Source organism: Pararge aegeria, chromosome 6 (assembly GCF_905163445.1).
Source record: "Pararge aegeria chromosome 6, ilParAegt1.1, whole genome shotgun sequence".
NCBI lineage: Eukaryota > Metazoa > Arthropoda > Insecta > Lepidoptera > Nymphalidae > Pararge > Pararge aegeria.
Genome location: NC_053185.1, coordinates 15,412,448 through 15,484,536, shown reverse-complemented (window position 1 = coordinate 15,484,536; position 72,089 = coordinate 15,412,448). Strand labels below are relative to the sequence as shown.

Sequence of the window (72,089 nt, the reverse complement as noted above, 5' to 3'; positions counted from 1 at the left end):
TTTTTAGACCAGGGCGCGTTTGGCACCCTCGTAGCTTTAGTTTTAAGTTGGCGAATTTATTTATCGCCATCAACTCACTCCTATGTCATATTATACATGTAATGTACGCATCAAAAGTGCCATCTATGTGCCTATTTGAATAAAGAAATATTTGACTTTGACTTTTGACAGATGACCTTATAATCTACCTTCCTTATAAATTATTTTTGCGACTACAAATATAAATTTCGGTTGGTTGAGTTTCAACCATTGTGGCGGTATTCGTCCTACAAACTGTCGCCGTGTTTCCATTAATCTGACGTGGAGGTCTTATACCTCATATCATCAACCTATTACCCAAACACTACAGTGCACGAGTCTCCTCTCAGAATAAGAAGGGTTTAGGCCATAGTCCACCACGGACTTCACACTGGCCCAGTGTTCATTGAAAGACTTCACACGAACTTGAGAACATATATAGATTAATTAAATAAACTAAACCATTTAATTAAACCTGTTATAAAACCGGCAACCACACCCTTCAGACCGCAACACAGCTCTGCTCGGCTAAAATAAACATGGCGGTAGTACTACCCCGGACGAGCTGTCACAAAAAACTCTACTGCTACTTTAACTACTTCTTTATTCAAATAAGCACTTCAAAGAAGACACCATCATCATCAACATTACGTTACCTCGCACCGCTGGAACTATCCTCCATTCATTGGATAAGACAGAAATAAAGAAAGAGAAATTTCTTTGTTTATCAATCATCACGGAAAAATGGAAATAAATCAATTCTGTCCACAGGCTCGTGCGCGAGTGTCTAGAGTTTTGTGAAAAGTCGTTGTTAATGTAGATTAATAATTATTTTCATTGTTTCTCTTTTTCTTTTTGATTGTTATGTTTTTTCCCCCCGCTTTGTTGTGTACTTTATTTTAATCATTTTTAATTAGTGCAATTATCTTTTATGCTTTCTAATTCATAATAATAAATAAGTTCACTAATAAACTATGCCACAAATTACAACTTGAACCTTACGTGATCATTAGGTAGTAACATTAGGTGCTGCCAGACGCTCCTACATTAATAACAGTAGCGCCAGGATACCGCTTATCATGTCAACGTAGAAAAGGGCTCCAGCTCAGCATCGAGCTACATGCCCTAACAGCATCGACAGAAACCCTAGTCCAGGTCCACACAACAATGTTTAAAAATATTAACCCACCACGCTAGACCAATGCGGGCTGGGTTTTAACGATCATCACGTGTTAGTTACCGATATGCTCTACGAACATTTATCTTTGACTTTGTAATGGAGTATTTTACAAACTGCTCTGTGTTAATGTAACTTACAGTTGTGCCCCAGTAGAACAACGACTTATTATAGAAAACCGACATCTGGTTCGGCTTGACGCTCTCTAGATAGTGCTAGACGCTTCCCACGGTCTTGGAAGCTTTTAGGGTTGCGCAGATGCAATACATCACAGCGCTATGTTTGTGTTATAAATTTTTAATTCCCTTAAAAGTTAGCCCTGCATTTCAAACTCAGCTCGAGGTAAATGATAATGCAGTCTAATATTATGGCAACGAGATAGCCTGATAGGGGTATGGCGTTTACATGCGGCGTTTTTATGCTTATGTTTTGACAGCCAATTGGCGGAGTGGGCAGCGATCCTGCTTTCTGAGTCCAAGGTTGTGGATTCGAATGCCACAACTGGAAAATGTTTGTGTGATGAACATGAATGTTTATCAGTGTCTGGGTGTTTACTATAATTTAAGCAGTCATCTTAGTACCCATAACAAGGGCTAGATGGCGATGTGTGTATTGTCGTAGTATATTTATTTTGATATTTATATATATTTTAACGTGACAACGTCTTATAATTCGATGGAGCCGGCTGCACGCAATGAAATGACGTATGCGGCGTTACCTCGCTCTGATACGTTCCATTCAACCTTGAAGTGCAAGCGAGAGTGCGGAACGAGCGACAAAGAGGCACAGTCGGCCTCCGCGTTCGACATCTGCCTCTCTCCTTGAGTAAGCGATGCGTCCGCGTGGACAGCTTCTATACAATAATACATTTACATGTTTTCGGCAAGGATGAAGTGCAGTGAAAAGTGAATGTGGTGTCAATTATTTATAGCAACGATAATATCTATCAAAGAATTAAAATTAAAATTTTCTTTTGAAAAATGCAACCATTCCATCAGTATTTTCTTTCTTTTTATAGTTAATAATTGATTGCCCAAGCAGATATCCCACCTGATGGTAAGTGGAAAACCATCGCCTATAAACAGAGCAACACTCCACAGGTCATGCAAGGAACACAACCGGCAGTGTTGCCATGTGTCCATCAACCTGAGGCGTAAATATGAAGCCTCATGTTGCTGCAATTAAACCGGCACCCAGGAACACAGCATTGCAATAATGCTGCTTAGCGGCACAAATAAGCATGGTGGCAGTCAACAAAAAGATCTACTCACAATCTCATAAATTATAATACTAACTATGATAATACTCATAAACTACTACATTGAACATAAGACAGTCGAAGTCATTGGGCATATTTTAAAATGCTGTTAAGGCTCATTATCTCGCTCAGTAAAGACGACTATTATTATTTATCTACTCAAACTCATATTTAAGTATTTATGGTATATTAAGATATGTATCAGTATATTTATTTTTTATATTTATCAATAGTATTTTTTTTTTATTTGTGTAGTCTGGTTTATGTATTAGTATGTAGATATTCGTATGTATGTACTAAATAGTGTACCCCACCTATTTGTTTTCTTTTTAGTTTTCCTAATCCTAAGGTTGCCTGGCAGAGATCGCTACTTAGCGATAAGGCCGCTTTTTGTATCCTGCTTCATTCTTCATGTGTTTGTTCTTTTTTTTGTCTCGTTTTTCTGAGTGGTGTACAAATAAAGAGTATAAATAAATAAAACTACTAAAAAAAACCCATAGTAATATATACGTTATATTAATCCCATAGTCCTATATACGCTAAACCGCTTAGCGAAACGTCTTTGTCCGAAGTTCCGTTCCGTTTGCAGTCAAGGTCTAACTTGTAGATGTAAAAAAAATACTAGGACACTTTTTGGCTACTGACAGCATATTCAGCCCTACAAAATTTATTCTGCCAAGAAATTCCACAGTTAAAGTAAACATGGAACACTAATTATGCCAGCCTAACTCTCACTTAACCTGTTTTTTTACGAGTATATCAATAAATTGCATTCGTCTTCCATCTCATTATATACCAGGGAACACCTGCCGATGTGTCCCGTTCAAGACACGCACAAACCTGTTCGCAATAATTATGAGACAATGAGTTGAAGGTTGGTGTAGGCGCCGATGTACGAATAGTCGTTGAACACATTTTTTATTCTCAATACTTTGCAAGAACTTTTTATTGCTTATTAGTTTTCTTTTTATCTATTGACTAGCGATGGTAGGTGTTACGTGGCCTTAGATAAAGCGCCTTTGCCAAGGAGATGCCTAGCTTTGTAAGTTAACCCATACTATGGGCCACAACAGAAGGCTCAGATATAGACATAGCTCAGCGAGTCGCGAAGCTGAAGTGGCAATGGCCAGGGCACACACCTTGGTGCACCATGGTGCTGGAATGGCAACCCCGCACTGGTAAACGCAGCGTTGGTCGACCCCAACGAGGTGTCATGAACATGAATGCTTTTCAGTGTCTGGGTGATCATTGGTATATTATAAGTATGTATGTATATCTACCTATCTTCTATCTTCTATATATATAAAACAGAAAGTGTGTGGGTATGTTCCGTACAGGCTCCGAAACGGCTGGACCGATTTAAATGAAACTTTCAGGGGATCTCCGGATTGACCTGGCGAGTAATCTTGTAAAGTTTGGTAACGATCGGAGCACTCCTTTTTTTGAACTGTCAAATACAGCTTTTATTTACTACGATAATATTCTATTGTTCGGTGTACATGGGTGTAGATAATGATCTTCACCGGCTCGAGAAGAGAATGAATACGGAGAGAAATAAATGATTTAATATATTATGAGACTTAAATTAAAAATTTAATGATGAAAGTTTATTGTTTAAATAAAATAAAGCAAAATCTAGCCCAGCGAAGCGGGCTGGGTAGTTATTCATAAAAATATTCATCAGGCATCTTAATACCCAAAACGCAAGCTACGCTTACTTTGGGGCTATATGGCGATGTGTGTATCGTCGTGGTATATTTATTTATAATTGTCAAAGCCCATTAAGCTCAGTAACTACGCTCAGAATTTGGAGCTCGGCAATAGATCAGTCGGTTAATTATCAAAGACCTTTATGTACGAGTATAAGACGATATAAACACAGTAGCAGTACATATAAAATATAATTTTAATTAAGCCTGTTATGTTGACCGTTATTGCAGGGAGACCGGAATTCATAAGTCAAATGGATTGCGTCAAAACTTTTAAGCTCTCATAATGTCCCTTTAATGAAACTATGCTGCTGTTAATACACAACAGACAGATTAATAACTTACTCTCTTTTATTTAATTCTACATATTTTGAACAAGATCCCTCCGCTAAATTTGTCTGTACGCTTATCGACTGGAACAATAGAAAATTTTATTGAGTTTTCATCAATATAAAGAGTGATTCTGCGAGGTGGCTTCGTTGTATAATTTATTCAACTTTATATATTAAGCTCCTAGGTGAAATTTCTGCAGTTTTATTCGACATTTCCTACCATCATAGTTGGTTCAATGTAATTACTGAAATGTTTACAGACAGATAAAGTCAGCAAAATCCAACTGAAATTTGTTGACTTTATCTGTATGCTGATACACCTCCTCAAGATTGCAGTCAATGACTAACTTGTACTCAAATAAAAAAAATACCATAAGATATAGCGAGCTTTGGTTATAACGACCGTACATACATTTAAGCAACCCAGTCTTTAGAATTCATCATCAAAAAATACACTTTATTGTACACCAAATACAAAGAATTAGAACAAAATAAAAAAAGAAAAGATACAATAGGCGGCCTTATCGCTTAAAAGCGACCTCTACCAGACAACCTACCAAAGTACATGAAGTTAAGAAGAATGGATAGGGTGAACAAAAATAATACTTAAATAATAAACATAAATTACAAAAATAATTAAATTATAATAAATAAAATATACTTATATACTTACTTCATAAACGTACACATGTAATATGAAAAATAAATATATATATTATATCATCATCATCGACATGGACTAAAATGATAGTTGTCAGTCTGAGTATAGTCCAACTAACAACTAGAGTAAACGACAGAAAGTTAAATAAAGTGTTTTTAATAGAATATGGAAACATTATGCAAATCTGCCAAGAAACGTAGGAGAAATTAGTAGTGGTTACAATTATGATAATGATAAAATAAATAAATAAATAAATATACTACGACAATACACACATCGCCATCTAGCCCCAAAGTAAGCGTAGCTTGTGTTATGGGTACAACGATGACTGATGAATATTTTTATGAATAATATACATAAAATACTTATAATATACAGATAAACACCCAGACACTGAAAAACATTCATGTTCATCACACAAATATTTTCCTGTCGTGGGAATGGAACCCACGGCCTTTGACTGAGAAAGCAGGGTCGCTGCAAACTGCGCCAATGGGCCGTCAATCCAATGGCCAATGATGTATCAGCAATGCATTAACATCATAATTTCCTGTCATTTTTTAATCTTGTCTAGTAGGTACTCACAGGCACTTGTAAATATTTACTTATAACATTGGTTTGGTTATTATATATTATCGGGCTAACGTGTTAGGGGTAAGGCCACACCTAAACCCCATAAAATTTTCCTACGCTGCATCTTACCGGAACGCTTAATCACCTTTGTCTGTATGGTGGTAGGAGGAGGATAGGAGGTAGAAGTGCAATCAATCCAGACCAGAGAAAATTCAAAAATCGAACCCGGAATCTCCCCCCTTATATAAGATCACAGGGCTCACCACTGCCGCTAGGTAGATCGATAAAAAGGAATGACACCTGATCACGTTGTAAAACATATATTTCAGAAATAAACCATAATTTAAGTGGTATTTTTAAACCGTTCATAAATAAACATCGCACTGAGAATCTCCGCTTTTATATGTATTTTAAATATAACAACCTTTTTACCAGTAGTGAATAACAAGCCTTACGATATGAGCAGAAAGTTCAAGAGTATTGTTAGTATAACTAAGCCCGGTCTTGCATTAGGAATCACGCACGTCATTCCCCCTGTTACTTGAGCCGACGCGACATCTAATTTGCATATAGTTACAAGGTATCTAATATGGCAAGGACGTTTACATTATGGCGACTGGGTAGGTACCCTAGGGCTTTGTTATTGTTCGGTGGGTACATTTTATTATCCAGACATGCGTATATACATGATTCTTGCCCTTAAAGACGTGTTATTTGGACGTCAAGGTTAAGAGATAATGAAAAATTAAAGTACAGTACGAACGGTAGGGGAGTTGACGTCGATGAGTTAGGCAACCTCGTGTGAAACCGTCAGAAAAAGGTGAAGAAACTCAGAATGAGTTTAGGTTTGGGCCATATCCAACCACGCTGGCCAAGTGCTGATTGCAGATAGAATTCACTCTCAAGTATGGAGGTTTCCTCACCTGTTTTCCTTCGCCGTTAAAGCATGTGATTATTGCATAAAACATACATACAACTTTGAAAACTTAGGTTCGAACTCGACCCCTGATAGGCAGGCCGATGCCTTTCACGGGTCGAGGTTGCAACTATCACCACTTATAGTCTAATTACCTACCTTAAAACGAATTATTAATTTTATGTAGTCTTTCGATGTACATTATTTTATCTTTTATGGTTATGTTCTAAAAAACATGACTTTAATCTTCGGATACTTGAACTCTGACTCGGTTACGACGTTTACATTAGACCATTTTCACACAAGCTTCACGGATCACCTACCAAGTTTACCGGTTCAGTACACGTTTAGTACACAAGGCTACAGCAAAAACTACTATTGCTTTTAGAAATGCTGCATGCCTTCCAACCGTGACGGAATATGTCTTCCTGCTATTGTCTTTAGTAGGTACCAGTCACTTGTATTTTTTAAATCATTTTCGATATTTATTTCTTAAATAAATATACTACGACTATACACACATCGTTGTCTAGCCCCAAAGTAAGCGTAGCTTGTGTTATAGGTTCGAAGATGACTGATGAATATGTTTTATTGAATAATATATATAAATACTTATAATATACATATAAACACATGTGTGATGAACATGAAAACATTCATGTTCATCACACAAACATTTTTCCAGTTGCGGGAATCGAACCCACGGCCTTGGACGCAGAAAGCAGGGTTGCTGCCCACTGCGCCAACTGATTATCTTTTATAAGAATGGATTTTCGGATTCGATCCCCAGATCCCCAAATCCCCTGCATGAACCTTTTCTAATGTGCGCTTTCAATAAAAGCGCATATACCACTCTGCAATCCTTGAAAAAAATAAGTCCATGCAGAATTCCGTTGCTGGATGACAAAAGGATAAAGCGATATTATCAAAATAGGTGAAATACACTTACAAAAAAAAAATTAGCAGTCAAATTAATTGAATAGTAGTTTAAACAGTGCTACGTCGTCTAATCGCCGCAGCATAATGCTGAGGCGATACTGTATTTGAGAGAAACAACACCACAAATATGTCACAGCCAACATAGAATAACTTTTTGCTTATTTAATTTTTACTAGCTGTCCCCGCAAATTTACTTTCGCATTAATATAATATTTTACATCTCAATGTCTTTATAAAGTACAATACGTAAAACTCATCTTACTCCGGAATAATGTACCTCTGTATAGGTCACATCAACAGTTTTAAGATTAGGTATAGACAACATGACGTGCGCTGTCAGTTGTGTTTTGTTTCTAAAGAACGGCTAGATTGTTGTTTTGATTTTAAATATATTTTCTTATTGATCAATATTATATTTTAATACTTATTATCCTATTCCGGACTAACAGAAATCAACAATAATGAAAATCGGTTCATCCTTTCTCAAGTGATAAATGGTGTTAGAAAGACGAATTTAAGATCCTTTTTTTTTTTTTTACTTTAAGTCCTCATTGATATGTTTTTGTGTAGCGTATATGTTAATTCCTATGTGTTGTTTTTTTCCCAAATAAAAACATTTATTATTTTTATTATTAGTATTAAGTCATATTGCGTGTACCCATTTTTTTACGGAGAATTGTATTAACTACGTGTATCAGCTTGAAAATGCATAATGCATGAATTTTGCACGTCATCTAATGGCAATACACTGTGACCTATGAATAATTATTATGTGACAGAAAGCAACTGCCTAGTTACTAATTTTTCAAGTACGGATCACGAGTTTAGTTCAATTCCCGAGTCGGGCCAAGTATTTTGTTATTAGATTTTTTGTTCAAAATTCTCAGTGCTCCGGCCTCATAAAGCAAGTTAAGCTGACAGTCTTAATAAACACTATCTCTATAATGTGAGTTCGTTGAAGTCAACCAAGAAGCAACCAAGAAAGAAAAGTGGCAAGGCTATACAAGTAAACCCTCTCTTCTAAAACAAAGGAAGGCTGTCCTGTGTTTTAGAAGAGAGATTGTGCCGATAATGATATTCAATTCCTTAGTAAGAATTTGTAAACAATACGATAAATTTAATAAAATATAACGTAGACACGTAGTCAACAATGTTATAAAACTTATCATAGAGATGTTACATTTTATCACAATACTTAAAGGGCCCCCGTACACGGGCCATACGTCGCTTGCGATGTCGCTAGCAATCCGCCTATGGCAACCAAGGGCACTAAGGGGGCCTCGCTACGAGTAACACCCAATCGTGTCACCCTGTGACTTGTTCTTCTCCTACTTTTGGGATTATACACGTTGGGATTTTTTCTCCCATAGAGCCCCTTGGGTGTGACACGTGTGGAACCGTAATGAAAAACAAAGTTTCAACGAGTGTGACTCGATGGGAAAACAAAATTCCCAGCGTGTCACACTTATTCATTAGTATGGGCGATGATGATGTGGAAAAGTCGGGTAATATAAAATAGTTGAATTTTTATTGTATGTTAATTTATTATAATTTTTATTTTTATTTTTCGATTTTAATAATTATTGTTTTTTTTATATTCATTTTATGTTCCTCTCCCAATTTTGTATATGGTAAAATAAATAAAATGTTTTGTTTTTTATTTATTATTTATTTATACAATAATCCCGATCGTCAGTTGTGCCCTTATGACGGAGCTATTAAAAAAACGAGTAAAAGTTATACTTTGGCGTAACATGAAAAAAATCTTTTCAAAAATTTTACCCATCGCCTTATTCTACATCTGTAGAAAAAACGACACTAACAATAGAAAAAAGATATTTCATACCTTCTATGTTTATTGCAACGCACTATTTTTAGTTAAATAAAGTTTATTTAAATATCACAAAAAAAATCTACATAATTAAAGAAATGGACGTAATAAACAAAATTAAATTTGGTGCACTTATGGACTCGTTATCGGACAAACAAGTTTCACTCAACTTTAAAATTTGAGATTCTCGTACAATTGAATCAATTCGATCACAGAAATGAGCCCGCAGACTTTGACAATTCAAAGTGAAAACTGTCAAACCTTAAAGCTTCAGAGTGTCGGTTTTTTGTGCGCGCACATCGTAAAAATTTACACTCATCATTTTCCCTAACGCGCCAAAAGAAGTATAACTTAAATACGCCATATTAAAGTCATGACTACCAAGCGTCACAAGTAACAGAGAAGAAGAAGTATATCTTATGCCTAATCTAGGATTGCAAGTTTCTCGCCCCGTGTATGTGGAGTCCCTTACAAGCTAACGCGGTCACGTGTACGCGTAGTTTGCCAAGTTAACCCGAGTTTAGCGTCACAGGAGTCGAAGCGAGCTAGCCGATTGTCAGCTGACCTAAAAAACCGTTCGAGTGGATGAACACGGGAAAGCTCGCAACAAAGAAACGAAAACTTGTCGAGAACTAACTACCAATAGTGAAGCGGTAAGTAGCGTGCACTCCTAGGAAAACTTATTGTAAGACTAGAAGTTACCCGCAATTACTTCCACGGAAAATTTCTGTATTCCAGATTTCCACATAATAACGTAATCTGAAATACTTCTTGTCCTCTTTCAATGGATTTTTGAACTTTTGATTGTAATATGATTCTTTATTATATTCAAATATTAAACAAATGAGTCCTCCGCTGGATACAGCGGTAACATCAAAATACGTCTTAAATATTGTGTTGATAGTTATTTATAGGATTAGTATTGTTTTATAAATATAACCTAAAATAAACTATTTAAAACTAAATAAAATCTAAAACGTCCTCGAAACCACCGCAGCGATTAATTATTTAATTATTTATTTTACCGTGCATTGTGGAACTCCCTACAAAAGACCTATGTCCAGCAGTGGACGTCAATTGGTTGAGATGATGATGATGAATTATTAATTTAGGATTAGTATATCTTTCAATGTCATTTAGAATCATGGCCTAGTGCTTTCACTTTAATACTTTCAGCGACATCTATAAAACGATACTTACTCTTTAAAGTCGATAATTATTGTGTTAGTAAGAAACTGGAATATCGGAAAATTGAGAGTGCAGTTTTGCAAAATAATAAACCTGGGAAAACCTGGAAATTGAATGGCTAAATTGAATATATGAACTGATATTTTATTATACAGTTAGTGGAGTTAACCAATTAATTTGCGATTTATTAGAACGATTATTCGGACTGTTACTGCTTTCCCATCTTGTTATAAGTACTGAAAACAAAGTCATAACAATACAGTGGAGTTTATTTTTTAAATTTGAATGTTTTGTACATTTCGGCACTAAACATTTTCTCTACAGCAACCCTGTAACCAGGCGAAATCCATTCATTCTAGACGCGTGCGCTCCAAAAATTGCGAAGCTTAACCCGAAAAAAGTTTAACGAGAAATGTTCTTCATAAGTGTGACGACTTTAACCTTTACATTGTGCTATTATATTTAAATGCAACGAGGGCGTCGGAAAATTTTACCCAAAATACAAAATCACCTGCAAAGGGTCAGCCGAACCAAATCATATTTAACTACATAGAAATAGAATATATTTTTGAACTACACAGAAAATAACAAAATTTGAGTTAGCATTAAATAAAGAGATAATTTGGTTATTTGGACACCACGCGAATCAATGGTTTAAGTGGTTTACGTTAAAGATCATTTTGGCTTGATAGCAGATTTTGTCACTGGACAATAGCAAGTACACGGATTAGGGTAAGGGGAAACACGATGTCAGCACCTACCGTTTTGTGTTGCATTGTGCTCTAGTGAGGCTTCTATAAAGAGGAGAAAGATCTTAAGGCTACTCGAATCTTTTTAAGCTCATTCACGTATTTGGGACCTATGGGAATACGCTCGAATGCTACAGATTGGATTGGGAGCTTGGGATCGAAAACCTTGTTTTCAAACTCATTTATTCGGTCAATATACTTTTCTTTATCGTGCTTAGATGTACCTACAGTTTTGAGTATACAATAGGCAATTTGTCGAGGAAAAAAGAAAACGATTTGGAGTAAGAAGTCGATTACTTTGACTATTGTAATAGAAACCGAGCTGAATAAAGATTTGTTAAACTTCATGAAGCGGTTTTTTACTTGAAAGACATTGGAGAAGGACCAAAGAAGGACTAATCTCGGGAATTAATAAGTTTGCAGATAGAAGTTAGTAGTGCTATCATTTGCCTAATTTCGACAACCGTCCTGGCAAGCGCAGCGGTGAACGCTGTGCTTTGTCGGCCGATAGGCGCAGTGGGCAGTGACCCTGCTTTCTGAGTCGAAGGCCGTGGGCTCGATTCCCAAAACTGGAAAATGTTTGTGTGATGAACATGAATTTTTTTCAATGTCTTGGTGTTAATATATATATTGTTCGTAGTTATGCATATTATTCATTAAAATATCCATCAGTCATTTAAGTACCCGTACCGCTTCCTTTGGGGCTAGATGGCGATTGTGTATTGTTAAAAAAGGTAGGTAGGTATACTGCAATAAATAAATTTTGAATTTGAATTTCAAGTTTGTCTATTTTAACGGATATCGCATAACATCACGTTAACATACTCGTTTGCCGGATGAAAAATCCTGAAACCATTGGTTTTTCTTACAATGATAGATGGTGATAGCTTTCTCTCAATGGCTAGAGCTATCGAAAATGTTCGTAATTCGGTCAAACCGCTCAGTTCCGCTACATTGGTCCAATTCGTGTTCGTGTGTGGCCAAGAGACATCACAAAATTAGATATGGTAATTACTTGACTCACGATTTTATAAACAACCACTTTTAAATCTCAGAACAAAGTGAAAATATTTGACAAAGCTTTTAAGTAGTGTTAAGGTTATCTGCAGATTTGTGCTTTCTAATATTACTATTGCGTGAACACCTTGGGTCTTATGAATAAAGGTGGAATAACCTCGGAATAATAACGCAGTGTTTTATAGTATTTCAACAAATAACACATCAAATGACAAAGCATAGCGTGAAAAATCTTTGCATTTTCATTCCAACGTTATGCCACGTTTTTACATAATGCCTTTTAAGTTTATGACTTTAAATTTTATGTTAAAAAACGTCCTGCAATGCTCTAGAAGGAAGTTCTGATCTCTGCTTCGATAATCAAATTCAAATCAACATCGTAGAACTAACTTATAATGTAAACAAATATGGCAACCAGATTAAATATCCAAACTAAGCCGGACGGAATTTAACGGCTCGTACCGAAGCATAATGCTTTTTCCTTACGTGACTCCTACCCTACCGCATTATTAAGAAACTTCGTTCCATAAATATATCTGCAACTAACTGCAGTCTCAAAAAATTCTAAATTAATTTTCTCAGATTACAGAAATTCTGAGTTCGACGTGATAAAGGAATTCGGCTTAATGTAGTCCACCTGACATACTCGAGGAGCCACAAATGACTGTAAAATTTAATTAAAGTACTATCCCGCAAGTGCAATATTGGCACAAGCAAAATTAGTGCACATTTTCAGTCGTAAGGATGTCACAGACAACTTTCCAAACTAAGGTTTGGAGTTTACCTTATAATAAAGAATTGTTTACCATACACTTAATTGTCTTTATATCACATATTCTTAACATAATTGAATAAATGTACTACGACAATACACACATCGTCATATACTCGTAACCCCAAAGTGAGCGTAGCTTGTGTTATGATATATGGGTACGAAGATGTCTGATGCATATTTTTATGAATAATGTAGATAAATACTTATAACATACGAGTGCATGTAAACACCCAGACAATGAAAAAAAATCATGTTTCCAGTTGTGGGAATCGAACCCACGGCCTTGGACTCAAAAAGCGGAAGCGCTGCCCACTGCGCCAATCGCCCGACATACAAAACAAGGACAAAACTGAAATTAAAGGAAAAACCCTATTACATGACATAGCACTATATACTTTAGGCCAAGGTCCGCCACACTGACCACACCACGTGCAGATTGGTGGACTTTACCAGCCAGAAAGAACTTTATAGAAAAAAGTTGCTGTATTGTGAAAAAAGTATTTTCGGGCATATGTAAATTTAAATAAAGAACTACGAATACGTAATACCTTACTCAAGGGATTATCACAAGGTTAAAATGACGACTGTCCGATCTTAAAAAAAATAATGCTCGTACTGGCATCTGCATGAGATCACCTGCTTTAAGTATTTATTCAATCTCAACCAAATATGTGCAGTTTTTTACACATTATTTTTTTCTTTAATGGTAGGTAATACTAAACTTCACTTTTGTGATCAGGCACTCATGCTTATATGATACTAAATGTTGGCCGCGACTTTGTCAGCGTTTATTTTGATTTCATCGAATTCCGCAGGCACTTTTTATTATGTATCAGATACAAAGCAAAAATTTAAAAAATTGTTTTTTTGATGTACTACTTATTACACTTCTTTTGGCGAGTTAGGGAGAAATGATGGGACTAAATTTTTATGACGACAATGATGTGTTTTTTGTGCACACCGTCACAAAAAACCGACACCCTGAAGTCACCTATAGTCAACATATTAGTTTTTCAACAAAATAAAGGTAAGGACATCTACGTATGTTTGAGTGGGAACTGACAACTGAATTCACGATATATTAAATTGTGACATTTAAATAAACTTTCCTTAACTAGATAATGCGTTATAATAAAACTTCCAATGTATTAAATTTCCTTTTTCTATTGTTAGTGTGGTTATTTCTACAAACGTAGGCGAAAGGCGAAAGATACAATTTTTGAAGAAATTACAAGTTATACTTATTTGGCGTTACAAGATATTTTTTTTTAAGAAAAAATTACTTATTATAAATAATAACTTCTAACGCGTGCACATCAGTAAACACACGTTTTTTTTGTTCTTAAAAGTTTTTTGAACTTCAGGTCAGTGATTAAATATTAATTAAACAATTTTGACAGTCACAAACCACTAATAGGCTGGTTAGAAAATTAATTTCAATAACACAATGATATCATATTTAGATTACTACTGTTAAAAACTCTTATTTTTTTCATATTACTTACTTTGCTCAATTATCTTTGCTTTGGTCTGGTTATAAAAACGGAAACCTCATTTCAGTGACCTTCAAATATCTACCAAGGCAGCATAAAAGCGCAACTCACGACAGACAGCGACATGTTTATTTAAAAGACAAGTTCAAGCACAACCGTCCTGCATACACCATTCCCGCTATTTATAAGCGTTGTTTTTTTCATCTCTGCACACCTGCCACGGCGCTCGGCCTCTATTGGCTGAGATCTTCAAGTCAATAACATCGGCCACCCTTCTTGTTTAACCCTTATCTTGTCTCAAAAGAGTTATCTAATCGACCCCTTTTAAATCGTCTGCTTAAAACAGATGCAGGCTGTTCTTGACTTAGATTTTTTGTTATTTGAATAAAAGGCTATTCAAATAACAAAATGTATGTCTAAGTAATTTGAAATAGAAGTGAAGAAGATTCTGTGTTCCACTACAAGTTAGCCCCTGACTGTAAACTTACCTGGTGGTCAGTGATGATGCAGTCTAAGATGGTCGCGGACTATCCCCAATTGGTTTCTTTGTCTTTGTCGGTAGGGTGGTAACTAGCTAAGCCCGAAGACTTAGCAGACTAGATAAGATAAAATTATGAACTCCCAAATTGCAACTCCTCATCGCTGGCCACTACGCCAGAGAGTTCGTCTAGATACAAGTGATCTAAATTACTTTTACTTAAAACCTCAAAAATTTTAGCGTCCGGTTTTTTCTCCCACGTCTTCAGCTCATTCCGCACTAGAACTCTCCAAGCACTGAATGAAGGGGTTTTCTAGAAATGTTCATAGCACAACACTTTCCTACATTAAAGCTAGAGTAGAGTATGCGCCTTCTAGTCAACTTATTCTGCCTCATAAGAAAGTCACTCAGTGGGCTATAGTTTTGCATGGAGTTGCTGATAAATGGTACATATAATGGTCTTATGAGCTAAAAGTTTGGGGCTTACAGTTTGCCATTTCAGGCGTGCAATATTATTTAAGCAATGAACTTATAATTTACATATTAAAAAATTAAAAATAAAATCGTATTAAAGCATAAGTCATATTTTAACTAAAACAAAAATTATATAATTTAAATATTGATCTCAATTATTATAATAAATGTCATTTTTAAAATTTATTTTTATTTTTATTTTAAAATTCTTTACTTAATATTTTTTATTTATTTATTCATAGCCAACATTTCATTTACTGAATAATAACACTTATTCAACAACCACAGCCAGAGATCCCTCCTAAAGCGTTCAAGTGGTAAGTCACGCAAACCTGGAGGCAATTTATTTAGTTATATATTCCTACGCACATGGCATAACTACTTATGAGGTAGAAGAGGTAGAGGTAGAGGTAGGTAGAGGTCTTCTATTGTATCATCCCGTTTAATCACATACACCTAAAAAGGTGAAGCGCTAGTAAAAATTAAAAAGACAAAATAATAATAAAAACACGTTTAACAATTTGAGGCGTGTTAAGATTAGCATCTGTATAAAACGAGCTTTCGAATGGTAAACAGTGGCCTCTCCAAGTATGCTGTCAGGTATACAGTAGTTTATTTCATAATCGACTAAACAATCGACAAAGAACCGAACCGAAAGAATCCAAACATTTCGATCCATTAGTCTTGGTCTAATCAGTGCATTTATCTTATTACTTTTGAAGTGTGTTACATAAACAAAATGATAGGTGCCGGTTGATAGCTTTATTCCTTGGTATGTAGCGGTTGAGGTTTGCATCAGATTACCCCATTATGAACTCATATCTCATATTTTCCTTTTAAATCAAACAATGGCACATACTGGTTAAGAGATTCTCTTCTTCTGCTTAGCTATTTTACTCTATATCATAAATTATCACTTTTATTAGCTACTTTAATGGGAATAACCTGTGCTTCACTTTATTTATTTATTTCATTATTTGTGTTTATCTATTTAGTTTGCCGTATCGTCACTCGGGTCTCCGCTCAAAATCAGCGGATGCATGCCGCTGATTTTCAGCGGAGACCCGAGTGACGATAAAATTGTACTTAGGTACAATGCATGGCAAATGCTGAGCTGTACACCCTTTCTGTCTGGTGTTACACACAGACATTGTATGTTGTTTACTATGTTGTTTCTTTATTATATTATAAGATGTACTGTTTGTAACACTTAACATGTATAAATGTTTTTTCTTTCTTTCAAATGGTAATCCATACAGAAAACGGGCAGCAGCGTCGTCTTTGCTTCTACTACCGTCAACTGCGATCACGAAGCCGTCTGGTAACCCAGCGTGTTAATTATAGGCAAATCCTCGGGAGAGCCTATAGTACGGCAGTGGACTGTAATTATTGATAAATCCATACTAATATTATAAATGTGTTATTCCAAACCTACTCTTTATCCCGAGGATATTTTTTTATTCCATTACAGCTAGCCCTTGGCTGCAATCTCACCTGGTGGTAAGCAGTGGCGTGCACTTCATACATGCACAAAAGCACTGCATACCATAAAATTTAAATATAGCCCGTATAAGAGGAGGATTTTTTTCCATTTTCCGGCTGTATGCATACCTTGGTAAGAAACCCAGTGCACGCTACTGCTGGTAAGTGATGATGCAGTCTAAGATGGTAGCGAGCTAACGTGTAGGGAATATGGTAGTTATACCCGTAATAGGTTTCTACACGACATCGCACCGGAACACTAAATCGCTTAGAGGCACGCCTTTGTCAGTAAGGTGGTAACTAGCCACGGTTAAGTCTCCCACCAGACCAGACCAGAGAAAGTTCGGAAATTATAAATTTCCAAATTAACTTTGCCGGGAATCGAACCCGGGATCTCCTACTTCACCAGGCACGTCAAAATACCATTTCATAATAACATTTGTATTGTAGTATGTGTTGTCTACGAGTATGTTTGGCTAAACAACTGAACTATTAATAACGTAATTTAGTACAGGAAAGATCACATCCTGGAGCCGGAAAAGAATATTATATAATTTTATCAGAGAATTCAAAAAATAAATGTTACGAAATAGATGATTATTGGGTGTACACTGTACCTAGTTTAGGAATTAAAACCATCTGGGTGGTGTATCTACTCCTGTAGAGTTCGAAAGTTAAAAACGGCTATGTTGGTAATGAGGTTTCTTCTTGGACCAGGACACGTTTGGAACCCTCGTAGCTTTAGTTTTAAGTTTACGAATATGGTTATCGCCATCATCTCACTACCGTGTAGTTCTCATGTAACGTACGCATCAAAAGTGCCACCTTTGGGCCTACTTGAATAAAGATATATATGACTTTTGACTTTGAAATAAGTTCTCTACTATATGCTAAAGTCAAGGTTTTTTTAATATATAACTAAATAGTTTAGATATAATTATACAAACCAACTTTCACCGCAAATAATTAGTCAGTCAACTTTACACAATTAATCAAGAATAATGATCACATGTCACATTTGAAAGCAGAACGCTAACATAACACGTTCGCACGGGTGAAGTCAGGGGCAGTCGTAACGTAGAATTGTAACGGTACAGCTACATTTGAAATATTTACCAAGGCTAGTGTGGCCAATCGTCAGGACTTTAATAATAGGACGGATATTTAAAAATATAAATATAGATCAAAGGGAAGTAATTACAAGTGTTACTAATGAATTCATTATTCCAAGGGTATTGTACACGTGCACTATCTATTTCTTTTTGACTTACGAAAGCTGGGAGGCGCTGGCGTCGCAATTTATTACAGCGCAGAGCATATTCACGCTTAATAAGAGACGTCAACCATTTGTTAGCGAAAGCCTAGCAACAACCGCTAGTTTAGGCCGATTTAGCACGGTGCAGAACAGATTTCCAGAAATCGGAGAACGCAGACACCAGGATGCGGGCATAAGTACATGATTTTACCCTCGTCTCTGCTTGAGATACAATGTGGTGTCTTTCTGTTGCAGCTAACTAAACTTTGTATACTCTATACTTTGCTGTGTATTTATATATACCCTAAAAATGATCAGCACCTCCTTATATTATCATGAAAATTATAACAGTCGAAAGCACGCAGAGAAATAATAAGTATAAATGAATGAATACTCTGTACAACACAAAAACGAGTCAATAAAGGTAATTGAAAATAATTAGTTCACACAATGTATACAATTTGGCATAAGTATATAAGAATTTGGGAACAAAATACTTAAAGCTTTCAATAAGGCTCGTGAAGGTTAACCGCACGTTTAATGATTTATAAAATTTGTGTTTGTGAAGAGTTACTTAACTCTTTGCTTTAGCTCTTTTATCGTCACGGCCATAATATAATTATATACCTAAAATTTGAATTTGATGTGCCGCCAAATTGTATACCTTTTGTTAAATTTTTACTTTTAATTTGTTATGTTTATGTGGTGTACAATAAAAGTGTATTCATTCATTCAATCATTCATAATATATAATATAAATTGTTTACCTGCTTTATACTATAATCGCAAGCGTAACAGTACCTACTAGTATAATACTTTTTATTGAATACTTATTTTTCGGTTGCCATCCTTGGTCTTCATTATCAGTTTGACGTGACTAAATGGTATTTTTCGAAAGAAAATGTTCAAGTTACATTAAAAAAAATACTAAAACCACTATAGGTGTTCCTATAACATTTGAAGAGTTCCCTAGTATTTGTAGGATCCCTCCCATAGATGTTTACCAAATTAAAAGGGGACCACCTATGAGGTAAGACATACCAAACAATAGAAGAATCATCGAAATTCGCGTATAACTCGCGGAGTAATCGCAAAAAATGCAAATAAATAAAATAATACAAAAAAAAATATATACCGCCCAATTGAGAATCCTTTTTTTAAATCGGTTGAAAAAGAACGAAAAAGTCTTTTGAAATCTTTTTAATATGGACACTCTAGCCAAGATTGACAATCTGATAACATTTGGCTCCCGCCCTGTCCATAGACAATTAAACAAATGGACGAGCGTAAACGAACTGATTGTTATGATAAGTCGCTTTGACTTCTACGACTGACCATGTATGAATTATCTGCTTGGAGAGATCTGAAACCGGGATTAGGTTGGGCACTGATTGAATTGATAAAACAATAATAAAACATTAAACAAGCATTATTTCGCTTGTTTTTTTTTTGTATTTATATGAACCATGATATATGGTCTAGATTTTTTTTCGCGTTACCCTAATAGTGACGTAAATGTACCTATAAACATAACTTTGTAATTTTGAACCTTCTGAAAACAGCCAAAAAAAAATATTGCGCCTGTCAACAGGTAAAAAAAAAAGATACACAACATATACAGGATATACAGGATAAGATATCGGTTTCCCTTGGTTTTCCTAATCCTAAGGTTGCCTGGAAGAGATCGCTACTAAGCGCTGCCCTTTGTATCCTACTTTTTAAATTTATTTTTGTTGTGTCCATTGTGTTTTTTCCTATTTGTGATGTAAAAATAGAGTGTATAAATAAATAAAATAAATAAATAAAGATCCATACTAAACTGTCAAATATTTTGAAGCACTATGTGGTCATTTTTATCCACTGGAACTCATATCAAATTGGTTGAATTGTTTACCGAACTTGCACAGGATCTTGCACTTCAAACTAAGTTATTACGGTCATTATATAAACAGTGATTATATCATACGTAAGCTCAGGAATACTGACTGACTTTGAAATTACCTTGCCCCTTTGACCTGAAAAATGGTGGTTATTCGACCAGACAATAATTTCCAAAGGAAGGCATACGTCAGACAGCCTGTCGGTGATACAAAATTCCACAAAACCACAACAATATAATCAAGATGGAGACACTCAGTTATCAACAACACTTTTTTTGTTTTTCTTCTCACGGTCGCTTGTCGATACCTTACATGGTATATTTCGAAGAGTATGCGCTAAAACTATTTGATCTTGTTCCTTAATTAACATTGTCTAGTCGGCCGTGGCTAGTAACCCAACCCTACCGCTAAAGACGAGCCGCCAAGCGGATTTCATCAGTCAATCAATCGGTGTAAACATCAACTATAATATATTACGTAAAAATTTTAAAGACCCTTGACTTTTAATATGCTGTATATTATTCTACTAGTCAAGCCCTTTTGTTTAAAACCCATATTGAGGGAATTGTGAATAAAATGCAATTCGCAATATTTTATCAAACATAGAAACTCCCGACTAATTGACCTTTTAAACAAAAAAAACAAATCAAAATCGGTTCATCCGTTCATGAAATATGATGCCACAGACAGACACACACACAGACATGTCAAACTTATAACACCCTGTCGTTTTTGCGTCGACTAGAAAAAAAAGAAATATTTGGAAATATAATGTGTTTCGTACCGCCATTCAAATCGTATGGAGTTATATGTACGCCGCGGCAACTTTAATCAATCGGTGATAGCATCAAGTAAAACATTGGTATTCGTTCGTTAAGTACTCGGATGACACCGGTAGCCTTTAGCAACCAATCAGAGCAATTAACAGCACATGCCTAGCTAAGCGTAGTGTAGAAAAGATCGAGATTCTTATGACTTGATAGGTCGGCAGTAAAGACGTGCCGCACAGCAATTTAGCGTAACGGTATGGCACCAATTAGGAAAGCAGCAAGGTTTTACAAGACGGAATCACGGAGCCAATCACTTCATCATTTAACTGGAATACTAGGATTTAGAATGAATAGGATGTATGGTAGGTAGGCAGTACACCACTCTGGCTAAATGCGGATAGGTGGACTTCACACGCCTTTGAGAACATTATGTAGTACTGTCACACATGCCGGTTTCCTCACGATATTTTACTTCACCTTTAAAGCAATTCAATATTTACCTAATAACGCACATACGACTTCGGTTTTCCTTACGTGAAGACCGAGTTCGAGCCCCGCACGCCCCACTGACTTTTCGGAGTTATGTGCGTTTTAATTTAGCAATTTAAATATCACTTGCTTCAAACGGTGAAGAAAAACATCGTGAGGAAACCTGCATGCATGAGAGTTCTCCATAATGTTCTCAACGGCGTGTGAAGTCTACCAATCCGCACTTGGCCAGCGTGGTAGACTACGGCCTAAAAACTTCTCATTCTGAGGGGAGACCAATGTCCTGTAATGGGCAGGTAATGTGTTTTTAGGTAGATAAGTAAAAGGCCCGCTGGGGTTCAAAATCGACTCCCCGAAAGTGACACCGAAGACCTAACCTAGTAGCTAGGCTATCATCGCGTCATGACAGTATTATTATTATTATAGTCATCGGGTAGGTACTAACTTTTTTTTGTTTTTTTTTACGGACGGGAAATCTTCTTAAAAGATACCCGATCCTCTGCAGGAGAATTGGGGTATGTGGTGATTTCTACCCACTAAAACCCGGTAGCCAGCCTCAGTACATATTGAGAGGCTCCGGGATCTCCTAGGAACGCACCGGTGCCTCACTAACCTATATTATTAAAAATCTTAAAGAAAAACTGTACCAGCTATCATATCTGCGTCTTTCCCGTTATCCTATAAACAACTCTCGCTGTAACATACTTGTAAGCAACAAGAAATAATAAGCATTCACAATATTTCAACAGAGAAACATAAAAATCTTATCATTTAATTTTTTCAATTAATCGTCTATAGAAATTCGAGAGAGATAAATCGTGGTACCACGCATGGCACAAAAGACAATGGGTTAGTGTATTTGAAAACAATATAAGCCGTAATGATAGAATGGCGTACCGGGACATGATTTATTGATTTCTTCGGCGGCAAACAATGAGGCGGTGTCTTTAGAAATGGTATTGACATTAGATATTATGATTGAATGTTTCACAACGCTGGCGCCCAACTGCTGGAGAATTGTTTGTCAAAGATATCTCGAATAGATACTGCCTGCCTACTTTCTTTATATATTTTATACAATTTGTCCAATTGAGTTGCGTTATTACGAAACAATATACAACGTTTAATGGAATCACGAGATACTGGCGACTGGTGCATAAGTATATTTCATAAGGAATCACCCTGTAAAAATATTAAATAAAAAGAAGCATTTATTTTTCTATACATACTAATTTCAAACAGCTACTAATTACATACTAAAAGTTATGGCAACCCTATTGAAGATTATTATAAGAAGAATCAAAGGTAATAAAAAATGGAAAGTATAGAATCGTGCAAGGGTTGCATTATCTACTGCTTATCCTTATTAAATTCAATTAGAATAGAATAGAATAGAATAGAATTTGTTTATTTACCAGAACAACACAAACAGACTTACATACGGAGTAACTTAAAAATTTTGTACTTAATTATTAATAGCTTAAGTCTATGATGTGTCGTGCCAATAAAAAGGTTCTGACTCAGCTTAATGCTCCGGATACTAATGTACCAACGCTGGTATTCTGTCTACTGGAAAGGAAGAGAAGAAAAAAAAAAAAAAAATATATATATATATATATATATATATATATATATATATATATATATATATATATATATTTATATATATATATATAAACTTTATAAAAGAAAGTAAACTTCATTATGGAAAGAAGATGAAATTAACTAAAAGAGTTCCTAAATATGGGATAGCTGATAAAAGATTAGTAATTACTGTAGCTGAAGAACGACACACGCATAGCACCTACGCTACGCGACGCGTACCTAATAAAGTGACAGACTTGATTCTACTTTCGCATGTGGCGTTAGGTCTTTCTCTGGTTTCTTTCACTAAAAACTATCGCAATGGTTTACTCAAAAACTATTAGCGTTTCGGTTTAACCGCTAAGTCTCAGAGATATTAAATAATGTACAAGTAAAGCCTCTGAAGTATTATTTCGGTTTTCATTACACCCATTGCTGCTTGGCGTCCAAATAACCATTTTCCGGGACTATACAAAAGTTATTTATTAAGTCCAGATCCTGGCCTATCCCATGTATCATACGGCAACATTGATTAGGGCCCGGAATTAATAAATGTGTATGTATTTATTTCTGTATTATTTGTATTTGTATTAGCTGTTTATGTATTATTGTTATATATAGTAGATGTAGTTTATGTTATATATTTTTAAAATTGCACTATCCCGTTTCCATACTCCTGTTCTTCTTTCATTAAGGGTTGTCTGGAGGAGATCGCTTAAAGCGATAGGACCGCCTTTGCGCATTTTTATTCTTCTTATATTTATGTTTTCAATTTATATTATAAATTGTGTGCAATAAAGAATTTATCTATCTATCTATCTATAATCCATCTAAACCAAAATCTTCATTTAGCAAACTGAATTGAGTAGTGCTACCCTTTTCTTACTCTTCCCTGTAGATAAGTGTAGCATAACAAAACTTCAACCCAACCTCTAATGACTTTGAATTTGAGCCGTCGATTGCCAATACCTACTACAAATATCCAACAAATAAACAAACACACTATCACATTTGTAATATTATATCTGGGTAATATAGAATTTTGAAAATCTAAAACAGATTCAAATCGAATTTAAATTCTTTCTCTAAATCCACACCATATCCCACCACTGCATTAGACACTACTTAGCAATTCCTGTTCCTTTATTTTCTTCTATAATTTATGTCGCTGTCACCATAGTAATTAGCTTTTTGGATCGCGATAAGCCCACTGATAAAAGGATAGAGCAATAAATTTCGTAAAAGACATTAAGTTCTAATGAATTTTACTAAATTTATGATGATTTTTTTCGTCTTATAACCGCCACCACGTTAACTCATCCGATGTGTACTGTGACTTAGACAGTGGGAAATAGTGGGTTTTAACAATCATTATCTTATATTGCTAGTGATGAAAACCGGGAGTGGACAGTGTCAATTACCTACTAATATCTACTCAAAATTTCTTAGCAAAAACCAAAACCCGTTATGCCCGACCCGGAAATGCGTTGCGATATAAGGATAAAATCGTCGCCATGTATATATTAACCATTGCATTCTGTAAACTGAATCGTATCACACAAGACAACAAATAGCGGTATTTTTATAGCCGTGGTCATTAAGCTTTACATAGATTAATATAATTATCGCCCACACCCAAACCCGGACTACCAACGTTTTTATGGTAGCTTGCTTTATTTGGAGTCGGGATCTTGTTACAGTAGCGTTTACCTAAAATTAGCTTAAAATAGCGTTTTTTTATTAAAAACATCATCGTCATCGTCCCGATTAATTTTGTCCTAAGACTGTGATAACAAAAAACAAAACAACCGGCTAAGTTTGTTGTGGGCTTCTTCTTAGACCAGGGCGCGTTTGGAACCCTCGTGGCTTTAGTTTTAAGTTGACTAATTTAGTTATTGCTATCAAATCACTTCTATGTTATATTTTACATGTTATGTACGCATCAAAAGTGCCATCAAGTGACTTATTTGATCAATCACATACGACTGCTTCCGCTCACGGCATCATGATATTCTATAGCAGAGATGACGTGATCAGTAATTCAAATATGTGGGCTACATTTTAAAATGGCTGATCACGCTCACCAAAGTAAAGATATAATCTTTGCACATAATTTGATTCAGAAAACTGAAAAGATTCATAACCGAGCAAGCCGCTGCAGTTGAGTTCGCGTTAGCGACTTCGGTGATACGTCAGCATGGCGTTCCAACGAGTCTAATTTTTTTTAATAATCGCTGGGTTTTTTTAATACTTTTATTATATTACTTGTCATTTTTTATTGGCATTTTTAAAATACAATGCTACAAAATAGCCACTACGAGTTCTGCGTTAAAAAAACGCCCAAGCTAAGGAAGCGCTAGTGTAATAGCGCTCATAATAAATCCACGTTGCAGGTGAGATAAATTGAGGTATAATGACTAGATGGTTTTATACTACACATAATAAGTAGGTAACTGATTATGTCATGATTTTATATTTATTTCTTCCGAAACATGCTATACAAGGCAATAAAAGATCCAAGCGAAAATGTTGTGGTTAAAATAAAGTTACAAGATTTAGCTTTACGTTAAATTGCTGAAAATAATATGTGTTTAAAAATTGGAATGAGCCTCAGTAAAGGTTCGAGGACGGTTCATAACCCAAATTTATTATCAATCAAAAACAAAATCTTAAGATAAAATAATAAAGTTAAATAAGTTCCCTTTCTTATCAACAGGGAAGTTATATAAAATTTATTGGATAGAAGCAGGCGTTACTTAGCGGAATCCCATGGTAATCCAATGAATATTTGCTCCGACGCTGGAGTATCCACTTTACAATTATTCATTTTAAATACAACATCTCCGGTTCTGTGAGGATGCACCGGACAAAGACATTGTTAAAAACATAAATTTTGTTTAGAATCGGACCCGATAGAAGACGGCACGTGACATCTCTCGGATGCACCTTCCTTCCTTCAACTACGTTCTTTGTAAAAACTACCTGCTCGCAGACAATCGAATTTATACTTTCCCTATCTTAAATAAGGTTTAAATTGTTGCATAATCTCACGGAAGCTATTAATTCTGTATCACTGAATCGACTCCAAGCCGCTCAAGCGTGCTTTCCAATTTGATTCTTTCGACTATCAAAATAGCGTTGCCTTTGATTTTTTATGGTTGGAATTTCTTTTGGTGTGACTAAATGTTGGTCTTCGCTTCTAAGCTTCTAATAAAATTACACAATGCCCCTTGGATATGCCTCGTGCCACGATTTTCGTTCACGTACCCAGAATCACGCAGTTTTTGCGACGCTTAGCATTTTTTGATTCGAAATCACGGTTCAGTTATAAAGTGGCCATAAAAAGTATATTAAAAATGTTTTTCGTTCGTTTTTGTTTTCTTTAGTGGTTAACGGTATGCTTAAAATGAATTGTTAACTATTGAGTTGGCGATAAAACTAAGTTTTTAAGTTAGTTTAATTTTTTTTTTTTATTTCTTCATTCAAAAATAAAGTATGTATCTATTTGCAGTATGACCCTTTTATGTTAAATTTTATTATGTGCTTGAGGTTATCTTTTATTAGGAAACCAAAACCCGATATGAAGGGTTTTAATTAATTTTCTGATCAACTTGTTGGTGTTATGCTCGCATAAATTTACTTTAACGGGCTGAGCTGATTAGAAATTTAATTCAAGGGTTCATATTACCAAAACGACTTGAGGCAATTATTTAAGGCGTCCTTAAATTGCAATACATTTTGTTAAAGAGGATGGCTTTAAATTAGAAAAAATTAGATAGTAATAGTTTGCCGTCGGCAACAATGAATAAAAGCTTCTGCATTTTATTTATTTACTAACTGTTGCCCGCGACTTCGTCTGCGTTTGATTTTGTTTTTTATGTGGCATTCAATTTAGTTGAAGTACTAAAAAAATTAAAGTACTCATAATCGCTAAGCCTTAAATGAGGTGTTTGTTGCTGTCCGCTGAGGAGTTCTGCCCTCCAACCACATTCATCAGATCTACACAAAGTTTGAGCAAAATTAAACACATATTATAACCTCTATAGTGCAAAAATAATTATTTAAATCGTTTATAATTTGTCGGAATTATGGTGTAAAATCATCTAACGCTTTTATCCCATCTCCCAAAAGAACCTATTTTAATATCGGGATAAAAAGTATCCTATATTACTTCTAACATTTCCAAGAGTATGTGTTCAAAATTTCATGAGGATCGGTTAAGTAGTTTTGGCGTAAAAGCGTAACAAACAAACTTACATTGACATTTATAATATAAGTAGGGATAGGGATAAACAAGCCATGTATATAGGGCAAGTAAGACATCAGTCAGTTTTGGAAATGATCTTTTGTAGTTTAAACAAAATACTTTTTTTTTTAAATTTTAAATGTAAATTATTACTTAATGCATTAGAAATAGTTAAGCAATCTCAATACTTTAAATTTATGTAAACGGGATCGTAACTGTTCGTAATTTAAAGGTTCGTGTATTCCATTGGCATTCGCAAAAGTCACGCGGCCTGCTTATATCCAATTTTTAAAGCCCGTGTTGTTTATTTTCTGTATTACAATAATAAGATATGGCTATACCAAGTATACTCGTACCTTATAGAAACTACATTTGCAGACATTAAAAGCGGTGCGTGTGCTAAATAAATCTAATGGAAACCAGGTATTTACTTAAAGACTAGCAAACATGCTTGATGGCACTTAGATCATTTTACCATCGGTTTTATTATAGATAGATATCTTATATATATATTTCTTGTGTGCGTGTGTATGTCACTGAACTCCTCCTAAATGGCTCAACCGACTTGAATGAATTTTTTGGTATGCGTTTAGGTGGCACCCTGGATGGTTTAGATTCACAAATCAGCCCGACAGATGGCGCTGGGTTCCGCTAGTAGTTATGTAATTCCCTATTTTCTAACACACGTTTCATTATCCTACATCTAGGAATCTCTACTTTTTCCATCATAACATGCCTACCAAAGCATACTAGTAAATTAAACACAGTAATCACCCTTTGTTTTTATTCTACAACAAATAACAATGGATGCAGCCTTACCTGGTGGCGATAATATAGTCTAAGATGATAGCGGGCTAACCTGTTAGGAGTATGGCAGCTATATTACATCCACACCCTTAATCGTACAGGAACGATAAATCACTCGGCGATCAAAGCCTCCTCCCACTCAGTGGCGTGCACATAAAATGAAAAATTCCCCTCCAATACAAGTTATATACAATAATTTGGGTTTGCAGTGCTTTTCTGCATTTATGAAATGCACGCCACTGCTACCACTAGACTAAAGCCATAAAAAAAAATCCCTAATACCTGAGAACTGAGCTCGTGACTTTCCATTTATAAGACTGTAACGCTCACCGCTGCGCCAAAAAGGTCGACTTACGGAGTTTTTCTGGAAAACAAATGGAACAGTGACTAAAAACTCGTAACTATATAAAGTTTATGTCTTTTAGAAAATCAACGGGCAAAAAATCTTCCATAAATTTGTAAATGCAAATGACTCAACTGAGAGAGAGTACAGAAGCAAGTTATTTACCATACCGCAGTATTTTACAGAGTTAAAACTAACTTGTACCGGAGCGTGGACAGTTTCACTTCCAATCGAGATGAAATTTGCATTTGCGGTCCCGAAGTCACCAGCCTGATTTAAATAGCGTTAGGGAGGTGTCCATATCACAGATAATTTAAACTAGGATTCATAATCTCTTTTCATAATATAAATGCGAGTGTTTTTGTGCGTTAGTCCTTCCTTTACTCTTCTTCTAAATTGCAACTGCTGATTTTTCTTTTTAAAATGTAATCCTCCGGCCCTTTTAATCTTCTGGCCTAAGCAAACTATACCTGTGCTGTGTGGTGACGGCAGTTCTGAAAACATTTGTCACCACCCCTCCTCCTCCATTGGGTGCCGTAAGAGACCGCTAAGGGAATATAACGGAACAGGCACCAGCGTCCTAATTATGAGCGATCCCCCCCTGGGAAAGTTAGGGAGGGGCTTTAGTCCAGCAGTTGACTGTTATAGGCTCTTGATGGTGAATGTTTCAAGATGTATGAGTACCCATCAGCATCAATCAACATCACAAATGTGGACGACCTCTGAAGGCAGAGGTCGTCCACATTTGCTCACTTCAGTGTTTTGTGACACTTCAGGGACGGTTAAAGTTTTTTTCCGTAACTTCATAATTCAATTGTTAGGTATAGCTCGAGGCAATATCTCACTATAATGAAATAATTAACTCACCGCCATCACTTATCCCCGGAGACACCCTTTAGCTCCCTCTTGATTAAAATATCCATCAATTACGTGATGAACTTATTTCACCTCTTAATAATGAAACAGGTAACTACGATAGACATTTTTTGCAAACTGTCCAGACATTAATTGAAAAGTTATTTAAAATTTGAAAGAAAGAATAATATCTTTATTAGTAAATTATGCCACACATTACAATTTGCAACCCCTTACGCGCTCATTGTGTAGTAACATTAGGTGCTGTCAGACTCCATAACATTAATAACAGTAGGGCCAGAATGCCAGAATTTTTGCCAGAATGTCGATATGTAATAACACATTGCCATCTAGCCCCAAAGTAAGCAGAGCATGTGTTACGTCCACTAAAATGACTGCTGAGTTTTTTTATAAATAATATACATAACGCAGATAAACACCCAGACACAGAAAAACATTCATGATCATAACACAAATATTTTCAAGCTCGAACCCACAGTCTTGGACTCAAAAAGCAGGGTCACTGCCCACTGCGCCAATCGGCCGTCAAAGTGATTGTAAAGCTGCCAAATTATCCTAATATGAGCACTTGTCACAATATTTGCTATATGTATAATACTTGCTTTATTTTATAAACAAGCGTTTCAAATCACCGGCGATCCGTTGCTGCGTTATATACGCATAAATCTAATACGAACAAAATTATTTAGCATAAGGAATAAAGATACTGGAAAAGGGACATGCTTTCCTAGTGAGATTACCTTATAGGGCCGAAAATAACTCTGGACAGTTTTCAGAAAGATAGATATATTGATAGCAATCGATTTTCATAAGAAAGTGAATTAGGACAAATTATTATTATTTGACTGTGTTATATCAATGCTATTTGGGCGCTGACAAAATTCAAAAAGGATTATACATACACATAAAAATAAACAGAACAGCTGCTGCTAATCCCGGTAGACTTTCCTCTCGTTCAATCTTGATTAAAATCGCCATCAATTACGAAACAGACTTAATTAATTCTCCGTCTGCCGCACTGTATCTAAGCAAATTAGACCCTTCTAGCTCAGTTGAGTAAAAGATGCTTAGGTTGTATAAAAAGCAATAAACAATGTTTCCGAAATTATGAACACAACATTTAAATACTGCTACTAAGCAGCAGAAATAAGCATATATAAGTATATCCCCTGACGATCTCTGTCACGAAAAGCTTTAATACTACTAAATATGAAACATCAAAATTCAAAATTCAAAATTCATTGTGCTTATTAATTAGGCCTACTTGAAATATCAAGTAGGCCTAATTAATAACCACTTTTGAAACGTCAAGTCAGTCTATTTGTAGTGACTCTACCACCGGTTCGGAAGGCACATTCCACTGAGAAGAGCCGGCAAGAAACTCAGCAGATTGCTCTTAACCAACATCATTTTAAAGTTTAACAATCTTTAGAATTTTTCTGTTTGTGAGAGATGAGAGCGGAGTGGCCTGCTTCCAAGCAGCCTTGTCGTTAAGGAATTCATCAATAGTGTAGTAACCACATCATATGACATGTTGACCTGTATCCATCAACCTGAGGCGTAGGTGTTAAGCCTCATGCGCCTCAAATTACACCAGGCATTTCAAAACGGAACACAGCAATGCTGCTTGGCGGCAGAAATAAGCATAGCAGTAATAGGTACTTACCGGATGAGCTCTGTCACAGAAAGCCATACTACTACTAAACTGACAAGTGATACGTACTAAATTTTTTTATTTTGAAGCACGAAAGAAATGAACATTCCTTCAAATTATTGAGCCTTCTAGAACATCTAATCTAACATCACTGTAGTATATATTGTCAACATTTTAAATATTATTTTTATATATAATTTGAGTATTTGTTTTTTTTATTTTTTCTAAATGTATGTTTTTGTTCGCGGTGCTAGATTCGTCAAGTTTATGTCAAAGCCTGATGGATCTTGCAGCTTATAAGTACTCTCATGTCTCTCGTAATCGTTTTTTCTCCTTCTAACTGACAATATAGTTTTGTATTCGCAAGTTGTGGCAGTCTTTAAGTGGGTCTACAATATTACATTTATATGTTTTTTCATTTTTTGTTTCGTTTTATAAGAGTTTCTGTTGTAACCTGTCGATTGTCCATTAAATAAATAAATAAATAAATAAACATCACTTTACCAAATGTAAAGAAAGTTGATAAAACAGTAATGATAAATGAAGAATCATAAAAAATGTCGAATACCACAGTTTTCTAGGAGTTGGATTGTAAGCTACTGGGGTTCCCATATCGAGACACTAGCGGGTATGCTCAGCTCAGCTGTTTATGTCAAAAATTAGACAGTTCAGAGATGTTGAAACCGCTAGGATTGACGTTGACGTTATGGGGCAAAGCTGCTGATATAGAAACTATATTTATACTACAGAAAAGAGCTGTGCGATCGATAGATAAACTTATATCAAGTGAATCCCCATCCTACAAGAAATAAATGACTTTTGAATTCTTCATTAATCTTAAAATCTTCATTTTATATAAAATTCATTTCTACAATTTTAAGTAAGTACCTAATTGTGTGTGATCTAATTTTTTTAGAGCTGCATCGCTCATGTAGTTAATCAATTGACACAAAAAAAATAACCGCCGATTCCAACTCGAATTTTACGCGTTAGGGAAACTCCGTAACACCTCCTCGCCCAAAATACCTCAGTGCCTGAAGACCAAATTCTTCGAACAGTGGTTTCTAAGTATGGGGTTATAAGATGATCGGTTGAGTAGTTAGTTCGTAATAAACAGACTTACACTGGCATTAATAATATTATACTGGATAGGATTACAATTAAAATTGTACGAAGCTAGTTATTTAGTTGTTTGTTGTGCTAATAAAACATTTTCGTGAACTATACACAGCTGTATCGGTAGAAATTCTCGTTAATGGGGGGCCGGTATCTAATTTACACTGAGAACTACTAAACCCTGTACCTTTTGGGTGTGAAACTGTTTTATTGAAACCAATACACAGGATATTGGTTTCAATGAAACGGTTGTCTAATCTCAATAAAATTAATTGTTACGGGTAGAATTTCCGATTTAATATAATGCTATGTGCTAGGCTTCGAGGAATCGGAATAATATCACCATATCACACTTATAAGACTTAATTTTGCTAATCTTCTCTTCAATATAAGGTCCCAGTATGTACACGCTTATAAGTGACCTGCAGGTCATTCGTAGTCCAGAACTTGTTATCAGTGTTTAAAACATTTTATTGATGCCTACTTGTCTTTATAGAAATTAAATTTCTCCGTAATCTGTTTAAAATCTGTAATCTGGTTTAAATTTTTGACGGTTGTATTTCATTTGTAGTTATAGATAGATAAAAGTTTTGTTCTGTTGGTCTGTATCGTATTGTGCTCTGATAAAAAATATTTTTTTTATAAACATATATCTAGTAGTTTAATTAAATTTCCTAATTTTAACAATCAGTGAAACATGATAAATCAGCTCTAATTTTATCAATATTCATTAAAATATAATGAATGCCTACCATACATATTTTTAATACTCCCTAACAAAATATACATTGACGTAAGTTTTTCTCAGAACGTGGATAGGACAAATATTTTTTAGTAATATTTAAAAACTTCAGAAGTTTCTTCTGTAAAACCTTAGAAAATATCAATTTTATAAATTTAAAGTTATCCTATGCAAACATATATAAAAATACATGAATATTGTAATCTAGTCGCTAACTATGGGCCTCATAAGAAGGCTCAGAGTCACTCAGCGGGCGATGGAGAGAGCTATGTTAGGAGTATCTCTACGTGATCAAATCAGAAATGAGGAGATCCGTAGAAGAACTAGAGTTACCGACATAGCTCAGCGAGTTGCGAAGCTGAAGTGGCAATGGGCGGGGCACATAGCTCGGAGAACCGATGGACGTTGGGGTCTTAAGGTGCTGGAATGTCGACCCCGCACCGGTAAACGCAGCGTAGGTCGGCCCCTAACGAGGTGGACAGATGACATCAGGCGAGTAGCTGGGAGCCGTTGGAGGCAAGTGGCCCAGGACCGTGCATTGTGGAACTCCCTACAAAAGACCTATGTCCAGCAGTGGACGTCCATTGGTTGAGATGATGATGATGATGATGAATATTGTAATCTAGGCAATGGCAGGGCAGCGATGGCCAGAGTCGCAGGTTCAAATCCTGTCGGTTCCGAAAACTTTTATATGCATTTTAAATTTATAATAACTAGTGGTATGTAACAAGATATAGATAACAATGTTCATATTTTTTTATATATTTTTATATAGGGTCAATTGGAGATATCAAATGTGACAAATGAGGTGATTTCCCGTGTCAATCTCTTAGCATTGGAATATATCTTCTTACCATTAGAAGATAAAATTTTGTAATTTTACGTTAGATAAAATTTTTGAATTTTATAAATTTAAAATGCATATACAAATTTTACCTGCGTCTCTCTGGCAATCACAGCCTGAGTACTGAGGTTCAAATCCTGTTGGTTCCGAAAAGTTTTATATGCATTTTATAAATAGGTAAAAGGTTGGAAATAGGTAAAAGTTCTCTGCCCTACCGTCACCGGCGTGGCTTGGTCCTAATCGTGATAAACAATAGACTAATATTAGACTGCATCAGTTGAGATTAGTAGCACTATTACAAATTAAAATAAAAACATATCCACATTATTCCATTTTTGCTTTATCGACACACCAAAAGTGTTTGTGATTAATTAAATCGCCGAACTGATTATAATATCGAATATAAAATGGGTAATTATAAATTATTTTACCAAACGGAAGTGAAAACATTGTAAAAGCTACAATGTTTTTGTTCGTATTGAAAATATCATTTTTGCTCACCGTTGCATCAGTAACTGGGAAATATGGTGAGAGATTTGCAATATAGTAATGCGTTTCTAATATCAAAATTTTAAAAACCTGTGAAAAATTTATCAATCATAATATTATTTGTTTTTTTTTTTCATTTTAAAGTTTTAACTTTGGTATCTGTGACTTCTTCCGTGCATGCTCGTAGAACTAACTATATTTAAACGTTTCCGTAGATAGTTACTGAAATCATTGATTCCGGAGATCCGGATTTAAGTCTGATCTAATACCACCAGCCATGATTAAATACTTCGAACGACTTTTTTTGTTCGTTTCAATGCTACTAATGAAGTGGTATGTTGATTGAAATGACTTTGAATCTTTTTCACAGTTGAATCTGACGACGAACTTCCGGAATTGGAGTGGCCTAAGAAATACACCTTCGAAGCCACTAAAGTATCTTTAACTTCTGCTCTAGTCGAGAATATCAAACACTGGTAAGTTTAATTTATTTACAACGTGTAACGGAATTACGAAGTACTTTACCTTATGAAGTATACTTATGCACCCTGCATAAGTGTACTTTATAAGGAATCACCCTGTAAAAATATGAAATAAAAAAAATAACATAAATTTATTTTTCCATATAAACTAATCAAATACCATCAAAACATTCTAAGTGTTTACTTATGAAAACCCTTTTTAAGGTCAAGGACCGACACGTGCATAGTACCTATGCTTCGCGACACGTACCTAATAAAGTTATAGGGGTCACTTGATTTTACTTTTGCATGTGATGTTTTTTGGCTTTATCTGATTTCTTTCAGTAAAAACTCTGGCAATGGTTTACTCAAAAACTATTAGCGGTTCGGTTTCATAGATAAGTCTCAGATACAGTAAATAAAGTACTCTGAAGTATTATTTCGGTTTTCATTTACACGTATATTACTGTTTATGGAAAACGCGTCAATATTTTTCGGGACATAATAATATATACAAATATACCAATACTGTATTGAAACCCTATTCTATTTCATAAGTTGACTTTTGTGTTCTTACTATGAATACTATTGCCCGCTATAAGACAAATTACTTGATCTTGGACAAGTCCTGTGATTTTGTTTGTTTTGTTAAAAAGTTAATGGTAACTAGATCGTAAATTATTTGGAGTCACAATTTTCAAATAACTCCGTCTTTTATCTCTCAACATCACTGAACTTATTTAAATAGGATATGATAAATGTTTATTTTCTTTAAAACCCTTTGACATTAATAGGCTTACGATTTTAATGAATGTCTTCAATATTTGTTTTATTTTTTCAGGCGCTCAACTACAAAATCTAGAACAGACTATAACGATGGCGCTGTCAAAAAAATATTTTTAAAGGCCAAGAAAAGGTCTAAAAAACTTCCGTTTGGAGTAAAATATGAGGTAAAACAATCCCGCAAAACCATGGGACACTTTTACATTAATAATAGTACTAGCCTTGGACTTCGTTAGCTTGGAAATTTGGACGTGCTTATGTTTTCGCTGACCCCTTAACTACAACTATGCAAGAAAACACGTCGATCTCTTGATCAGTGAAATAAAAAGCATTTTCACGGGAGCATTATAAAACGTAGCGTTCGGGATACAAAGTAGATATCCCGAAAACACTAACAAGGGAACGTGAGAAGACGCATAAAGTGTGTTTCTACATCAGCCGAATATTGAATAGCTGTAGCTGCAAAAGTAATCTGTCCCATTTTGTTCACTTTGTCAGCGACTGTTAAACAGAGACGTTCGGAATTTTTATGGCTCTGCTTTTAATTGCGTGACAGCCATTCTTCTTTCAATGGTGTAGCCGAGTAGTCTCGCAATACTTTAAGGTTATCATCATCATAGTCTCCTTCAGATTGAGAAGGGTTTGGCTGTGGTCAACCACACTTACCAAGTGTGCGTTGGTAGACTTCACACGCTCCTGAGAACATTAAGGAGAACTCTTAGTGTCCCCACGTTGTTTTCCTTAACCGTTCAAGCAAGTGATTTTTAATTGCTTAAATTAAAAACACATATAACTTCGAACAGTTTGAGATGCGCGCCGGGTTTCAAATTCGCTCCCTCTCAAAAGGGAAGACGAAGGATAACAGGACCCACGAGGATAACAGGATATGTTTTAGGGTTTATCAATACACGACTAGATTTGCCGACTTAAAGCCAAGGTCAAACCAATGCGTCTAACTCGCGCTTGCAGTAGCTTTACAGTTTGCATTGAGGAGATTCAGGTGAAGTACCGGGCAACAGCTATTACAAAATACTATTAATCTCGATTCAGATTCATCCGGAAACAAGCGAAAATAATGAGAATGAGCTATTTTGCGTCAGGACGAAGGGAATACGCTCTGATTTAGTCACACCAGAAAATATATTACCTGATCTTAGTAATTACGACTTCGAGTATGTTGGTGAGTTCTTAATTCGGTTAACCGATTATTTATTTAACTCGACCGATTGTCTGATTTTGGATGTAATGCACAAAATGTCTCTGATCTAGTTCTTCCATTATCTTTTTACAAACAAACTGCGATGCCTTGTAAGAATCTTATCCCATGTACAACTTTGCTTTGGTTAGATAATACGAAATGCCTAATTTTGCCCACCATTAATGGGTAGATGCTCTAAACGTCAAGAGTCAATAGATATTTTCTAGGCTAGCGCACTCCGCCTGAACGTGAACGTGTCCTGCTAAAGCAAGGGAATATGGAGTAGGAGAAGTTTACCCCCATATATTATTACACATATATTATTTGGATATTATTTCAACCTGTGCGCCAGTGCTCTGAGAGTTGATAAAGATGTGGGAGAAGATATCCTTTCCCTGGAGATATAAATATCTCCTGCCCATGGTAGCCATGTAGCAGGGCTAGCATAGATACAAATTATATCCCGCGATTATATCCCCTGACAGGGGATATAATTAACGTGTCAATCTGCTAAATCACGGGATCATGGAATAGGAGAAGTTACCCCGGTTTATTATTACACATACATATATTATTTGGATATTATTTCCACTTGTGCGCCAGTGCTCTGATAGTTGATAAAGCTCTGGGAGAAGATAAATTGATATCCTTTCCCCGGAGATATTTATATCTCCGGCCCATGCTAGCCGTGCTGGGGATATAACCGGGGGATAATTTTTTTGTCTCCTGACTTTGCTAATAAACATAAACACCCTGCTGCATGGTGTTTATGGGAAAACCTTCCCGTTGGGAGATGCCTTTATTGCAGTGGTAGACTGTTATAGGCTGTTGATGATGATGATTATTTCGATGATATTGAATTATGAGGCTCTATGTGTTTCAACTGAGATTTAAATTAATGATTGCAGTCATTGATTGTCTTTTCAAAATATAATTCTATAAATGATTGCAGGCACAGATTACGTTGACATGGGAGAAGTAGAAAAGTTTGCTTACGAAGAAGAGGGTAGTAAGAAGTATTTATGGGCTTACCTAGATCGCAAGAATGGTTCCTGGATTCCAGTAAGGTAAATAATCATCTACCCAGTACAAATACGCAGTTGCATCGATATAAATTGAAAAATTACGGACTTTTATACAAACCTTACATATATAGATTGATAGACGTATAGGTTATACGGAGTTCATAGGGTCAATTTATTATTTTATTTAATTAAAGTGCATAAAATTTAAACTGAAATTAAGGCACTATATCATATTTATTTTTTCTAATGAGATACGAAGTAAAACAATATATGTGTAATGAATAATATAATATAAATATAAATTATTTTACCATGCAAGCCGACAAGGCTTAAGGGTGCTAAGAACCTGCAAAATACTTTATATTTTTGTTTCAATAAATGAATAAACAAATAATTTCAAGATAAAAGTATTTAAATATGAACGTAAAAAAATATGAATGTAAATAAATGTTTATTTCTCAGGGTTGAAGAACTTGGATATAACGAATGGTTGGAAAATTTAAACGAGCATGTCGTTCTGGATATTATCAATTTTGAGACACAGTTTGATTACAGTGTATTTAGTGTTAAGAAATGTAAGTAACGTCATATAAGAATACGTCTTTAATGCAACTGTTTATGTGTTATGTCCCCGGAAAGAATTGAAATACATTTTTTCTATATCTTTGCTCTGGTCTTATCTGAATGAAAGCCGTGCCCCACTTCAAGGAATTTAAATTACTCTTTCTGATACGCTTTCATTTAACAGAACATTAATATTTTTATATATCAAACTTTACTTTTCCTATTCTCCTCGCTAAGTTTCAAAAATTTATATAACCTCTATTTCACCTACGCTTTTCCTTAGCTATTTAGTTTACCCGTCTTTTTCTCTTATTTATACCCTCTGTATTTTCAGGGATCGCTTCTTATAGATAAGGCCGCCAATTATACAACTTAACTTTAATTTGTGGTTATATTATGTGGAGGTTGCATGTGTTTCTTGGAGTGCAATAAAGTGTAATTCCTTTCTTTTCTTACTATCTACCATTATACAAAACTTCATTCGATTTTCGAATATAATGCTTACAGATGACTGTACAGACGCTGATACCGATGAAGAAGAAACGAATATCGATGAATCAATTTTAGATTCTGAAAATGATGATGACGTAGAAGTTGCCTTCAATAAGTAAGCGAAAAAACAATTTATATGTCGCAACCCTTTTGGACGAGTAAAATAATCAGATACAACTTAATAAACTTTTTAGTTTCGACATATCATGTTTTAGTTTAAATGGAAGCAACCAGCTTACATTTGACTAATTTACCAATTATGATAACATAGCTAAGTATAACTAAGTATTTTCTTTTGTAACAAGGTTCAAGAAGGAATATAACAGACACTATGCTACCGAAGATGAGCATAACATGCGAATGAATATTTTCCAAAACAACATGAGGTAAGTGTTCTTTATAAAATCATTCACTATATTGGATAGAAGCAGGCGTTACTTTGCGGAAATCCATGATATATTATCAAAATTATTATCATATCATAAATTATTTGATAAAATCATTCACTTTCGAAGTTTAATCCACTATACTACTTACTAATGGCCAAACATGGTAACATGGACATACGAGGCAGTTGCAGGATTGAATTCATCATCTTCGACCCATGACCGGCCGACCCGGACCGAGTCTCCTCTCAGTATAAGAAGGGGTGGATCAGTAATCCATCCACGCTGGCCAAGTGCAAATTGTTAGACTTTACACGCCCTTGAAAACATTATGGAAAACTCTTACGCATGCAGGTTTCCTCTAATTATTTCATATTCAACCCATTATAAGCCCACAACAAGGCACGGGTCTCTTCTCAGAATTAAAACGAATTAGGCCATAGTCTAGCATGCTTGCCAAGTGCGGATTGGTAGGCTTCGCACGCCTTTAAGCCCTTTTTGTGGAGAACTTTAAGGCAAGATTTTACGTTATTTTCCTTCTCCGTTACATAAATTAATATTAAATTGCTTATAATGCACATAACTCTGAAAAGTTTGTAAGGCGATGCAGGGCATCAAGCTCGTTCCCAATATTTATGGTATAATAAAATTTCAGAAAAGTTCAGGAGCACAACAGTAAAAAAAGTAGTTTCAAACTAACTCTTAACAAATTTTCCGACCGCACCCGAGCAGAAAAGCGTAAGAGTAAAGGTCTTATAAGACGTAAGGCAGGAGAAAAAGGCACTCATCCATTCCCATATGATAAGAAGAAAGTTACGGAACTAGCTGATAGCTTACCATCGGAATTTGATTTGAGACTACTTGGCTATATTTCGCCTGTAAGAGGTAAACGTTTTAAAGAAGATGTAATAATACGAATACTAGTACTAATACTAGTATTCCTACTTTTTTTTATAAATTTTTAATAGTTTTTTTTTATATAATTAAGCATTGTTAAGAATTAATAAAATAAAGGTTAAATCAGTTAATGATAGATTAACTAATACTAGTACATAGTAATACTAGTCTGAAATGATAACCAACATAGACTATTAAAATTGTCAACCATTTTATAGATCAAGAAGGATGCGGCTCATGCTGGACATTTGGTACAACCAGTGCCGTTGAAGGTGCTTTGGCTCGTTCAAATGGAGGTAGACTGCTAAGGCTTGCTAATCAAGCACTCGTTGATTGTGCTTGGGGGTAAACATTTCAACATATACTTTTTGATTTCTTATTGTGGTGACGTAGAAACATTGCCGATGTTTGTCTCTTACTTAACATTGTTAGAGGGTCAATAGATAGTCCGGAATTACTTACTAAGTTAGATTTATTTGTACCCTCGCGATTACCTAGGCATAAAAAGATTCTGCACGTACCCTTAACTAAAACTAAGAATAGATTTAATTACTTTATAATCCGTGTCTCTCGCCTTCTTAAATCGGTTTACAATGACCCCGAAATTGACTTATTTTATGGTAATATGAACTTAGCAACTTAGTAGATAAACTGTTGCATGCTAGGTAAACTTAACACTTTGTTATAGTTTGCTGCGTTTTTGCTGGGTTCTATCAGGTACCCTTGTTTATATAAGACTTATCTGTGGAAACCTGTTATTAGTTTTAAGTCAATCAATCTGTTAACTAGTTAGTATCTACAACTGTTGGTTTTCCAATTAAAGAAAAAATAAAATAAAATAAAATAAATATGGATGTTCTTGTAATGAAATCTTGCTTTCCAGATTCGGCGGTAGTGGTTGTGAAGGTGGTAGTGATACAGCGGCCTACCATTGGATGTTGAAGTACGGTCTACCTACAGAAGAAGAATACGGCCCTTACAAAAATAGTGTATGTTGTAAATGAGGTTTTATGTTTAGAAAATATCTTTTAGGCCATTTTTTTTTTTATAAATGACAACTCCTTAAAATTAACTATGCCCAAATAATACAAGCTGTTGCCAATGACTCAGAACTCTTTTTCAGGGTTTTTAAGAATTCCGCGAAAACGTCTTTTACGGGATAAAAAGTTGGTATTGTATGACAGTCTCCAAAATACGAACTATTTTAAATATTCATCCAGAACAATAAACTAAGAGATAAAAAAGTTTAAATTTATTTTACGGGAATTGTCGTTTTTTTCATTTTTAGAATAAGAATATTATTATATCTCGACGGCCGATTGGCGCAGTTTGCAGCGACCCTGCTTTCTGAGCCCAAGGCCGTGGGTTCGATTCCCACTACTGAAAAGTGTTTGTGTGATGAGCATGAATGTTTTTCAGTGTTTGGGTGTTTATATGTATATATTCTAAGTATTTATGTATATAATTCATAAAAATATTCATCAGGCATCTTAGTACCCATAACACAAGCTACGCTTACTTTGGGGCTAGATGGCGATGTGTGTATTGTCGCTGTATATTTTATTTATTTTTATCTTTTAAGGATACAAACTATCTCTGTATCTACTAAATTTTATCAAGATCTATAGTTCAGCAAACATAATTACAAATAGGAACACTTGCATTTAAAATATTAATACGGATACTCTTAGAGCTATCAAAGCTACCTAAAATTCAGCTCCATGGAATACAAAATTATTTTTCTTCTAGGATGGTTTCTGCAGCATCGATAATATGACCACCCTTTACCCGATTAAAGGATTCACTAATGTTACTCCATTTAGCGTCGAAGCTCTTAAGGTTTGAAATTTAGTAATATTATCTTCTTAGTTAAAGAGTCATGGTATTATGTTATTTCTCTGTAATTTTTGTATTTCAGATAGCCGTAGTTAATCATGGTCCACTATCAGTTTCTATTGATGTTGGCTCAACTGAACTTTTACATTCATACAATGGCGGAATTTTCTACGACCCGGGATGGTGAGATTTTTTTTTATTACTATAGAATGCGGAATTTAATTGGCCGTTTCTAAAATACTTTTGTCAGCTAGATTTCTGGTTTACGTTACGTTTATGTAGAAGTACGAGTAATAATATATTTAAGAGCAGCAATTTATTCATTAATAGACGACTAAAATTCAGAGAAGGTAATGGAATTGCCAAAGAAGTAACACCATGAAATTTATTTCAATAATCAACTAAAAAGATCTTGCAATTTGTCCTATTACTCTTAAAACGCGTAATAAATTACAAATAAATAGAAAGATTTTTAATAGTCTGATATTCGTCTAAATTACGTTATAGCTTTTTATAATATTTAAGCTCTTCAGCCCTTAAAAGGTTACGGGCTGATGTTTCAATTAGTAAAATGACCTACGAAATAAATTTCAAGCTGTTTAACGGAATCAACACGACAATCAATCAAACACTATGCCCGCTACCTACAGCTATACCACAGATAAAATTTTACCATCTATGCAATTATATTTTATACCACAGATAAAATTATTTGCCGTTTTCATTACCGGACCACTACAGGGCACGGCATGAGTATTACGTATCTCGCGACAGGCGTAAATCTTGCAATCACTTCTGTCAAACGTCACTTTCTTTTATATATTGTATGGAAAAGTGACGTTTGACAGGAGTGATTGCATGATTTACGCCTGTCGCAAGCCTGTCGCGAGATACGTAATCACCCTGCGGGTCTCCTTCCGCAATCAGAAGGGTTAATGCCGTAGTACCTACATCACAATGACCCAGTGCGGATTGTCGGGCTTCACACGCCTTTGAGAACATTATGGAGAACTCTCAAGCATGCAGGGTTCCTCACGATGTGTTCCTTCACCGTTGTAGAAAGTGATATTTTAATTGCTTAAAACGCACGTAACTTAGAAAAGTTAGAGGTAGCTGGGATTCGAACTCGAGAGTGTAGCTTAAGTCCTAACCACTAGGCTATCACTGATTCTGTCTTCTTCATAAATCATAAATATGTAATTTATTTTTTACAGTAAACCAAAAAGTTTAGACCACGAAGTTACACTGGTTGGTTATGGCGAAGTTGACGGTGACTCCTATTGGATCGTCAAGAACTCGTGGGGCCGTGATTGGGGTATAGACGGTTACTTCCACATCTCCACTCGCGACCACGCATGCGGTCTCACTACAGAACCTACCTATGTTGTAATGTAAACCTAAGAACGTCTCAAAAAAATGCAACTCGACCGACATATTCTTACTCTATCATCTTTAAACAAAAACGTTTATATTATGGTAATAATGTATTTATATTTTGTATATATTAATACGTGAAGCAAAAACTTCGTACCTACCCCTTTTTACGTACATTGCGCGGATGGAATGCTAATACTTTTTTATATTATGCTTAAAACATACATTAAATCAATAATAAAAACATTACACACACTATTATGTGTTTGACACATAAACGCATATATATATACTCTTTTTAATTCTTTTTGGATTATAACTTGTTTCAAAAGAACAGGCTGATTGACAGTGTAGCCAAGGTGAAATCTGTCATTATAGAAGAACAGTCTTTGACACTAGAAACGTAATAATGTTCAAATTTATAGTTTAAATTAATTGCGACGAAATGTCGACCAGTAAGCGACCGATAGTATCTTGTATTTATTAAAGCTATATTGTTGGCACCTCCCTTATTGTTCCTTTCTATGTAAGTTTAAAAATTAAAGGAATTGACACTTCTTGAAATGATTTAGATATCGGAAATTACAGCACAAAGTACAAATGATCCGAATATCATACTCGTAACGAGTAAATGCCCTATAGAGTCGTGAAAGATACTCAACACCTTTCGATTTTCTTTAACCACCAAGTAACAAGGTGCTTTACTTTCTTGTATGTGTTTGGAATTTTCAAGTCCTGAAAATTAACCATGAATCCTTTTTTGTTGGTACTTAGAACAATATTATGTTGGTATCCACCAATCCGCACTAGGCCAGCGTGGTGGACTACTTAACCCCTTCTCATTGTGGGGGGAGACCCGTGCCCTCTAGTAGGCCGGTAATGGGTTGATGATGATTGTTTTCGTTCGGCATTTTCGTATTTCTACGACGACTTAACAAAAACACGAATAAACGTTTACACAAAATAAAATATATAGTATATGTACTATATTTTATGTTATGACGTACGTACACAACATGTTAGACCGTTTATTTAGCTTATTTAGGTATTTTTAGTCTCCATTTATTGAATTAATATTTTTACTGATGCGCAATGTTTTCTTGTTATATTATTTAGTTTTCTTTATTATTAATAGCATAAGATTGCACGTGGAATTTATTTGTTGGGATTATTTACGCTAGTATTAAAATTGATAAAAAGTTAAACGTAAGTTTTATGTATTTGTATATACGTATACAATGTGATGTATCAAATTAAAATAAAATACAACAATATAATAGAAAAATCCTTTAATTTAAAATATTCCAACAATTTTACCCTTACATTTTTGAAATACGTGTAATTTAAGTTCGTCGAAGTAACAGTCATTTCTACATAACTTCGAGGAAACTACAAAACCCATCTCATTCTGAGAAAAAAAACCGCGGCCGGTAGTGGGTTAAGGATGATGTATACCAGACAATAAAGTTAACTAATACAAATAATTTTACTTTAACATTAAAATATAACAAAGATATTGAAAATGAAAACCACTTTCAAAAAATTATATTCAGCAGTGTAAACTCCGGCTTATATTGCGTGAGCCCAACAATCCTCCGTAATGACAAACACTTTAGTCAGCCATATGTTTATATTGATCTTTGATCTTGTACGCCTTTCTCCATTTCAGTACGGCTTGAATGATATGTTTAAAAATATATCATACTAAATATCATAAAAATATCATTGGTAGACGTGGCTCCCTGGTGCGAAGCTGGTGGTGCTCATGATTGCTGGCAGGTTTAACTGATGGTATCCGCGCACTGCTGTGCTATATGAAATGGATCAGAGCAGCATTGATTCGCATATTCAAACATTAATTATCTTTTTTCTTTATTTTTTATTTTATTTTCCTAGGAATATAGAATTAAGGTTTTCATTTTACTAAAAAAATATGAGCCTTGATGCCTGAAATACGGATTAATATTATATTACCCATCATTAAACTTTTTTATTTTATTTTCAACAGTGAAATTATTAAAGAAAAAAAAACACTATTAAAAACTAATAAAAAAACCCCCGGCGGTCAGGGCTCCAGAAAATTAAAAATTCAAATTTCAAAATTCAAAATTAATTTATTTCAAGTAGGATGAATATAAGCACTTTTGAAACGTCACGTCTGTCTGTTTGTAGTGACTCTACCACCGGTTCGAAAGGCAGATTCTACCGAGAAGAAGCCGGCAAGAAACTCAGCAGTTGCTCTTTTCCAACATCAACAATTTACATTTTATATTTTAAAACATTTTTCTATCTTGTGCGAGCTGAAAGCGGAGCCGGACAAGCAACCTTGTCATTAAGAAATTCATCAATTGTATAGTAGTGAGGAACCTTCTCACATTACACGCCGTTATTATTATGACGGCCCACTGGCGCAGTGACGGCCGACTGGCGCAGTCGGCAGCGACCCTGCTTTCTGTGTCCAAGGCCGTGGGTTCGATTCCCACAACTGGAAGGTGTTGTGTAATGAACATTAATGTTTTTCAGTGTTTGGGTGTTTATTTGTATATTATAAGTATTTATGTATATTATTCATAAAAATATTCAACACTCATATTAGTACCCATAACACAAGCTACGCTTACTTATTATTTTAATTCACATGACGGCACTTTTTATGGCTCGTACCTTGCATGCATTGTAGAAATAAATTCCACCCTCATCATCTGGATGCCTGGTATTTTTCTACTATTCGAAATACCAGATCATTTCTACCGCACACTTGCAAACTATGGAACAATCTCCTATCTGATGTGTTTCCTCAAAAATACAATCTAGGGTTATTCAAGGGGCGGATAAACAAACTCCTTAAAAGCCCGCAACGCATCGGTGGCTCCTCTGGTGCTGCAGATGTTTATGGACGGCGGTGATCACTTACCATCAGGTGACCCACTTGCTCGTATGCGCGTGCTAAAAAATTTAAAAAAAGATATGGAAGGCCCAGGTATTCAGATATTCACTATAATACCCACAATGTTCAGGATCTTTCATTAATTAACAGTATTATTGAAGCTAAATACCTAGTTTCTTAGCAGTAATCATTTATTCTCATGACTATTATTCTTCCTTCCTATTAAAGTATTCATTTTATAAAAGAAATCTTTAAAGCCCACCAACCTGCTTTAGAGCAGTGTTGTGGGTCCGTACTCTATAAACCTTACTTCCCAAGGAGTGAAATAAAACAACTGGACTGACTCTAATACTGTATATTAAGCTTCTCTATAATTCATATTACTTGTTACCTTCAAATGACTCTACTACCAGTTCGGAATGCTGTCTTCGGCAGAGAAGACCACTGGCAAGAAACTCTACCGTTGCTCTTTTATTCAATCAATTAAAACAAGACTTATAAACACAATTACAACATTATCATATGTTATAACGCTAGGCCCTTTGATACAAGACATATAAGACAGGTCAAACATAACTACTATGATCACTTATAACATCAGGACTTTTGAAACAAATTGTTTGTATAGAGCAACCTCTGCTACATAAGCTATCTGTATGAAATAATGCTAGGGCTCCATATATGATACCTAAATAACCCAAAGGATATAAGAGATATACTTATCTGATGCAACATCAGGTACAACCATAGTACCAACAACTTTTAACAACTTATCTCAACTCCATCACCAGTATATACGACTCTTGTTCCGCCACAACAATATTTCGTTACGTTTATCGTTTCCATTATAAATCATCTATTCACAATTTGTAACGTTCTATCCACAATACTTTACTTAATCTCCTTTTCTCAATTCATTAATTTAAATCCGTCCTCACTTTTCTTTGCCGCCAATCTAACTTGTCAAACTCGCGTCTCCCGCCATAGATCCTATACTTTTATTTGACAGTCTACTAAAGTCCATTATTCTATTTTCAATACATTATCAATGAGTATACAAACTATGATTTGTTGATATATTTAATATAATCATCGGGTTTATCATAGATAAAGTGCTGTAATTCCCTATTTCCTAACACGCGCTATTAATATAAAAAAAAAAAAAATGCCCTATAAACAGAGCAACACTTCGAGTGTTGCTCTGTTTATAGGCGATGGTATTCCACATACTGTATGTTAAGCAATCTGCTTTGTCTGTCAATAATTAATATAAAAAGCATTGAAATGACGACAACCCGTTCACAATAACTATTCCGTGATGTCATAAAGTTTTTTTTGGTTTTTTGTTAAATATCGTGATACCTACGTATGGTATATGCAATTTTTTTTCAGTATGAAAATAGTTATAGCTCTGTAGGCGTATATAGATAACAAAGGTAACGTTTTTTGTCTTCTTCTCCTTCTTTGAGTGAATTTATTTCTACGGCGTGAGGTGCGGTCAGAGAACAGGGAAGGAGGTATCAATGTAAACAACTCTTCAGAAAACTCTCCATTATAGAATTGAAACCAAAAAATGTGTGATGCTCACTGGTCAGCTTCACCATTATCAACCCAATATCAGACCTGTCTAAGGTCACGGGTCTCCTTTGAAGAAGGGTTTAGGCCGTAGTCCAACCACGGTGGTTTACACGCATATGAGAACATTATGCACAATTCTAAGGCGTGCCGGTTTCTTCACAATGTTTTCCTTCGTCGTTGAAACAATTGATATTTAAATTCTTAAAACGCACATAACTTCGAAAACTAACGAGTTGCGTGCCGGAAATCGAACTGGAACCGTTAGAGAGTTCGAAGCCCTAAACACTAAAATCACTGGTCAGATTAGCTTTATTTATTTATTTATTTATTTATACTCTTTATTTGCACACAAATAAAAATACAGAAGAAGAAGTATACAAAAGGCGGCCTTATCGTTTTGTAGCGATCTCTTCCAGGCTACCTTAGGATAAGGAAAACAAAAGTATTACATAGCTTTGTTTAATTTACGACATTATATTGTATTCCAATAAGTATATGCCCTTTTACTTTATCTAATTATTTTCTGACTTTCCCACACACCACAACTAATACAATATGGTCCTACTTATAATGCAGCGATATACCTAAGTTCCCAAAGCCGCTACAGTCCACTAAAGAAACCTATCTGCGCTAAAATATTATGAACGGTGAAAGTTGAACATAAATAGCCACAGACATCACGTTGTCTACTTTCCCGATGTACTCTGTATCTGATCGAGATACTCGTAGGAAGTAATTAGGCCTATTAGAACGGTTGCGTGTGAATTTTCTTTACCCATATATATGGTACTTTAGCATCGCATAAAGAACTGGCCTGTTTCCCGTGATTATGGCGTCACTGTACCTATAATGTACTGGAACATGTAACGTGTGTATGAAAATCGCAAATTTGTTTTGCTTAGCGTAAATTATATGTTTAAACGATTGTCTCGAGTTGTTGCCATTGACTTCCTTTTTGGTCCATTACAAGTTATGTTCTTCTCACGCTCAGGACACCGCGCTACATCTCATCAACATGGCTGGTGTAGTGTCACCTAGTGTATGAGTCTCGCGAAGAGCTTACAATAGAAATGATCCTATGAAGTAAGGTCTTCGAAATAACCTAACCTTGTGGGAAAGAAAGGTATAAAAGGCGAAGATCTGTTTTGTGTGTGAAATTATAAATTACACCACACAGATTCTTCTGCTTTTCGCGGACTAAAGGAAATTAAGCTTAATTTTCATAATATATCATGGATTTCCGCAAAGTAACGCCTGCTTCTATCCATTACTTAACAAACCTAAGTAAACGCGACCTTATTTTATTCCAACTTCCGACATTACCCGTAACATATATATTCTTTCGGAACTGAGACATGGTCGCTAACAATGGGCCTCATAAGAAGGCTCAGAGTCACTCAGCGGGCGATGGAGAGAGCTACGCTAGGAGTATCTCTACGTGATCAAATCAGAAATGAGGAGATCCGTAGAAGAACTAGAGTTACCGACATAGCCCAGCGAGTCGCGAAGCTGAAGTGGCAATGGGCAGGGCACATAGCTCGGAGAACCGATGGACGTCGGGGTCTTAAGGTGCTGGAATGGCGACCCCGCATCGGTAAGCGCAGCGTAGGTCGGCCCCCAACGAGGTGGACAGATTACATCAGGCGAGTCGCTGGGTGCCGCTGGAGGCAAGCGGCCCAGGACTGTGTATTGTGGAACTCCATACCAAAGACCTATGTCCAGCAGTGGACGTCGATTGGTTGAAATGATGATGATGATGATATATTCTTAGTGTGTTTCACAAATAGTTTTATAGTAATAATAAACCCATGCCCGATCACCCCTATGGTTTCTACACGGCATCGTACCGCGAATGCTTAATCGCTTGACGTCACATCTATGTCGGTAGGATGGTAACTCAAAGGAAACTCAAAAATTATAATCTTCCGAAATGCCCCCGCCGGAAATCGAACCAGATATTTGTATGAAAGTTATTCTTTGACCCGTTCTGACGTGATTGACTTACAAATATCCAATAACTTAATGCATAGATGCTCATACAAACCACCAACACAAGTGGGCACAGGCGGCACGAGACTGTTATATTTGGGAAAGTCTATGTCCAGTAGTGGATGTCCATTGGGTCCATTCAACCATCACCATAAATTTAACCAATTGACGTCCACTGCTGGAAATACTGGTTGTCTCTCCCTCTGTCCTTTAAAGTAATATTTTGTTACATGTATAGAAGTTCAAACACTAAGTTATTTTGAAAAAAAAAGTGTGTGTACTTATGTACACCCGATAGATGTTATACTTCTTTGGCGTAACAGGATTAAAAATCTTTTCAAAAATGTTATCTGTGTTTATACAAAAAACTATTCCAACACTAGAAAAAAGGTATTTAACACATTTAAAGATTTTTTATAACGCATTATATAGTTATCTCAATATCGGAAAACCAAGTTTCATTCATTAAAATTTGAGATTTCTGTTTGTACAATTGAATCAATTAATATAGTGTCAGTGCCGAACCTTTTATTGAAAAACAAAATCGTTGACTATAGCTAACTTCAGAGTGTCGGTTTTTTGTGACGGTGTGCGCGCGCATTGTAAAAATTTACTCTCATCATTTCTCCCTAACGCGCCAAAACACCTCCTTCAAAAAACCTCCGCCATAACCATCTACTGGTTTGCGTTGGCCCTAGCGCTCATTAAGGCGGCACTGCAACGGGTACATCGTAAAACAGCGAGGGAGTGCATAAACATGGCCCACATTAGCCCCTAAATGGTTCCAGACAATTGTACGCTCACAATACGTCCTTGTTGGTACCAGCACTGGTAATAAAAAGATGAATTGTGGTGACCGCGCCGCGAGCGGTATAGGCTAAGAGCATATCATTGACTACTTAATACGGAGGTACTAATTATTGCCTACGCCTGAGCCCGAGTATTTTTCGGGTTTTTTAAATCCTGCAGGAGCCTATTATTTTCCTGGGATAAAATGAATTCTATAGCCGTCTCGTATAGGTAGGTAATGGTATTTTTCTAAAATCATGCAGGTAACATTCCAAGCTACATGTGTGCTAAATTTCAACAAGATAAATTCTGTGGTTGAGCCAAAAATATGTAACAAAGAAACCAACAAACACATGCTCACATTTTCAAAATTAGTATGGACTAGCTTTTCTCACGGATTCGCTCACGTTTAAGTCGATATTCATATAGACTTTAAAGCCATATTAATATCTTTTCTTAGCGGACGCCTAAGTTATAATTTTTGGTTGCTTGGAAGGACACTGTTCCACTTCTATGTCACAAGATAGAATAATAATTGTATAACTGTTAAGTTTTTTGCTGACTTCTTCTCGGTAAATTTGCCTTCCAAACCGGTGGTCGAGTCACTAAAAACGGACTGACTTGACGTTTTAAAAATGCTTATATTAGGCCTACTTGAAACAGATACATTTTGAATTTCGAACCCCGAATACAATTAACTTGCACACCGTTGAGTTTTTTGCTGGCTTCTTCTCGGTAAAATCTGCCTTCCAAACCGATGGTCGAGTTACTTAAAACGGACAGACTTGACGTTTTAAAAATGCTTGTATTAGGCCTACTTAAAATAAATAAATTTCGAATTTCGAACCCCGAATACAATTCACTTGCTCTTAGACTCGATGTCATAAATTACTGAACTCAACGCGACCGCATATTTAGGAATATCGGTGTGGCAATTTATGAGCCTTAATTGCGGATCACGGACACGTATTCCAGTATTGACTGTCCACATCCCAAGTTGAAAAGTAATTATCATCATCATCATATCAACCCATTACCGGCCCACTACAAGGCACGGGTCTCCTCCAATAATGAGGGGGGTTTGGGCTGTAGTCCACCACGCTGCACTGGCCTAGTGCGGATTGGTGGACTCCACACGCCTTTGAAAACAATTTGGGGAACTCTCACGCATGCAGGTTCCTTTACGACGTTTTGTACTCACTGTTGAAGTTATGTTTTAATTGCTTAAAACTCACATAAGTTAGAAAAGTTCGACGTGCGTGTTGGGATTCGAACTCGGTCCCCCGAAAGTGAAGCCGAAGTCTATACCTTAGGGCTATCACCATTCGGTAGAAAATTATTTGCCACAAATTACTTTTCTTTATAGTAATAATTGAGATTGTAAGATTGGTGTGAAAACCTATTGCTTTTAAACAGAGCAATACTTCGCAGAGTACTCGTCGACTCGTATACTTATAACAAGGGATACTTATTTTCAACTAAATATTATTTGTATGTAATTGTAGCTTATTTATTTATTTGTCTTTAGTTACAAATATTGCTTTTCTTTTATATACAATTATATGTATATATTTAAGTAATGAAGTATGTATTTTATGGGTATATGTACATATATGCATCACCTAACTATTTTCTGTAGCTGTTTTTTATCTTCGCCATTGGTTGCCTGGAAGAAATCGCTATGTATTATATATAGGCGATAATATATATATATAGGCGATAAGGCCGCCAAATTGTATACGTTGCTTTGTTATACTTTTCTTTTTGTTCTATGTAATTTTTGTGGTGTGCAATAAAAGTATATTCATTCATTCATCCAAGGGACTCGTCGTGCAGCTCTGTCTCCATCAATCTGAGGCGCAAGTGTGACTGTAATGACACCGGCGACAAAACCCTTCTGCCCATGACACCGTAATAATGCTTGGCGACAAGAACGCTGATTAGCGGCTGTAATAAGCATGGCGATAGTGCTGCCCCGGAAGAGCCCGGTCCCAAAAATATCTAGTAATGACGCTTTAACAGAAAAACTTCAATACTTAGCTATTTTTGCCCCACCTGGAATTCGAACCCAGGCCCTTGTGATCCTCGTAGTTAAACGTGTTAAACACTAGACCATTAGAGGCAAGAGGCAGTTGTGTGTAGGTTACATACATTACATTACATTGTTGAATCTTACTGGTTTCCCATGAAATGTTGTGGTCGACTAAAATCCCACAATTTCATCCTAGTGTGGAAATTCGAGACGCGCCGTTGTTTCTGACACTTACGTCAATTTACCATACAATGTTAGTAATCTTCACAGCAGGGCGACCTAAGTTTTATTGTCATTATATTACTGATGGCCAGTGGAAATGTCTTTGTAACATAATACCACGTTTATAATTATAGCATTAAAGACATGATATTGTTATTAAACCGTCTGTCTGTTCGCTCGCATGATATTTTATGTATATGGTTATTTAAAAGATGCACTTTGACGTTTTATATTTCATTTTTATTCAGATTAGGTTTTATTATTATTGAAAGTATACTTATGATATTGTACCTACCTACACTCAAAACGGTATATCAATAACGGAAAACGGCTTGTTAATTTAACACTACTAGGTAGACTTCTTTTCTAATAGAGGCAGTGGCGTGCACCTTATAAATTCACAAAAGCACTGCCTACTTTAAAATTAAGATATAACTCGTATAGGAGGGGGATTTTTGACATTTAATGCAATCTTCCTGCTATATGCATACCCTAGTAATAACTCAGTGCACACTACTAAATAGAGGAAAGTCTCATCACCACTACGCTGTCCCACTGTGGGTTGGTCTTAATTACTGTACATAATGAACGTATGTAAAAAATCTGCCAGTATTTTAAAATCAGTTAGAAGAAATTGTAAATGCGCGAATGTGCTATGATGTCTTTTTTATTCCTCTACAAGTTAACCCTTGACTGCTTTCTCACCTGGTGGTAAGAAATCATGCAGTCTAGGCGGTAGCCTGCTAACCTGCTAAGGGTACACCGTACACAGTAATACGAAAACTTGCGGTACCTCGCGACCTCGTCCGAATACAAGTCAACCTTAAAAGATATACGAGGTCACTGTCTTTTGTTTATCGAAACTTTTACCGTTTACGCAGTGCACATAGCCTAAGCTCTCAAAAGGGTATAAACCCCCGATTCTGAAACATTCTTCATTAGTGCTACGCTCCTATTGGTCTTAGCGTCATGATTGAGGCAAAATACCATCCTATCCAACACTGAAATTAATTATAATTTTTCTAAACGAACCAGTAGTTCCTGATTGTCGCGTTCAAGTAAACAAACAAACAAGCAAACTCTTTAGCTTTATACATTATTATAAGAGAAGTGGGGGTACCACTTCTTCGCTCGCCTCGCTTTACTTTACGTCGATTTTTAAGCGATAATGGTAACTAAGCACAGCATATATCACCATAATACAAAAAGGACGTTATACAAATTCTGTACCCTAACTAATCCTTACTCACTAATATTATGTTTTAGTTGAAAAGACGGTGAGTAGCATAGGCTAATTTTTAGTCTAGGTAAAGGAACGGTTCACACGAGATTTATAAAAAAAATGCGTGCTAAAAAGGTAGTAAAATATAAAAAATAAAATACACGTAACTCAAAATATAATAATTTATGTAAATCGAGTACTATATCTATCTATTTATCTATCTATTCTATATATATAAAAGAGAAAGTGTGTTCCTTTTAGGCTCCAAAACGGCTGGACCGATTTCAATGAAACTTTCAGGAAATCTCCAAATTGACCTGGCGAGTAATCCTGTAAAGTTTGGTTACGATCGGAGAACTCCTATTTTTGAACTGTCAAATACAGCTTTTATTTACTATGGTGATATTCTATTGTTGGGTGTACATGGGTGTAGATAATGATCTTAAAATAAATAAATGATTTAATTTATTATGAAACTTAAATTAAAAATTTATTATTAAATAAAATAAAGCAAAATCTAGCCCGGCGAAGCGGGCTGGGTACGCTAGTTGATACTATTTTTAAATGCTTAGCACCTACCCCCTTTCCAAATGTAATTGTATGTGTAAAATTTTATATTTACGAAAAGTAAAAATGTTTAACGCAAACTTTAAAATCTCGATTTTAAGAGCCCTATTTTCCACAATAGCTATAGCATTCGTTGTACGCATTAAGTCATAACTGTACGATGAAATATAAACTAGAATTAGAACATCTAGTGCCCGAAGACCGCCCACTGTTCACACAAAGCACTCAGTCCTAGTTGGTACTTAGATATAGCTTTGAATCGGTGCGCTACGGTTAGCTCTATACTATTTCTTATCTTCACAACTCAGCCGGTCGCTAAGGTCTACTTAGTTTATTTAACGTCTATTTTAAGTTGAAACTGTAATTTCTAAAGCGTTTGCTGAATAGAGATAGGCTTTTAGGTTCTCTAAACTCTATTTCTCGCTTTAATTATGTATTAAAACTGTGCGTGTGTGTCTGAGTGTCTGTCTGTGGCATTGCATCTACCAAACTGCTGAACGATTTTGATTCGATTTTTGTTCGAAAGGTGAATTAGTCTGGAATGTGCTATGTTTGATGTAAATTGGTCAAAGAAGGCCGCCGCCATAAAATGGCGGATTACATATTTTTTCACGACTCCCTCAATATGGGTATCGTATACAAGGGCTTGAATAGAAGATTACTACACTACAACAAAATTCTAATACAATATGGCCGCAAAATGCCGAATTACAGGGCTCGACTAGTAGAATAATGAACACTTTATTGAAAGGGAATAATTAAGCGTCGGGGGATTTTTAATTAAAATTTAATAATATTTACAGATCACACGGGAATCGCAGTCAGTTTTCCCGAGTAAAAATAGCTATATTTCAGAGTACATACCTATCTCTGTGCCAACCTTCATGCACATCGCTCCAGTCATTATAACATGATTGAATAATGCATAATTCAAATCGACGTTTGTATCAAACCGCACCGATATTTATTCAAAAATATCGGTGCAATACACACATGCCCACAGACAACGTGATAACGCGAGTTTAACACTCGCGATAAGTTAAATAATATTTTGATTATCACTTTAAACTATTCAATAAATTAACTACTTATTATTATCTAACTAGCAAAAATGCAAATCAATTTTATTAAGAAGTCTGACAGTTGTAAGGTTAATATAAGCGAACCCGTATTGCATTTTAATTCTACTTGTGATGACTTTAAAATTGAATGCCAGATTTCAATGAATTTAAAAGTATTTTATATCTGCATACCCTTATGATAAAACTATTTATTCGAATATTTCCTATACCAAGTGGCGTGCATAACCGCCTCCAGCAGAATAGTCATTAAAAACAAAGAATACGTCTCCAATACGGGATTTACGAAATATCTAAGTATAAATAAGTAATAAATAAGTTACCGTTTACAGCACGGCTAGCATGGGCAGGAGACAATTATATCCTCGGGGAAAGGACATCATTTTATCTTCTGTCACAGCTTCATCAACTCTCAGAGCACTGGCTCAAAAGTGGAAATAATGTCCAAATAATACATGTGTAAAAACGGGGGTAAACTTCTCCTATTCCATAATTCCGTGCTTTAGCAGGTGGACACGTTAATTATATCCCCTGTCAGGGGATATGATCGGGGGATATAATTTTTGTCTCCTGCCCTTGCTAGCCCTGCTGGTCCATTGGTCGAGTGGTTTCACAACGGATCACGAGGTCCTGGATCCGATTCACGGGTCGGGAACCTCGTAAGAATTGGGCTTAAAAATCCACAATACTAGACCGAAGTTAGGGAATTCGCGTGGGTACAGGGGTGCGTAAATTGAATTAAATAAAAGAAGTTAAGCTTAATAAATTAAATTATGTTCGAAACAAAATTTCCAAATTTTCGACAGTGCCATTGTACCTATTGTTAAATTATACAATTTATACCGCACAGCCACCAATAATTGGCCAATGATTTACAATGTTAAGTTTCTATTGTTTTCGGACGAAATTCAACATCTCAAGAACGCAAACTTCGGCCATACTGTTCTCAGGGCGTGCCGAGAATATTTTATGTTGATGGCGGGACCTGTCACGTATTTCTTGTTTTAAAACTGCAGATGTACATTGCTTCTGACAAAATACTGCATATTGCCTCGACCTAAGGTTCGCTCTGTTAAATATTTGATAAAACGAAACAAATACTGCTGATATTGGAAAACTTGTAGACCGGGTATAGGCTCCTGACTGTCTATTATTCGATGGCAAGTTTGCATTATACAGGTCTCACCTCTCGGTGTTTCTATGCTTAAGATCTTACTTGAGAACTTGATTTTAGATCGATTTCGGTGCAATAATCGAAGATAGTTTATTTTAACTTTAAAGTCCACCAGAGAATATTGCTGTATTTGGTCATCGTTTATAATTTATATTACTTACCTTCGGTGGAGGGAAGATTTTCAAACAACAGTCTACCCATGTTCTACATTCTTAAGAAATTAAAAAACTAACTCTACAAAAACCGTTTTGTAGAGTTAGTTTTTTAATTAAAATTTAATAATCAAACTGCATATTTATTTTATTGTTTGTTACTTCAAATATAGATATCATTGTGTCATCTGTCCCTGATTTTCAACAAAGAGGAATTAAACACACCCAGTATAAAAATTATCTGCATGTGATGACGCGAGTCTCGTCAAAAAATAATCTAAATTCAAAATTCGTTTATTTAAGGTAGGCCTACTTTATGAGCACTTTTGAAAAGTCAAGCATGTTTATTTGTAGTGACTCTACCACCGGTTCAGAAAGCAGATTCTACCAAGAAGTAGCCAGTAAGAATCTCAGCAGTTTTTCTTTTGCAACATTAACAAAATTAATCATTTTTCTATCTTGCAGGCAATGAGAGCGAAGCTACGTTCAGTCGGTCCAAAGATTAGCCTGGTTAAACAGATAGCTAAAAAAATTAACCCGTGTTAAGCCACTGCTATCTCAAGAATGTCATTATAAGAGCTTAATAAGACACGGATATTTCGGAATCGAAACCACTTCCGTTATATATATATATTATCATTCTATTTATACTATATAAGTAAACAATAATGAAAGTTTTACTTATAAAGTATTAGAAATAATATTCATTAGATTATATAAATAAGAGATTAATCACATAGCTTTGTTGAAATACAAAGAGAAACAAATAATGTTTTACATATTTTCACGTATACTGTATGTGTCTTCAAACTGTATTAACGAATTGATAGGATAACTAAGATGCAACCCAAAGCTTGAGACCGGAAGCCACTGTCGAGGCAAATAGCCTATCGGTTATCGTTGGCGAATGATGACAATCTCCTTGGCAATGCTCCAAATGACCTGCTTTACGGTAATGACTCGTTCGTCATTATATTTCACCTACATACTGTCTATTTGACTAGTAGTATTTGTATTCTGGAACGATATAGGTAAATCATTGTATAAGAGCTACTTACTATAGATAGCCTATTATGCGAGAAAGTATGTAGCTTTGAAAGTTGTTTTCGGTTTATTTGATCTATATGCGATTACTTATAGTTTCGTATATTTACCGTATATTTACACAATCCGGTGTTAAGAAAATCAAAACCCGAGGGCTGCGCCTCGGAATTTACATTGAAACGCCGGTCTCTGTTATTCTCACTTACATACTCAAGCATTAGAGCAGCTTTCTGTATATATGCTATAAGATCTTCTCTCCTATTTAATTTAATTGAATCACCGGTTGCACACTCCTGTTTTCCCTAACTTAATTCTCTACCATAAAGGGTTGTCTAGAGGAGATCGCTTAAAGCGATAAGACCGCCTATACGCATCATATACATATATTTTTATTGTTTTTGCTATTTCTTGTTTTCACTTTTAATTTGTGCAATAAAGACTTTATCTATCTATCTATCCTATTAGAGCGTGCTCATAAGTGAGACGTATAGGCCGATGGTGTTGGTGATACAAGCCGCTGTTTGAGGTACCACTCCATCAATACATCAGCTTTTGGCCCCTAATCACCACACTGGATAACCAACCCGTCTGCTGATCGTAGTAAGTAGATGTGAGTAGTAGCATATAGGACGCTGCTTCCCGTTCTCCGTTATATTCCCTTAGTCGCCTCGTACCACACCCGTCGGGTGGTGACAACTGTCCTAGGCATACAAACCGCATATATCATAATGTACTTTGACATTTGAATATTACGAACATGGAGATGTAAATTGCACTAGGTGTAGAAACCAGAAATAGCTTATACTCTTAATGTTGTAATTGTTACAAACAAATTAAGTTATAGATGTATTGTCCAAGGCAAGCAAACCGTAAATATCATGCACTCTGGAACTTGAATATTACAAAAATTTGGAGATATAAATTGTCCTAGGCATACAGTTTCATGAATAAAGAAGGGTTATTATTACACAAACGGAGCACGTCGTCAGCGGAGACAAGTTGTTCCAACGATGCATTATAAGCGAGGCACGTGGACCGATGCTCGGATGTTTTCCCAAAGTCACGTCTATGTGCTTCATTGCAGTGCACTTTGTTTTTGTGATTCATTTTTACTGTTATTGCGTTTTGTTTGTTAAAGTATTATTGATTTATTAATTCTTTTTCGTGTCGTTGCATATTGTCGCGCCGGTTTCTTGACTCTCAATTTGGATGATTCGTTATTAATAGGTTATTTATTATGATAATGGCTTAGGCCGCGCTGGCCTAAAGCAAAAGGAAATAGGCAAAAAAAAACTTCAAATAGAATTTCAAAGTTTACTTTTTCATCCTCATATCAACCCATTACCGGCCCACTACAGGGCACCGGTCTCCTCACACAATGAGAAGTGTTTCGACCGTAGTCCACCAAGCTGGTCGATTGCGGATTGGTGAACCCCACATGCCTTTGAGAACATTGCCGAGAACTCTCAGGTATGCATGTTTCCACACGATGTTTTCCGTCACCGTTGCTTGAAGCGCAAATAACCAGAAAGTGAAGTCGAGCTCCTACCCACTGGTCCATCACCGCTTACTTTCCTTATATTATATAAGTGGAAGTAGTAACAAAAAATATCATCCGCCATTTTGTGGCGGCGGTCATCTTGGAATTTTCGTCAAGTGTAGCTAAGAACACTCCCGAATAATAAACCTTTCAAACAAAAAAATAAAAAATCAAAATCGGTTCAGCCGTTCGAGAGTTAGATGTCTCTGACAGACACACTCACAGACACACACACACACGCGTACACACACAAACACGCGTACACACACAAACTCAGAGACACGTAAAACTTATAACACCCCGTCGTTTTTGCGTTGGTGTTTAAAAAAGTAAGTTGTTAGTCGGTTAATAATAATAATAATAATAACAAACTTTATTCAGCTTCCACACATAAGTAAACTAATGAAAACTAATTACTAATTACATTAAAACTAATTAAAACTAACTAAATGCCTTATCGAAAGGTGCTTCAGCTGAAAAGGCTGCTACCTCAGCATGTTGCTGCAGTATTTGATAACTGCTGCGCTGATTTTCAGGTATAGCCTTGATTGGCGTCACGGATTTGCCGGGAAAAGTTTAAAAAGAAACGAAGTGAACTTGACAAGGAGAGGGAGTATACGGAAAAATAAAGTAAAATAATATATATAAAATTATCAAACGATACAATAGAACCACCACCACATAAAAAGAAAAAATATATATATATACATTTTACATATAAACATTTTACATACATATAAACAGATGTTACGCGTAAGCCCGACAACAAGCAATTAGTCTGAAAGATCCGGAATGTCTTTTTATTGATGAGTTTTTTGATTATCCAAAAATGCCTTTTTAATGGCATTCTTGAACGAAATCATTGACTTCCTCATACGGGCGGGTGGTAGGTCATTCTAGACCTTACAGGCAGAGTACTTAAAAGTACCACTTTAAAGTTAGATTACTTTCTCACGCTTAAACCACTGAACATATTTCAATGCAATTTGACAAGAAGGTAGATAGCTTCCTGCAGAAGGGCATGTGAGATTACTTGATGGACGGTTCACCATCCTCATCATTCACAGCAATGGAAAAAAATTTTTGCAGGTACGCTGCAAAAGTGCCTATAGGCATAATTGCATGAAGAAAGAAATTTTGTGTTTGACTTTCAATAGTAAGCCTCTACTATAAATAGTAGCTAGTACTTAAATCGGGGGCTTGCGGAGTAGTGACCGGGCTTCGGGCGCTGGGTGCTCTAATTCAAGTTTATCATTCAACCGGGATATAATGAACGTCTATAGTATTGTTGGAAATGTAGAAATTATACCCGAAGAACATCGAGTGAAGCATTGTAATTCAAAAATATAGGTATCTTTATTCATACTTAGTATATAGTTTTCTTTTGCACTTAAATAGGCGTAGCAATATTAATTAATACAATATTACCTTCGCCATAACAGAATAAACCTGAAAATTGTCAGTCAACGCCAATTGGAGTGGGTCAACATTTCTTATAAATAAGATTTTTGTTACTCCTTTACGCCAATATAATAAATAATAATAAATAAATATATGTTGAGTCGACCGTTATTGTTCCGATCGCCATTTCAGTCAATGGTCTTCTCGCGAAAAGCTTCGACCAACATCTTAAGAAGCTTTCGCTTGGTTGTTGGATCAAGGGTCGGATACAGAAGGCAGTAGTCCTTGAAACGGCGTGTTTTGTGAGGAGGTTCCTCACTCTGGAGGCCTGACCGCTTGTTGGGCATTCAAAAACCCCGCAAGCGGAGGGTGGATGTTTTTATTTTTATATATATTTTTAATAGTGTTTTTTATCCATGGACTCAGAAAGTAGGGTCGCTGCCAATTGGCCGCCTGAAATGAATGTGACTGGAACCTATATGATTGAAACTTAGAATAATCTCTATTCTAGCTAGCTTGTAAGCTATCTCCATGAAAAGTCTTATAACCTACATGTTATCCGGTAAATTCAAAAAAAAAACCACAGGAATGAAATAAGATTATTTGTTACTTTGTCTATCCAATTCTAAAGTCATGACGAAGACAAGAGCGAAACCAAGTTTGTATTATTCCAAAGAAAACTCAGACTACTAACAGCAGCGGTCACGTGTGACTCTCTGACGCTCTTTCCTTGCTACTATATAAAATGAAAAGAAAATATTTATTTCTTGCTTTTATACAAAATACACAATTGTGTTTACCTATCTTTAAAACATAAATTCAGCTACAACGTAATAAAATTTTATGAAAAATAATTATAAGAAATGTAATAAGAAATAGAGTATACTTCATAGTAGGTACTGTGCGTAAATTTACTGTAAAGTAATAATAAATCAGCCAAGATATCCGGCCTGACCCACTGAGCTACGAAGATAACTGCAGACATCGTTGCAATAACTATGCAAAAGGTTTAATTCAAGGAATTGCGAACTAGTGATCAAGCTGCGAGCATTGGAGCGTCCCAATTCTGGTGTGGCATTCAACTGCTGCTATTATGGAGAAATTGTTTCAGATAGAAAATGTTTTGATAAATGAAAATTGCTGACTTGAAAATGTAGTTTAACTAAAGACAACTTTATAGATATTTGTTTTGAGAGCAGTACGATCATACATGTAAAAATTTACTGAACGTTTCTTAAAGATACTTAGTAGTTAAAAAATACGCGTTGCATTACTTACTTTTATGCAATAAAGAATACAAAAGATACTAGATGAGAATGGAAAGATACTAGAATACTAAATCAGTAATCGAACGATACTTCGTCCGCATACAATATCTCACATTTTGCAGAACTCCTCTTTAACATTGAAAAATTTATTTAGAGCTTAGATATTCTACACTATTCCAATTTTTGTCTGCGGGCATTCATTAGCCATACATAACCGGCCCCGACTTGTCTCAGAATGAGAAGGGTTACAAATCAGTAATCTTAGAAGACTTCGTCCGTTTACTATATATGATTGTTTGCAGAACTCCTCTTTTATATTGGACGTGGACTTAAAGCTTAGATTATAAACGCAATTTAGACTTTTGTCCGCGCACATTCATTAGCCATCCATTACCGGCCCACTACAGTCTCGTCTAAGAATGATAAGGGTTTAGGACCCTTTGCCTTTCCTCATCCGGATTTCTACCGGGTCTGAACCGCATGCGGGTTGTCCGTTTCCTATCATTTCATACCTATGCTTTTTGCCTATCACAAAGGCTGCATGCATGTAGGACGCGGATTATATTATCTGCAGGCGCGCCATGACACGCTAATCAGATCTGCAAGCAGTTGGAAAACCGCATAGCAGGAAAAGAACCCTTAGGCGATATACCAGCTCGCTGGCCAAGTGCGGATTCGTAGACTTCACCCCGAGGGCGGGTGAGAACATTGTGGAGAAGTCTCAGGCAGGCTGGTTTCCGCACGATGTTTTAACGATAAGTCGAGTGACATTTTATTGTTTAAAACTCGTCTAGCTATCGCTTCTCATGGCGGATATTAATAAAAAACCCTTACTTCTCTCCAAGGCAGATTGGTTAAACAATACTCAAGGTAAGAGTGAATATGCATTTTCTAGGCAAGCGCGCCCCAACTAGACCGCATCATTGCTTGACATCAGGCATGATAGTTGTCAAGCGCAAGTCTATCAAGTATAAAAATAAAAAAAAAAACTATTTTCTTAATTTCAGACATGTACTGAGAATTACTATACGTAACAACCTGATACCTATATTTTACCAACCAGACGATTGTACACTGGCCCTTGTAATATTCCTTAGGATTTGAATATGCAAGCCAAACGAAAGCGGCACACAAAATTTTCATCGTAAGCCCAGATATTACTAACCTAAGAAAATCTTGGTGGCAAGAAAATCGAGTTAGTTTCGCAAGTTAGTTCCTAATTACCGTCGCGCCGCGCCAAAGACAACGTCGCAAGGAAACCTACATTTCAGTGAGAGGCGTACATAAACGCCTCATTAAAACAAAAGCTTCTACAAACAGCCTTTACTTCACTTTATGGTTGACCTCGTTATTTTTTATTATTTACACTCTTTCTCTGTTTTTTTTTCTATCCTTTGCAGGATCATTTTCTCGTTGTTTCATGTTGTTTTATTATGTTACTATGACACTCAGACAATAAGTTGGGATTTTGTAGTGCAATCGAGGTCCTTCTCTCTCTTTCTCTGGTTTTCTATATTGTGGGATAATTTTCTCACTGTTTCATATAATGTTGACAATCTGCACTTTGAGGATCTCCACGGCGTAGTAGTGAGTGCAAGGTTCGATCCCCGGGCTGGGCCAAACTTGCTGGAAAATTTTATCTCTTCTGGTTTCGTCGACCGTGTCTAGTTACCACAATTCCGATGAAGACGGACCGTCAATTTAGCGTTAAGGTACGATGCCACGTAGAAACGATTAGGGTTATGGATATCACAACTGTCACACTCCAACTGGTTAGTCCGCTGCCATCTTAGGGTGCGACATAACCATTCAGGTGAGATTGCAGTCCAGGGCTAACTTGTAAAAACAACCATTAAATTTTTAGGTACATAGTATGTTTATTTTATTAGGAAAGGTAGGAAAACCGGTAAACTTATTAACATCCAAGGAACGCATTCTATAAACAAAAGTAATCATAAGTGTCGGCCGACTGGCGCAGTGGGCAGCGACCCTGCTTTCTGAGTCCATGGCCGTGGGTTCGATTCCCACAACTGGAACAGTGTCTGGGTGTTTATCTGTATATTACAAGTATTTATGTATATTTTTCATAAAAATATTCATCAGTCATCTTGGTACCCATAACACAAGCTACGCTTACTTTGGGGCTAGATGGCGATGTGTGTATTGTCGTAGTATATTTATTTATTTATTTATGAGTGACAAGAGTTTTTTTTCCAACTTTTCAGCTGCTCTTTAGGATTTCCTGATTATATTTTATTCTCAACCACCCGCCTTCGAATGAATGAATGCTTGAACGAATGTATACACATTCATTGTGCCTATACCTACATGATAAACATAAATAGAAATACTAATCGATAAAGACAATAGAGCAAGTTACAATGAAGATACAAACAAATTTTAATGTTTTTGCGAAACCGGGGCGTGGCAATTGAAATGTAGGGTTCTATTTACTAGGGGAATACTAAGACTATGCTATCCGTACATCTGTCTGTCTTTCCGTCTGTCACCAGACTGTATCTCATTACCCGTGATAGTTAGAAAGATGAAATTTTCTCAGATAATGTATTTCTACGCAGCTATAACAAAAAATACGCTATAAAAACATATTAAAATAAATATTAATAGCGGCTCCCATACAACAAACGTTATTTTAAACTCAATATTAATAACGGCAGCAGGTAGATAGATGCTTGAATTTTTCACAGATTAATATAAGTAACACTTTAAAAACAATTAAATTAATTTAAAACAAATATTCCATACAACAGACTACAGACATATAGATTTTAGACATATACATTTAGATTTGGGTAAAAACACTTTCATATAGAATCATTGCCCTCATAAGTTCCGTCTGGGAAACATTACTCAATACGTGCCCTTAACAATAGCCACGCGACCATTGAATTCAAGTTGCATAGACAAAAGCGCAACTGTGTATGAGAGAATTATAACTGAGCTTAGAGTTCAGTACTGTGGACTTATCATCATAGTTATTCATTTATTTATATACTAGCTGCGTCCCGCAGTGTTACCAGCGGTAAATAAGTCGTTTGGTTGCTTTATTTGGTCGCGAATATTCCTATAAACTTTTTGGAAATTTGACGTTTTTTCCAAGACGAATTGTAGACTATGTTGCTCTCCTTCCTTTTAAGTAACTCTATACCAAAAATGGCCTATGGCTCTGAAACATGGTCGTTAACTATGGGCCTCATAAGAAGGCTCAGAGTCGATGGAGAGAGCTAAGCTCGGAGTATCTCTACGCGATCAAATCAGAAATGTGGAGATTCGTAGAAGAACCAGAGTTACCGACATAGCTCAACGAGTCGCGAAGCTGAAGTGGCAATAGGCCGGGCACATAGTTCGGAGAAAGGATGGACGTTGGGTTCCCAAGGTGCTGGAATGGCAGACCCGAACTGGTGAGCGCAGCGTTGGTCGGCCCCCAACGAGGTGGACAGACGACATTAAGCGCGTCGCAGGTAGCCGCTGGATCCAAGCGGCTCAGAACCGTGGAACTTGGAACTCCCTACAAAAGACCTATGTCCAGCAGTGGACGTCTATCGGTTGATGTGATGATGATGATGATACCAAAAATTGTTTACTTGCTCATTGACTTGTTGCAGGTCGTGAAGTAAGGAGAAACAAACCAACTCATTTTTGCTTTTTATTTCGCTTTAGGAAATCCTGATTGTAAATGGCATGTGGAAACTCCTACAAAAGACCCATGTCCAACAGTGGACGTCGAGTGACTAAAATGAAGGTAATGAATGAGATAAAATTCTCCAACCGGTTTTGATCACGTATTAGTAATAAAAGCCGGTTGAAGAATCCCATCTTCCTACCTCTTTTTTTCATCTACAATCAGTCGATAGACTATAAGTAGATTTATATATTATTATATTTTACAGTATTTTACTGTTAAGCGACGAGGTAGACTGTCTGCCCAAAAGCCAAAGCAAGTTCCTAAAGTGATTATACTTGACCTGACCCGGAAATCTAGCCCTCTTTATTTGATTGGTTAGTGTGTCGAATAACAAGCTTTTTTTTATTCCGCTACATGATAGCCCTTGACTGCTTTATCACTTGGTGGTAAATAATGATGCCGTCTAAGATGGCAGCGGGCTTACCTGTAAAGGATGCTCCTGACAGGTTAGCGCGCTACCATAGACGGTAGTTATTTTAGACGATTAAATCGGTTTCTAAGCAGCATCGTATCCTAACGCTTAATCGCTTGGCAGCACGTCTTTGTATTCTGTTATGAGAGATCGATTTCATTCTAAAACTGCTGGTTATTGTGTTTTTCTTTCAAAAAAGTCGCAGCAGGTACCAATCTTTTATATATTACGTACATTAAATAATAAATAAATAAATATACTACGACAATACACACATCGCCATCTAGCCCCAAAGTAAGCGTAGCTTGTGTTATGGGTACTGAGATAGCTGATGAATATTTTTTTATGAATATAATACACATAAATACTTATAATATACAGATAAACACCCAGACACTGAAAAACATTCATGTTCATCACACAAACACTCTCCAGTTGTGGGAATCGAACCCACGGCCTTGGACTCAGAAAGCAGGGTCGCTGCCCACTGCGCCACTCGACCGTCAATCTTTTATATACTACGTACATTGTGTAATACATTCATAAAAAAATACAAAGTTACGTTTTTCCAAACTAAATTCATATTCTCCTTTGTGCTAAGCGTGGTAGCTTACGTTTGTACAAGTTAATACAAAAGAGTCCACATGTAATTTTTTTGAGAATTTAGAATACCTTTGCAATGAATGCCTTTTATTTTAGAGGCTGTTTAAAATAATATAGCGGTTTGAGGGAGATGTGCGAAAATGTGTTACTCATAATATTTAATATTACGGGATACTTTTGTGCCTTCCTCTCTGCCCGTTTTGGTCGCATAATACACGTTATTGCGCAGCCCAGCATTACAAAGGTCGCGTGCCTTTTGTTAAGGGCGCGTGTTGTGAGAGATTTCTCCCATCAAAAGTTATGGGGTTGAAAGATCAAAAGCATGGGATATGACGCGACCACAGAATTAAGTATATACAGAATCTTCATCCAGCTATTATTGTAAGCGCATTGTGCCAATATATAGTGCAAACTAGGAAGGATAACTTTCAATAGATTTTGTCATCCGAAGTTACTATAACTCCCATTCAAAATTACCAATTTCATTTTCTTTGATTATTCGCTTTGCCTGAGGGTTTTGCCTTTTTTTCATATAATTTATTTATTTGGGACTTTTATCCAACACGAATATGCCAGCCCCATCATCCCTGAAGTAACTAGGTAGATAACAAAAAACTTAATTAAAACAATAATACCTACTATAAGAGAATGTAACAGATACAATCTGTTATTGCTATCTATGCAAAAACATCTCAACAGGTTTTGCCTGTTGTTTTTAAACCCTTGCCTCAATCATAACAAAAAACATTATTTTACATTTACATTAATAACTGTGTCGTAACTTCTTTATGTTTTTCGTTGTTGGGGTTTGAATAATATCTTGAAGAATACAGAACTTTCATTCCCTATTTCAAAAACTGTGAAACATATACCTATTTCTTATTTTTAAAATATAAGTACTCATTCATTGAGAGGCGGCCATTTTTAAGGCAATTCGCTCTCTTTATCTCGGTCTGCCGCAGAGATCCGACATGTATTTTTTAATGTGCGTATATTTATAAAAAGTGGTGATAGCCCAGTAGGGAGGAGCTCGACATCACTTTCGGGGAGCCAAGTTCAAATCCAAGCACGCACCAAGTCATGTGCGTTTTAATTAATAAAATATCACTTGCTTCAATGGTGAAGGAAACATCGTGAGGTAACCTGCACGCCTGAGAGTCCTGCATAGAGTTCTCAAAGGTATGTACCGCACTGGGCCAGCGTCAGCAAGCAAGAGCCTCTAACCCCTTCTCATTTTTGGAGGAGACCCGTGCCCTGTAGTGAGCTGGTAATGGGTCGATATGATGATGCTGATAATGCTGTATAATTAAAATAAATATAAATAATCAATCAATCAATCAAAAATACTTTATTGCACACAAGAAAAAATAAATAAAAGAGAACAAAGGTACAAGTCAATTAAATTTGTGTAACAAAGGCGGCCTTATCACTTGTAGTGATTTCTTCCAGGCAACCATTATGAGGAATTGGCTCACCTATGAATCCTTATAGAGGTGCGCAAAACTCTAAGAGATATATATATATATATATTAATAATATACAGACTTAATTAATAATTAATAATTACAAAAACAGTACATATATAAAATAAAATAAAATACTACGACAATACACACATCGCTATCTAGCCCCAAAGTAAGCGTAGGTTGTGTTATCGGTACTAAGATAGCTGATGAATACTTACACATAAATACAATACACATTACACATGAAAACTTATAATATACAGATAAACATCCAGACCTTGAAAAAAATTCATGTTCATCACACAAACATTTTTCCAGTTTTGGGAATCGAACCCACGGCTTTGGACGCGGAAAGCAGTGTCACTGCCCACTGCGCCAACCGGCTGTCAAATGTCAATTATAAACCCTAAAGTAATTAAAATCATCATATGGTTTTTTTACCACAAGAAAAAGCATTTTACAGAGTAAAACCGATATGGGGCATATTTTACTGGAAAACAGAAATCCGCGAAATATATGTATTCCCATGTATTCCCAAATAATTTAGAATTTTTAACGTTTAATATAGAGAAGGATAAAAAATATTTGTAATCTAAATCCGTACTGGCGTTTTAGCGTGCTTGAGTTAAAACATTTGCACCTTTCGCAATTCTCGTTGTAGGAATTTAACTTGCTAGTCCTTTCAACGTAAACTTTAGACTTTATAAAATACCTATGTAAAGAATGCTATAAACAGCTGTGAGATGTTATACTTCTAGAGGTATAGGTTTTTGTACTCAAAGGGGAAGGGGGTAGATTGTATTTTTTAATATCACATCGCAATAATCTATTTCTTTCAACTTTTTTATTTCCGCATAAAATACGTGTTTTAGCTAATAGTGAAGATCATCAGCCAATCGTCACTGTCTGTCTCTAAAATTCACGACACTCGACGCCATGTTTTTTTAAGCAATCATCATCATCAGCCTACAGTTAAGGACAGGCCTTTTTTCTCAATGCTTACTTAGATAGACGGCTTAACGAACTCTCTGAGGCTCGGACTCGACACTGCCAATCTCCTACCTCCGGCATGGTACTAGAATTTTTAACAGAAAATCGAATACCTAAAAATTACGGCGTGATCCCGCAATCAAAGCTTGAACTTCATGATACACTGTTGAGCATGCACACCACTCAGTGGCGTGTACTGGGCTTCTTACCAGGGTATGCATACAGTGGGAAAATCCTCATACTATACCAGTTATATATCAATTTTACGGTAGGCAGTGCTTTTATGAATGTACGAAGTGCACGCCACTGACACCACTATACCAATGAGGCCGACACTGAAGTCTGGCAGTATTTTTATTCAAAAACTTTACTTGTATGTTGCATACAGAAACATGACGAAGAAGAAGTAGGATACTAAAAGCGGCTTTATCGTTTAGCAGTTTAATAGCGATTTCTGCAAAGCTACCTTCATCAATAACCTGTAACACTTCTGGACTAAAGGCGATTCCAACGGGATGGCTTGCCCATAATCATCAAGCTGGGCAGAACGGGTTGGTGATCACAGTAGATAGTAGTAGCATAGAAGACACTTCTGCCCGTTCTCGGCTATATTTCCATTATATTATGAAAATTAAGCTTAATTTGCTATACATTTGCTATACAGCAGGAGAATCTGTATGGTGTAATTTATAATTTCTTCAATTCTTATAATCCACACCTAACAGATCTTCGGCAATGTACCCTCTACGCACGTTTCGCTCCGAAACCGGAGCATCTTCAGGAGATGTTGACTTTACAATGAATAATTGTTTTGTTAACAATTATATTATAGATTTCCGCAAAGTAGCGCTTGCTTCTATCCAATATATTTCCGTTAATCGCCTCCCTCGCCGCGAGAGCTGGTTGTGACAACTGAATGAATGAATGAATAGACTTTCATTGTACACCACATTTACCAAAATTACATTATAAATACAATACAATTAACGTATTAATTAAATTAATTATTAAATACCAAAATTATAAGTAAAAAATTTAACAAAAAGTATACAATTTGGCGGCCTTATTGCTACATAGCGATCTCTTCAATTGTATTCTGTCTAAAATTTGTGCATAATTGTTAGACATAATATACACTTACGAATAACTACATGAATAAACAAGCAAATAGATATTATATTATTACAATAAATTAATAAAAAAAAACCTAAGGTTATACCAAAAGTGTATACCAAAAGTGTACTTTTGGTATACACTTTTAGCTACCAAAATAATTAAAAGTCGATTCAATTGGTATAGCATCTTACTGGTAAAAGAATGTTATAAAATCTTCCATGTATAAAGCTTTACTTACTGTTTCTTGTCAGAGAAGAATGAAGAAAATAAAAGTGGTTTCGTACCTACCTACGTTAGATATCCCGGAAAAATGCATAACCACAAAGGAATAAGTTGCAGAACAACTGATATAAAAATTTTCTCTCTTTATTTGCGTTTATTTGACCTCATTCCTTCCTTGTTTTCCGCTTCGGAAGTAGAAAATCGAATATATTCCCCATTCGCCCAGATAAGCTGGAGCCGTCTATCTTTTAGAATCCTTCATTTATTACAAATTTTTCGCATTGTTCAATTACACGGTTACACATGGAACATTTTAACATACAAATTTTTTTTTTTCTTTTTTTCGACTACTAGTACTTTTAACTACTGTTGTATACTGCTTCTGTCTGTGTTTTTTATGCTTCTTCTGTATTTTTTTGTGTTCAAATAAAAAGTATAAATAAATACAAGGTAGCTTTTGCCTGCAATCTCACCTGATGTTAAGTGATTAGCAGTCTAAAACGGTTACGGACTAGCCATTTAGACATCGTACAGGAACGCTAAATCGCCTAGCGGCACGTCTTTGTAGTTTTGGGTGATAACTAACCAGGGCCGAAGCATTTCACCACACAAACCTTAATTTATTTTTTAATGAAGAGAGATGAAACAGTAAGTCCGTCTGCTTAGATTTCTTTTTATTTATGGTTGTGCTTTCTTTTGGCGAAGAATAGGTTAAAATCGGTCCAGTACTTTCGGAGCCTATTCGGTAAAAACAAAGAAACAAACAAGAAAATCTTAGATTTACATATTGTTTAATGTGCAATCTAGTTGGAACAATACGTACGTAACTGCCTCTTTGCTCTAGTGGATAGCATATTATACTCCATACAGTGATCTCTACATTACCGTGATTGGAATGTGTAATACCGTAAACAAAATCATATTAAGATATTCCCATAACGTCCCATTTCGTGCCCGTAATTCGCATATCGCGCGCCGTTGAAAACGAATTCTGTAATGTAATTAAAACGATTCGGACTGCAAATCGATTTCGAAAAGTACATGTCCAATTTACGAGTGTCAGTCTTTCAGCTTGGTATTCTCCACCGCCTTTTAAGAGGTACTTAATTAATTCGAAGAGTTTGTTAGATGCCGCGAAACTATATATCATCGTCCTTATCATCATCATATGAACCCATTACCGGCCCACTACAGGGCACGGGTCTCCTCCCACAATGAAAAGGGGTTAAGGCGTAGTATAGCACTCTATAGCACTTTAGTATTTAGCACTTTACTTTTCAAGTATAGAAAATACTTGCTGCCGAACGACGCGACGCTTCCCAGCGGCCGTACCACTACGCGTACGCGCACTCCCTAGGAGTCATAAATCTCTGTTTTTCACAGCCGCATACATCAGTTTGTTTAAAACGTAAGAAGCAGTTTAGTTTCTAAATTACAATAAATTCGCTA

The 72,089-nt window shown here is 35.8% G+C and overlaps 1 protein-coding gene and 1 pseudogene across 1 annotated transcript; one reads left to right on the top strand and one right to left on the bottom strand.

The window, feature by feature from the left end:
• Positions 1–34,128: 34,128 nt before the first annotated feature.
• LOC120624745 (digestive cysteine proteinase 2-like) lies at positions 34,129–44,361 on the top strand. The gene is made up of 14 exons (XM_039891447.1): positions 34,129–34,203; positions 34,536–34,641; positions 35,468–35,576; positions 36,460–36,589; positions 37,560–37,674; positions 38,095–38,207; positions 38,704–38,803; positions 38,994–39,074; positions 39,730–39,959; positions 40,190–40,316; positions 40,855–40,960; positions 41,721–41,810; positions 41,890–41,990; positions 43,022–44,361. The coding sequence occupies exons 1-14, from the start codon at positions 34,140–34,142 to the stop codon at positions 43,200–43,202; spliced, it is 1,653 nt and encodes a 550-aa protein (XP_039747381.1). The 5' UTR covers positions 34,129–34,139; the 3' UTR covers positions 43,203–44,361.
• Positions 44,362–48,585: 4,224 nt separating this feature from the next.
• Positions 48,586–48,739, bottom strand: LOC120624822 (annotated as a pseudogene).
• Positions 48,740–72,089: the final 23,350 nt, after the last annotated feature.

Bases quoted from the DNA above. Each gene is read 5' to 3' on its own strand.
- LOC120624745 (XM_039891447.1), top strand. From the start codon at position 34,140: ATGTTTTTGTTCGTATTGAAAATATCATTTTTGCTCACCGTTGCATCA. The intron at 38,804-38,993 runs GTAAGCGAAAAA...TTTTGTAACAAG, and splicing joins GTAGAAGTTGCCTTCAATAA to GTTCAAGAAGGAATATAACA. The intron at 39,960-40,189 runs GTAAACGTTTTA...ACCATTTTATAG, and splicing joins CTATATTTCGCCTGTAAGAG to ATCAAGAAGGATGCGGCTCA.